At 35.8% G+C, this 66,432-nt stretch overlaps 4 protein-coding genes and 1 pseudogene across 4 annotated transcripts in view; all 5 read right to left on the reverse strand.

Moving 5' to 3' along the window:
• The window catches only part of LOC128101907 (olfactory receptor 1165), a 951-nt gene extending 527 nt beyond the window's left edge, over positions 1–424 (reverse strand). Inside the window, exon 1 of the mRNA XM_052725373.1 lies at positions 1–424. This exon is cut by the window's left edge and continues 527 nt beyond it. Coding sequence (XP_052581333.1) covers positions 1–424 — 424 coding nt within the window.
• A 15,252-nt stretch (positions 425–15,676) lies between these two features.
• LOC128100909 (olfactory receptor 1165-like) lies at positions 15,677–18,582 on the reverse strand (annotated as a pseudogene).
• Positions 18,583–31,770: 13,188 nt separating this feature from the next.
• LOC128100910 (olfactory receptor 5W2-like) lies at positions 31,771–32,724 on the reverse strand. The gene has a single exon (XM_052723649.1). It carries the CDS (start codon positions 32,701–32,703, stop codon positions 31,771–31,773), a length of 933 nt encoding a protein of 310 aa, XP_052579609.1. The 5' UTR covers positions 32,704–32,724.
• A 9,161-nt stretch (positions 32,725–41,885) lies between these two features.
• On the reverse strand, positions 41,886–42,836 carry LOC128102086 (olfactory receptor 1165-like). Its single transcript, XM_052725600.1, is given in 1 exon segment — positions 41,886–42,836. A coding segment is annotated over 1 exon segment (951 nt).
• An 8,784-nt stretch (positions 42,837–51,620) lies between these two features.
• On the reverse strand, positions 51,621–54,917 carry LOC128100911 (olfactory receptor 5D13-like). Its single transcript, XM_052723650.1, has 2 exons — positions 54,889–54,917; positions 51,621–52,554 (listed from the first exon to the last, which is right to left on the reverse strand). The coding sequence occupies exons 1-2, from the start codon at positions 54,915–54,917 to the stop codon at positions 51,621–51,623; spliced, it is 963 nt and encodes a 320-aa protein (XP_052579610.1).
• Between the last annotated feature and the right edge of the window lie 11,515 nt (positions 54,918–66,432).

Below are 66,432 nucleotides of genomic sequence, written 5' to 3' on the forward strand. Positions count from 1 at the left end.
GCTTAGGAGACATTGCCACTGTGTAAAGCAGGGGGTTGCAAACAGCCACAAACCTGTCATAGGCCATCACTGCCAACATAAACATTTCTGTAATCACAAACGCACAAATAAAAAAAAATTGTGTCATGCATCCTGTGAAAGAGATAGTCCTGTCTTCCACAATCAAGATTTCTAACAGTTTAGGTGTGAATACACTGGAATAACAAATATCCAGGAATGAAAGATGGCTGAGAAAAAAGTACATGGGGGTGTGAAGCTTGGGATTGATCTTTCTGACCACAATTATGCCCAGGTTTCCTATCAGAGTAACTGTGTAGGTAATAAAAAACAGGAGAAAAAGAGGTGCATGTAGATGTGGATACTCTGAAAAACCCAAAAGGATGAATGTGGTCACAGAACTCTGGTTTGCCATATCAAGCACCATGATCCTTTATCGAGAAAAACAGAATGAAAGAGAACATGATTTAAAACAGTAAACTGGGAGACTGCGATTTAGAAGAATTTTAGTTCAGGCTGGTTGAAAACAGGAGGTGGTCCATTCTAATTCCTGATAATTCTGCTTCAGTTGGAATCTTCCTTGCATAAATTTCTGATGTGTATTATTTTCACTGATTTTGATCTTCAGTTATAGAGAATTTTCTTTTTAATCTAGAATTTAAACAGTAGTGTCTGATAAAATTATCACAACTTTAAATTATATAATTATATATATATATATATATTTTACAATATTACCTATTAAAGTACAATTTTATGACAACAAATCCCATATCAAAGTTAAAGGACATTAATCAGGATTGTTTTAGCCATACAATCATGTCAGAAGAATTCCTCAGACATAACACCTTTATCACATAAATTTAACTGTAATAATAAAGTTATTAGATTTGATCTATCAAGCCATGTGCCATATCTCCACAGTACTATGTTTTTTTAATCTGTTCTATGAATATTACATTGTTACCTACTTTTTATTTTTTTTATTTGTTCTTTATTAAGAAATTTTCTACTCACTCCACATACTATCCACATACTACCCCCTCCTCCCTCTTCCCACCTCCATTACCTACTTTTTAAATCATACACATTTTATAATTTTGCGTGGCTTTTGTAAAACACTGATGCCATCATTATTGAATTTAAGTTCCACCTTCTGACAGGTTAGAAAACTCAAGGGTCTCAGCAACAGCAAATATGTTTTCTTGATCATGGAATTAAAGAAGTTTTAAAAGTTCCACAATGGCTTTCTTCAACTTGTGTGACCATGTGTAGCATATATCTCATCAAACAGGAAAGAATAACAAACGATTTACTAGAAACTAAACACAAGAAAAGATTGGGGAATGAACAGATATTCTGTCATATTAAAGAAAGTAAAATCCTTTCTTCATGTAAACAAAAAATTAAAACATATATGTGATTTGTTAATAGGGACGTTTTATTTTAGTTATTCATGAGGAGTTGAAGAATTAAGTAGTTCACATAGCTGATTCAGGGAATGAAGGTGGAAATTATATAAATATAATTGAGTATCGTGAATGAAAGAGAAAATCTATCTTTTCCATATAACTACATCATTTTATAGTTTCAATGAAGTATGTAACTTACCTCAGGCACGTAGTGTGATTAATGTCACACTCTTTTACAATAGAGATCCCAAACCACCTGAGACCTTTGTTGACTCATTCTCCTCTATTGATGATTTAGACATGTCATATCTTTCTTTATAGATCAATGAAATCAATTTAAAGTCTCTATTGTGGTGTGAAAAAATAATTCTCTAAGTATGGTCATATTATACTGTTATAAACATTATGTGATCTTCTCAACCTAAAACAAGATCAAATAAAAAATTTGATGAAGTTCAAAATAAAGAGTTTAAAATTGTAAAATATTTTTTTCAATAGTCAACAAAATTTCTCATGTATCTGTTTACATTTATTTTTATTTAATCTCCTACTTACCATGTTTCTCTCCTCTTTTTCTTCTACTCCCCAATCCTTCACCTGTATTATGTTTTTATATCAAAACTCTCCTCACTTCTAGTGGTCTTACTTCAGTCTTTGTCACTAAAATAAGTTGTGTGTTATTTGTTATCACCATTAACTTAATAACTAAACATTAAAACATAAATGTAAAACACCACAAGCACAATGGATCATTAGAGATTATTATTAGAAAAGGTATGGCAATGTGTATGTTAAAATATTCCCAAAGAAAGAGTCAGTTTGGAAACATTTTTCCTGCCAATACTGCATCAAGAAGAAATAGAAAATCTGAACAAGTCAAAATCAAGTAATGAGAGTAATGAGATTGAATTAGTCATAACTGATCTCCCATTAAGTGTGCTCAAGAGGAGATGCTTCTACTGAGTTCTTACAAACAGTTAAAGAACAAAATCAATTCTCCTCACATTATTAAAAATTACTGAGGTGAAGGAAATATTTCCTAATTCAACTCATTAGATCAACACGCATTGCCTTACCCACAAAGTCAGATGCCAATTCAACCGGAAGAATTCTATAAGCTAGTACCTTTTGTAAATGTAGATTAAATGTTCTTATTGAACTGTCTGTAAATTAAATTCAAAGCTGCACTGAGTATATCACTGAGCATAATCAACTGATATGTCAGAAACGAAAGCAAGACTGGGTGTTAAATTGATAGGAAAAAAGCAACACAAGAGAACACAGGATAAAAATATCTCACCATGCTGATTCATACAGAAATGGCATCTAATAAAATTTTCTATCCTTTTACATAGGAAAGTATGAAAGAATTAAATTTAATATGCAGTGAACATACCTTACCACATTAAACATTTTGTGTGATATGAATAATTAACAGCTAATATCATACAAAATAAAAAATAATAATATTTCCCTTAGAGACAGAACAAGGCAAATATGCCCAATTTTATAACTTTTATTCAACATTGTACTAGAAGCAAAAAAGTAGGAAAAATAAAAAATCACAATGAAAATGCCATATATTGCAAATGATGTTGTATTGTGTATATAATATCACAAGTAGCTTACTAAAAATTACTAGCAGTTAAAAATTTTTATAAAATATAATGACGTAAAATCAGCATACAGCATTAAATAGCATTTCCCAGAAGCCAATATCCACTTATATGTCATAGGAATGAATGAAGGAATTCTATGCATAAGACATACAAAGTAAAATATACAGATAACTGTAACAAAAAAGGTACCTATCTTGATTAGACAAATATAATGTGATATTTTGATTTGAATGGTAGAATGTAATTTTTTTTTCAACTCAAAGAAGTTGACAATAGAATGGAAGTGGCTGGGAGCAGAAACTAAGGAAGGAGATATGACGAGATACCATACTGAGAGGAATGAGGGTTTCTTGTGTGCTGGTGCACAGTGGGATAACTGTGGGTAACAAAAACATATAGTTTGTTTTCAAAATTCAAATGATGCATTTTAATGAATTCATGATAAGTGACAGCTATTTCAAGAACTTGTTATGTTTAAATTACTAAAGAGTATATAATATATACAGGTATTGGACTATTGCTTGGTATCATATTACTATGCATATTTTATGTATAAATTAAAGAATAAATGAAACATAAATAAAAATACAAATGAAATAAATTGCTTTCAATGCTTAGTTCATCTCTAAATCTCCACTAGTGTCTATAGAATAGTATCCATCATCATTAGATAGATTTCTAACAATCTATTCTAACAATTTTAACAAAGGTATCTTTACAACAAACACATCACTAAAATTTAAATTTCCACTAATATTACTCATCATTAGAGACACTTAGAAGCATTGCTAATGTAGGCAATTTGTTAAATAGTTGTTGCATAGTCTTACATCTCTACTCTGTTGCAGAGATGGCTCCATGACGAAGAGTGCTTGTAACTACTCTAGGGGAGCAGAGTTAATTTCCCAGAACCCACAAAGGGCATCTCATAGCCACCTGTCACTTCAGCTTCAGGAGATCTGATGCTGTCCTCTGACATCTGTTGGCACCTACACACAAGTCTTGCACAAATGTGTATGCAGACATACACAAGTGGGGGAGGTGGGAGAGAGAGAGAGAGAGAGAGAGAGAGAGAGAGAGAGAGAGAGAGAGAGAGAGAGAGATCCATAAAATGAAATTAGTTTTCAACTCTGTAGGAGTATACACCACATGTTTACTATAAGCTATAAGCCTGTAGTTGAATAAATTGTTTTGAGGGGTCCATAGCAAGGTACAAGGGTTCAAGAAAACTTAAAGATATTTCTTGTGTGACCATTGTATGAAAGTTTTTAGTGCAAAATATACATTGTAAGCCTGACCTGGTGGCACAGGCCTTTAATCCCAGCACTCAGGAGGCAGAAGCAGTGGATCTCTGTGAGTTCAAGGCCAGGCTGGTCTACAGAGCAAGTTCCAGGAAGGCAAGAGCTGTTTCATAGAGAAACCCCATGGCGAAAAAAAAAAAAAAAAACTCTCTACGTATTAGCTTATGAAAAAGAATAATTGTACATTGGAACTATACAAACAGTAGAAACATTAATTGTGAAAATAAAACAATGTTAAAAACCTTGTGCTTAGATGGTGTCCTTTGGCATCACAGGGGTTAAGGAGCTGAGTGGAAGTTTTGAGTAAACCAGTAAAATAATATCAGGATTCATCACATTTGCTTAACGACAAAATACAGACCTGTTGTCAAGGAAGCAGATGTTACCCTTGCTCATATCACATTAAGTTTTCCTTCCAAAAATATTATGAATTCAAAAATGTTCAATGTTGAAATCAAAATATATTCCAAATGTAAATTATTCTCCCAAAGACAGATTTTCCTATTGTAAATTTTAAATTATGCCCTTGCTAATTATTGAAAATGTTGTCCACAACATTGCTCAACATTAAAACAGTCCTACATGCTAAGTCAGCCATTCCTTTAGAGACAACTGTAAATTCTTGCTGACAACTCAATAAAGGACCATTTTTTCAAAGCAGCAATGGTTTGAGCTGTGCATTGATGCTCTTAGTGGGGTCTTGAAATTATATTTTATGCACATTTTATGTACTGAACATCTAACTACTCCACTTCAGGGATTCAGACCCTGGAGAATCCTGACAGTTTGTTATCACAAACTGAAATGAGCACAATTAGGAGGAACTCCCTCATCTCTCATTAAGAACAAAATATCTTCCAAATCATTACTATACTGATATCCATGTTTGAAAAAAGCCACTAAAACTAAATAGCTGTGGGTGATTCCTGTGTTTTTTATTTTTTATTCTGGTTTGTTTGTTTGCTTGTTTGTTTGTTTTCTAAAAACAGAGAAAGAAAGGGCTTAGAATTTGGTGAGTGGGAATTTGGGGAAGACAAGGTAGGAGTTGGGGGAAGGAAAACCACAACTAAAATATACTATATGAAAAAATATTTTCAATAAAATATTTAAAGAGTAGATAAACATCTTCCCTTTACATTGAGGTTGTACTTCTGTTGATCAAGAGAAAGTATAATAAAAATGTTTATTGTGCCAGGCGGTGGTGGTGCATGCCTTTAATCCCAGCACTTGGGAGGCAGAGCCAGATGGATCTCTGTGAGTTCAAGGCCAGCCTGGTCTACAGAGTGAGTTCCAGGACAGGCTCCAAAACTACACAGAGAAACCCTGTCTTGAAAAACCAAAAAGAAAATGTTTATTGCTATAGCAACAGCCTAACAAATATATCTGTAAAAGAATGGCTATTGATTTTACCATTATTTTCATTTTTTGTGTTTTGCATATTGCATATTCCTTAGTATAGAACTACATATCCAAAAATAAAAATAAAAAAGATTTTAGACTCCTATGTGAAAGAGAAAACCTTTTTAGCATTTTCTAGTTTTGGAAAAAATTCTCAAATTTTCTCAAAAATTCTCAAAATGCTGCATTGATAAATTACCATTCTACAAAACTTTGCAGAATTGCATGAAGGTGTATGTTAGTAAGTTCTTTGCTGTGCTAACAATAACTTCATCTTCAAAACTGTCATTTCATTATACCTTTACATGATGTGTTCCATAAACTGTGGGCATGTTTTATGCACAAAACCTCAGATTACGCCATTTCAAAGGAGAGCAGAGACGAAATTCAGAAGATATTGACATTGTATGGAAAATATTTCTTAGGAAGGAAGGCAGGACAAGTGTTAAAAGAATCACTCTATAGATCCATTCTAATACTTACATTTTTATGGAGGGAGGGAGAAAATCCTGGGAGAGATGACTAGAATTGTGGGACATTTCCAGGGTGAGGTAGAAACGTAGTGCAATGAAAACTCCCAGAAATCTACAACGGTGACCCAAAGTCTAAACTCCTAGAAATGGGGCATATGGAGCCTGAACCAACTATTTTCTGTAACCAGGCAAGACTTCCAGTGTAGAAATTGGGACACCAACCCAGCCAAAAAGCTTTGGCCTACAATTTGTCCCTCCTGCAAGATGTGCTGGGGTAATTAATAATAGAGCATAACTTGTGGGAATAGCCAACCAATGGCTGACCCAATGTGAGACCCATGACATGAGAGAGAGCCCATAACTGACATTTCCTGGAGTGCCAGAACCCAGAGGCTAGAAAGAACAGAGAACTAGGATAGAACAGACGCAACTGGCAAAAAAAAAAAGCATAAATGGGTGCCTAGCCCCATTGTCCTCAGAGAGGCTTCAGCCAGCAACTGATAAGAGCAGATGCAGAGATCCCTAGTCAAACAAAAGATAGATTTTACATTCTTGCAATTCTGTGGAAGAGCGCAAATATTGGAGGACCAAGGACACCACAAGAAAAACAGCTCACAGAATCAAGTAACTACGGCTCCTAGGGGCTCACAGAGTCTGAACTGACAGTATGGTATGGTTGTGTAGCTTTGTGTTCTATTGAACTCCTAACAATGGGATAGGGAGCTGTTTCTGACTCTTGCCTGCTTATGGAACACTTTTATACCTACTGGGTTGCCTCACCCAGCCTTAATATGAGGGAATATGCCTAGTCTTATTGCAACATGACCTGCCATGTTTGATTGATATCCCAGAGAGACCTGCCCTTTTCTGAAGGGAAATGGAGGACAAACAGATCTGGAGAGGAGTTGAGGGTTTGGGGCTAGGGGAGGAAGAAGGGGAAACTGTAGAAGGAATGTAATATATGAGAGAAGAAGTTAAAAAAAACTGAGAGAGTACTTCATTTTTAGAGTGTAGAAGTTGACTATATCCTAAGTGCTTTCAGAGACAATAAAAGACAATACAAAAGTGCACTGCAAGGATTGGGCAGATGACTCAGTGAATGAAACACTCAGGACCCAAGCCTGATGACTTGAGTTTGAATTCCCAGAATCACATTAAAAAAAGTGTTCTGTGATGTTCTTCATCTGTTGCAAAAAGAGATTTCTTTGATGGCAGATGAAAAAGTAATACTAGACTGGGATGAATAGTGTCACCCAAGGGAAGAAAACACCAACTGGTTACACAAGACTTGGAAACATAGAAACATGTAACATTGTACAGACTGATCAGGTTGTACTTATAATTTTAGGAATCTATATACATACCCGTATACACATATGCATGCAATAGCAATTAATGAAAAGAGAGGCCACAGATTTGAAGGAGAGCAGTGAGGTGCTTATGAGCAGGTTTTGAGTCAGGAAAAGGAAGAGAAAAATCATGTAAGTATATTATAATCTCAAAAATAAAAGAAATACTTTTAAAAATTAGTGAGGTATGCTGCTTTGCACCGTGTTATAGCAATGGTCCAAAGGTGAGATGGAGGTAGCTCAGGAGAGTCTCAGGAAGCTGATGTGCCATCAGCATGGTGTACACAGCAGTAAAGAGCCCCGAAACTCTGCAGCCAACAAGGTGGAAAGTGAGGACAGCAAGAAGTGGGAATCTGACCTCTACACAAACTAAAGCACGTGTGCACCTGTATTCATATGCCTGGCATGTATAAACATACGCATATCATATAAACATATTTACACATCCCTTTCTCAAATGCAGATCACACAGATAAAATATAATAAGAAATAAAGTAGACTAGAATAACAAACTGTGAGAAGGTGGTATAAGAAATATCTTTATGTAGTGGTATTTGCTCCACCCATGACCTTGGGCTATAGGGCCTAAAGGAGGCAGTGCTTCATGCCATTGTACTTGAACTCTTAAAAGGAGAGGAAGAAGGGTCACATGCCCCTTCTCCCTGTTTCTGACTGTGTGTTGGATTTGCTCCCAGTCATATCAGAGGACAACTTCAGCTGTTTACTCTGTTCTGTATTTGTGAGTGTATTTCCTCAATTTACCTTAATAAATTTCCCTAATACTATTTAAACAGACTTCTATGGATTTATTGCTTTATCTTTTAGTAGTGAATTTTAGGTAAGCTTTCAGTGACAAGAATAAATAATAATTAATTAATCTCATGGATCTGAAAAAAAATAAATTACAACTACAAAGACATGAAATAATAACATTTTCAAGAGCTATTCTTTGAAACTATAATCAGTACATTTGAAATATTCCTTAGCCAACAAAATTGCAATAATTACAATTTCAAAATAAATGCCTTATATACACATATGAAACTTTCCTGAAGCTCTGTCTGGCACCCGGCTATACATCTCTGCATCTGCTTCCTTCAATCACTGGATGACGGTTCTATAATGACAATTAGGGTATTCAGCCATCTGAAAACCAGAGTAAGCCAGCTCAGGTACCCTCTAGATGATTACCAGTAGTCTATGGTGGGGTCATCCTTTTGGATTCCTGGGAACCTCCCTAGCACACTGTTTCTCCCTATTCCCATGGTGTCTTCACTTATCATGGTATCTCTTTCCTTGATCTCCCACTCTGTTCCCATTCCAGCTCAAACCTCCTGCTCCCCTAAGCTCTCATCCTCTGTCTCTTGCCCTCTATTAACCTACCCCACCCCCAGTTTTCTTATGTAAATCTCATCTATTTCTCCATCACCGGAGAATCCATGAGTCCTCCTAGGGGCCTACTTACTAGCTAGCCTCCCAAGAGCTGTGGTTTGCAATCTGGTTATCCTTTGATTTATATCTAGTATCCACTTATGAGTGAGTACATACCATGTTTGTCTTCTGAGTCTGGGTTACCTCACTCAGGATGATATTTTCTAGTTCCATCCATTTGCCTGCAAACCTCATGATGTCATTGTTTTTTCTCTGCTGAGTAGTACTCCATTGTGTCTATGTACCATATTTTCTTTATCCATTCTTCCATTGAGGGGCATCTAGGTTGTTTCCAGGTTCTGGCTATTACAAATAATGCTGATATGAACATAGTTGAGCCTGTGTCCTTGTGGTATGATTGAACATTCCTTGGGTTTATGCCCAAGAGTGCTATAGCTGCATCTTGAGGAAGATTGACTCTCAAATTTCTGAGAAACTGCCATACTGATTTCCAAAGTGGCTGTACAAGTTTTCATTCCCACCAACAGTTTGCCTTGCTCCACATCCTCTCCAGCATAAGCTGTCTTCAGTGTTTTTGACCTTAGCCATTCTGACAGGTGTAAGATGATATCTCAGAGTCGTTTTTGATTTGCATTTCCCTGATGACTAAGGATGTTGAGCAATTCCTTAAATGTCTTTTGGCCATTTGAGATTCTTCTGTTGAGAATTCTCTGTTTAGCTCTATAGCACATTTTTTGATTGGACTGTTAGGTATTTTGATGTCTAGTTTCTTCAGTTCTTTATATATTTTGGAGATCAGCCCTCTGTCAGATGTGGGGTTGGTGAAGATTTTTTCTCATTCTGTAGGCTGTCATTTTGTCTTATTGGCTGTGCCTTTGCCCTACAAAAGCTTCTTAGTTTCAAGAGGACCCATTTACTAATTGTTGCTCTCAGTGTCTGTGCTATTGATGTTATATTTAGGAAGTGATCTCTAGTGCCAATGTGTTCAAGACTGCTTCCTATTTTCTCTTCTGTCAGGTTCGGAGTAATTGGATTTATGTTGAGGTCTTTGATCCACTTGGACTTAAGTTTAATGCATGGTGACAGATATGGATCTATTTACAATCCTCTACATGTTGATATCAAGTTATGCCAGCACAATTTGTTGAAGATGCTTTCTTTTTACCATTGTACAGTTTTGGCAATCAATAAAAATATAAAAAGGATCAGTAGACAACACATTTAAAACACATATTTAGCAATAAGATATAGAACAATTTTGAAATTATAACAATTATAATCCCCAGACATCCTTATTTTTCCTTCCATATTAGTATATACTTAATTCATGCACACATACATACATGCAACCAATAATAAGTATGTAGATGAGAATAAAACAGGATATATCATTATTTTCAAAACTATGGCATTTAATGTAAAATAACAATAATAATAAAAATAATGTCTGAAGACCATTTAAAGTAAGAATTTTCTACTTATCCTGATTTTATTGGAATACAGTGTATATATTTGTTGACACATGATGTCTTCTTCAATAAACACCTTAAAGTTTTGGTGCTAAATTTAAATAATTTTAAAATCTGTGTTAAACTATAAAGACTCTTTCACTAACACCTGAAAATTAAACAATAATTCTTTGCTTCCACAATGCTCACACTGATTCTATTTGCCCCCATATTCCACAGCCTACTAACCTATGGCATAAGAGTTTTACTCATTTCTCTTCAAAAGTCTTTATCAGTTCAGTGAATTCAAAGGCAGAGTATTATAACCTCCTCCACTGTTTAATTAACTAGACTCATCTAGTTTAACCAACCAACTCCAAGAAGGTGAGGAGATGATCTTAATAATCATCTGGAGAGAAAAGAGGCTATGCTGCAGCATCCCTGTACCATAGGTGTTGATTATTTGTCTTGTTGTTCACAAAAGATAACTGACAAAAGCAACTTAAGGGAGGAAGTCTTTGTTTTAGTTCATAGTTCCAAGATTAAGTCTATCATGGCAGAAGTAGACTGAGAAAATGATGGTGCTCAGATGGCTTTCTCCTTTTCATACAATCTAGGACAATATCCCAGGAAATGATGCTGCCCATCTCAATTGACCTAAACCAGACAATCCCTCATAGAAGGTGATCAGAGGCTAATTTAATCTAGATAATGGGTCATACATGTGTATGGAGTCTTGTTTTCTTAGTAATTATCAGCACTGTCAGGATAACAATATGGAGCATTATTCCATGATTACTGACTTGTGGCTTTAACAATGATCCTCACATTTCTTCATTTGGGGCTTAGCCATGGAACTTTATTGAATGCATAACATACAAACAAACATGGCTTAGCATTTTCAATGATGATTTTGATATTGCCAAAACTCTATTAATACTATTTTAAATAAAGACCACTAGGCAAATGTGCTTTAAGCAAGCATAGCTACTTTAGTTTATTTATTTATTTATTTATTTATTTATTTATTTATTTATTTATTTATTTATTTTCATTTTTCAAGACAGGGTTTCTCCATGTACTTTTGGTGCCTGTCCTGGATATCACTCTGTAGACCAGGCTGGCCTCGAAATAACAGAGATCCATCTGGCTAGTTAATCCAAGTGCTGGGATTGAAGGCGTGTGCCACCGCTACTGCCACCTGTCTAGTTAATTCTTAATATAGTAATTTAACATTGAATATTCTTGAGTGTGGTGTTATATTGTGTACTTCAATATATTGTGTATCCTAATAAACTTATTTGGGGATCACAGGACAGAGCCAGCCACTAGATTATGCATAGAGGCCAGACAGTGGTGTCACACATCCTTAATCCTATCATTTGGGAGGCAGAGATGCATCTGGATCTCTGTGAGTTCAAGGCCACACTGGGAACAGAGCCAGACAGTAGTGGCACACACCTTTAATTCCAGCACTTGAGATCTCATGTCATGTCTTTGCTTGGGAAGGACACATGTCTTTACTCCCAGGAAGTGATGCTTGGGAAGGACATAGGCCTTTAATCCCAGGAAGAGATGACAGGAAGCAGAAAGGTATTTAAGGCATGAGGACCAGGAACAAGAGGCTTTTAGCAGCAGTTCAACTGAGACCCTCCAGGGGTGAGGACTCAGAGGCTTTCAGTCTGAGGATTCGTGGAAACAGGATCCACTGAGAAGTTGGTGAGGTAAGGTTGGCTGTGGTTTGTTCTGTTTCTCTGATCTTTCAGCATTCACCCAATATCTGGCACTAGATTTTTCATTAATAAGATCTTTAAAAATTCATGTTACATTTGGGGTTTATGTTTGTTTTTTTTTTATGAACCAAAATCTGCTGACCTAATAATATCTTTGTGTTATGCAAGAAACAGTAAAATATAATTTATATGGTACCACATTGTTTTTGAAACTGAAGATAAATATAAAATAGTATCAATCAACTTCTCAATTAATAATATAAAACGAATAATATATTAGGCACCAATGGCAAAACATAATATGATCATGAATTTGCAAAATATAGAAAATATTCTTCTTATGATATATGGAGAGAAAATATATTTCATAACACCAAATAGAATTTGTCAACAGATTCTGGGCAATGGATAGAAGATCTATTTCCTCGTATTTAGGTTATGTGTCTAGTTTTTTTAAAAAATCTGAATTTTTTTTTATTAAAAATTGTTTTCAGACAATATTCTGCTCACCCTTTTCTACTCCTCCAACTCCCCCCAAATCCTCCCCACCTCCCCACCCACTCAAGCTAACTCTTAATTTCACTCTCTATTTTTTTAAATAAATTTATTTACTTTACATCCAGGCCACAGTTTCTCCTCCCTCCTCTCCTCCCAGTCCCTCCTCTTACCTTCTGTTCCTGCTTCCCAATCCACTCCTCCTCTATTTCTGTTCTGGAAAGGGCAGGTCTCCCATAACTATCATCTAAACATGGCATACAAGTTGCAGTAAGACTAAGCACCTCCCCATGTATTAAGACTGTGAAAGGAGACCCAGTATGAGGAATAGGGCCCCAAAAGCCAGTAAAAGAGTTTGATACAGCACCTATTCGCATTGTTAGGAGTCCCACAAGAGTACCAACATACACAACTGTAACATATATGCAGAGGCCTAGATCAGTCCTATGTAGGTTCCTTGGTTGTTGGTTCAGTCTCTGTGAGCACCTATGAGTCCAATTATTTGATTCTGTGTGTTTTCTTGTGATGTTCTTGAGTCCTTTCTCCCCATCTTCTACAGGATTCCCTGAGATCTACCTAATATTTGGCTGTGGGTCTGCATTTGTTTCTATCGGTTGCTGGATTAAGCCTTTCTGATGACACTTGGACTAAACACCAATGTATGTGTATTGCAGAATATAGTTAGGCATCATTACAGTGACTTTTCTTTCTTCCAGTCATGTTTGGTTCTATCCTAGGTCTCTAGGTCATTCAGCTTGTAGGTCCTGGTGCTCCAGGCAGTGGGAAGTTAGGCTTACTCTCCTGTGTAGCTGGAAATTTCTCCAGTCCCTCCGGAACCCACAGCCACTTAGACCCGAGTAAACACAGAGAGACTTATATTTTTTAAACTGTTTGGCCTCATGGCTCAGGCTTCTTGCTATCTAGTTCTTATATTTTAAATTAACCCATTTCTATAAATCTATATCTTGCCACGTGGCTCATGGCTTAAAGGCACTTTACATCTTGTCTCTCATGGAGGCAGCTGACTCAGCCTTCCACTTCCCAGAATTCTCCTCTCTGCTTATCCCTATACTATACTTCCTGCCTGGCTACTGGTCAATCAGCATTTTATTTATCAATCAATCAGAGCAACACATTCACAGCATGCAGAAAGACAGCCCCAAACTCTTATCATGGGTTTTAGGTTAGATAGATCATTGGTTGACCACTCCTTCAATGATCTCTCTCTCTCTCTCTCTCTCTCTCTCTCTCTCTCTCTCTCTCTCTCTCTCTCTCTCTCTCTCTAGAAGAGAAACAAACCAAGTAAATGAGTTATCTCTCCATCTTAGGTTCTATTTATTACATTCATCATCTCCAATATTTGTCAGTGCCAATGTTTCCCTATCAGAAGTAAATTTCTTCAAAAATATTTGGTGTTTCATACTGAAGATGTTTTAGTATGGGGAGTTTATTTATGAAGTTGACTTCCTATCCTAATTTATAGTTATTCAGAACATCTGAAGAATTCCAAACTTTAAAGACAACTGAAAGTAGAAAGTATATACCAATGGAAATAAAGGCAGCAGGCTATTACATGTTAATAAAGCCAAATTTTACAAAAAAAAAATTGAGCTGAAGGTGGACCGGGGCAATGATTGGATAAGGTATAATACATGAGAGACAGAGGCATTTCTAGTATCACATTTGAATGAATGTTTACTCCATATTTCAGCCGATTTCAATCTTCAAAGTATTTGTATTTTTAAAAAAACTAAAGTAATAAAAGTAATAAAAATACTGTGATAAGATTGTGAATGGTTCATTTGTGACTTAATAAAGATCCATTTACTGATTTATTAATAGATGATTGTCTTAAAAATAAATAACATGAGCCAGGCGGTGGTGGTGCACGCCTTTAATCCCAGCACTCAGGAGGCAGAGGTAGGCAGATCTCTGTGAGTTCGAGACCAGCCTGGTCTCCAAAGCGAATTCCAGGAAAGACACAAAGCTACACAGAGAAATTCTGTCTTGAAAAAATCAAAATAAATAAATAAATAAATAAATAAACAACATATCTAGTTTTCCTTCTGATACATAACATGTATGCTTTACTTTCTCTAGGGTCATGGAATTTTCTTCTGTAATTAAATAAATGAAGTTATAATTTTTTCTTGTACCTAAGCTCATTTTATAACACAGAATTTCATATTTAATCTCTTTATCTAGTAGCAGAGTTTGGAACAGGTATTTTGTAATGTTTTTCTATATTTCTGATAGTACTGTTTTGTCATTTTCCTCTTTTCCTAAAATTCATTGTTTCTCTTGCATTGTGTGATAATCATAATTTTCACTGTTTTTATATTTAATTTATTGATTGTATTTCCAGAATTTCTGTTTTGTTCTTTCCCAGCATTATTGTTGTTGAATTTTTCACCGTACTTAAAAATTTGTCTTCTAGTTACTTATATTTTTCACTCATGAAAGACGATTCTGGGTATAAACTTCTCTCTATTCAGGATCTATGTGAGGTGTATTGGTATGTATGTATGTGCAAAACCTAAACACATCAACTAAAGGGCTTTTATAGTAGAGTCACAGAGGAAAAAAGGATGTTAATCAATATAGTAATAAGTAGGAACAAACTAAGTGTATATGCAAAAAGCATGACTTACCTGTAAAGTTGTATTATGTTATTGTATTTTCATTGACATTCACTCTCCAGGATGCAGTGCACAAGAGGAAAGCACTCTGACTTTGAGAAATATTCCAGTCATAGACAATACTTACAACACGTACAGCAGACTTCATTGCTTTAATCCTTACAGAGTTAAAATATTAATTGTGTTTTCTGAAATAAATAGCAAGTATTTTGCATTAACTGCCATCTGTTAGTTATTGCTAAGAATGAGAGGCAGGCCCATAATAACTGGCTGTTAAGATCCCAGTATTACTCCACTATTGTTCTGCTCTGATATTAAACAGTTATGCCTCTAAAGTTGTTCTGTTTTAATGATAATAAAGAATGAGATAAATAGTATTTTTGTGAAAACATTTATTCTCAAAAGTACACTGGGATCCTATTACAATCGTGTCATCTGTGTAGAGAAGTCAATAGGCATGTAAATTTTCAGAAATGATTAGAGATATGTATTATTAATGAAGATGTTGAAACAGATTAGTCTTGAAAATATCTTCCTTATGATGGCAGCTCTAAAAGAAGGGGCATGAAGATGAGATCTACTTTAGTGACATAAAACCTGTCACTGAGATAAAGGTTTAGGAAAGATAAGGAAATAAAAAATATTTTATCAGTTAATCAATGAGGTAGAATCATATGATTTACTGCTGAGGAATAGACCCTGAGAGAAAATGCTGATCCAAGATACAATTTGATAATACAGTCTTGTGTCACTAGGTAATTGATTCAAATGATATTACAATAAAATAAACAATTTATAACACTTTTGCTTCAACATTTATTAAGTTGAGATACACTATATTGTTATCTAGAATTGGTGAGACATATAGACAGTAGTTCATATATGTCATCTGATTTCTTGAAATGAGGCAATGTGTTTATCCATAAAATAAACACAAAATCTCTGTATGAGATGAAATACAGTTTTAAGGTGAAAGTAGAAGTCATACAACATAGCTGAGACAAATTGCGAGTTTTGAAGACTAGACTATGGATTCAGTACAGAGACTTATCATCTGCATGTGAATAATTCTTATAAGACCAACTACATATTAAAAAAAATGTAAGTAATGAACTCTAAATTTGAATTTCTTCTTCATATTAGCATCCATAGTGTCTGATAGAGATGTTTGGAAATACTTCCTTTTCTGAAATTGATCACATTTAGTTGGTCAAATTGTACTGCGATTATACTAAACAGAGAAAATATGTCTGTCTGTACTTAGAAAGTGATACCACAGTCTGTCTCTCTCTCTCTCTCTCTCTCTCTCTCTCTCTCTCTCTCTCTCTCTCTCTCTCACACTCACACACACACACACATACACACACACACACACATAATAATGTCAAGTGAGAGTGCAATTTGGAGCTCATAAGTCTCCTCACTGTCTCTTTCACATCCTTATTCTTTTTTTTTTTCATTTTTCTGCTGTTCAGTTTTCTTTTCTTTTTTTAATTAATTAATTTATTTTTTTATTTTGCAATACAATTCAGTTCTACATATCAGCCACGGATTCCCTTGTTCTCCCCCCTCCAGCCCCCCTCACCTTCTCCCCAGCCCACCCCCATTCCCACCTCCTCTGGGGCAAACCTCTCCCCGAGTACTGAGATCAACCTGGTAGACTCAGTCCAGGCAGGTCCAGTCCCCTCCTCCCAGGCCGAGCCAAGCAACCCTGCATAGGCCCCAGGTTTCAAACAGCCAACTCATGCAATGAGCACAGAACCCGGTCCCACTGCCTGGATGCCTCCCAAACAGATCAAGCCAATCAACTGTCTCACCCATTCAGAGGGCCTGATCCAGTTGGTGACCCCTCAGCCATTGGTTCATAGTTCATGTGTTTCCATTCGTTTGGCTATTTGTCCCTGTGCTTTATCCAACCTTGGTCTCAACAATTCTCACTCATATAAACCCTCCTCTTTCTTGCTAATTGGACTCCCAGAGATCCACCCGGGGCCTAGTCATGGATCTCTGCATCCAGATCCCTCAGTAGTTGGAGGAGGTTTCTAGCACAACAATTAGGGTGTTTGGCCATCCCATCACCAGAGTAGGTCAGTTCGGTCTGTTTCTCGACCATTGCCAGCAGTCTGTTGTGGGGGTATCTTTGTGGATTTCTGTGGGCCTCTCTAGCACTTTGCTTCTTCCTATTCTCATGTGGTCTTCATTTACCATGGTCTCCTATTCCTTGTTCTCCCTCTCTGTTCTTGATCCAGCTGGGATCTCCTGCTCCCCCAAGCTCTCTTTCCCTCGACCCTCGCCCTTCATTACCCCCACTCATGTCCAGGTTGTTCATGTAGATCTCTTCCATTTCTCTGTCATTGGGCAATCCCCGTGTCTTTCTTGGGGTCCTGTTTTCCAGGTAGCCTCCCTGGTGATGTGAGTAGCAATCAGTCATCCTTTTTGCACATCTAGTATCCTCCTATGAGGATCAACATGGGGATCATGACTGTATAAAGAGCAGCGACCACTTTGTCAAAGAGCCATGAGCTGTTTGAGTTGGGAACACAATATAGGAGTATGCTCCTACGAAAGATTGTGATGGCAGTCAGGTGGGAAGTGCAGGTGGGGAAGGTTTTTCGTAGTTCTCCTTTGGAAGGCATCTTAATAATAGTGACAACTATGAACACATATGAGGTTAAAGTGATCAGGACACTAGAGGACTCACTGAATATGGAAATAACTAAGCATGTCATCTGGCTAAAGGAGGTGTCAGAGCAGGATACAGATATGACAGCAGCATACTCACACACAAAGTGATTAATGATGCCATATTCATAGTAAGATAGCTGTAAAAGAGTATAAATGGATATCACAGTACACAGTTCACCCAACATGTAAGTCCCAGCTACTAGTACAGTACAGAACTTATGAGACATTGCAACAGTGTAGAGTAGGGGATTACAAACAGCCACAAACCTGTCATAGGCCATCACTGCCAACATGAACATCTCTGTAATCACAAATGTACAAATGAAGAAAAACTGTGTCATGCATCCTCTGAAAGAAATGGTTCTGTCGTCCATAACTAAGATCTACAATAGTTTGGGTGTAAATACAATAGAATAACATATATGCAAAAATGAAAAATGGCTGAAGAAAAACTTCATGGGTGTATGAAGTTTGGGATTGATCCGTATAACCACAATTGTACCCAGGTTCCACATCAAAGTCCCTGAGTAAATGGTCAAGAACAGGAGGAAGAGAGATATTTGGAGCTATGGATATTCTGAGAAGCCTGCCAAGATGAATGTGGTCACAGAACTCTGGTTCATCAGTTCATGTGACGTCATCTTTCAGGTTATAAAAGAGGAAGAAAAATGAGAATGAAATTGAACAGAACTTGAGAGAGTGGTGTAGCAGAAGCTCAGGTGAGACTCATCATAAAACATGATGTCAGACATGAGTATACTAAGTTCATAAGTGTTCTGCTTCACTTCGGGTCCTTGCTTGGCCAATCAGTGATTAGCGATTTGAGGCAATGTCCTTTGCTCTCCAATATTGTTTTTTTCTCATCTGGAGTTAAAATGTAGTACTCATCAGTATCATTCTACATGAACTACAGTTTATGTTTATAGGCATATGTAAATTATATATACATTTATTTGATGCTAGAATATTTCATGATGGAATATCATTATATGATATTAAAGAAATATAATAAAATTACTCAAGCACTAAAAAACTGCCGTAGCCAAAAGCTCAAATTACAGAAGGCCTGTGCAAACTAAATTAACACAGACAATGAGAGAGCAGCTCCCACTATCAGCTCAGGGTAATGAAAGGAATGCCTCAGAGTAGCAAGAGATAGGAAACTTTTATCTGAGGATAATTAGGAAAAACTTTTAATCTATCTATGATTGATGAAATAAGGAAACACACATGCTTTCTGATGTTAACTTTCTCTTTTACTTCATCTTAAGAATGGTCTCTGACTCTTTCTGTCTCCACACAGCTACATATCTTGACATACAGCTACATGTCTTTCTTTACATACATACGGTCATACATCCCTATACAGTTACATCCGTTTTCACATGTCTGCACATCTTCATTTTACATACATTTCTCTTCTACATCCCTTCTCTACAACTTCATTTTCCTTGCTCCCACACATTTCAAATCTCCACACAGCACAGTTAAACATCTCATTTAGCTCTCTCACCATACAGCACTTACACAGTTCCTAGGCACAGCTCCTTTATAGCAGCATCTCTTTCACACAGCTGTCCCTCTCAAACACACTCACTCACACACTTATACATTATTCATTCACTTTTTACTGACTCATTCTTTCACCCACTCACTCCCTCACACTTCTCTCATGCTCCTTCATCTCTCACTCAGCACACACGCGCGCGCGCGCACACGCGCGCGCGCGCACACACACACACACACACACACACACACACACTTCACTCACATTCTGCAGCAGCTCTCACATACCTCTACACAGCTAATACTCTCCACACTGTCACTGCTGCTGCTCTTTTTCCGACAAACTCTGGACAATTATAAGCTACATTTTCAGGGCCCTACCCATTCTCAAAACAAGATAAGTCACATAGTTTCTCTTTGGCTAGTAATGTCACATTGACTCATGCTTGTAGCTCTAATTTGGTCAGGGGTCCCAAACACTAAACAATTGACTGAACCTTGAGGGGTCACGGTGCGCGCAGAAAGGGATCGACTGCAAGGAATATGTCTTGATGCAAACAGCTTGCCTTTGATTTAGCAATAAACAACACCTGGGACTTAGTCTTTGTGTATATTCTGTAGGGGCATCTTTGTCTGTTTTGAACTAGTTCTGAGGTCTTTACAAAATGTGTAAAAGGCTGTCTTTGAGACTGAGAATCCTGTTTCTTTCTGTGTCAGTAAAGAAGAATATTCTGGTAATATTTGTGTTCATCAGAATTATACAGCTAAAACAGAAATCCAAAGCTAAATGTCTGCCCAGAGATGTAAAACACACTACCAAAATGCTGTGGAAAGCACCCCACAGCTGTCCTTATTAAAGAGGCATAAGAGTGGCACCCAAGAAAGTTACAGACAGAAAACAATCAGTTTCCACAGCCAGTGACCTCACTGCTTTTCCAAGTGGGGCTCCCCAGCAGGGAATCATACACCTGGTGGGTCAACTTGTCAAACACTAGTTGTCACCTGCTGTATACTCTCACAGTCCTTGGCACTAAATACACAACATTTGTCTCCAATGCCAAACATGACACTAAGTGGAAGAATTCTGGAATAGTCGTCAAATGTTCACATTTCTTAGGTTTTGCTCATTATTCACTCATTATGTTCATAACACATTACATTAAAAAGGAACATAGCCAGCTATTTGTTAGAATTTGAAATGAAAAATGAAACCCAACAAATTTATCATTAAAAATGTTAAGAATCAGCCGGGCGGTGGTGGCGCACGCCTTTAATCCCAGCACGCGGGAGGCAGAGCCAGGCGGATCTCTGTGAGTTCGAGGCCAGCCTGGGCTACCAAGTGAGTTCCAGGAGAGGCGCAAAGCTACACAGAGAAACCCTGTCTCGAAAAACCAAAAAAAAAAAAAAAAAGAAAAAAAATGTTAAGAATCTATTTTCAATTATATATATATATATAATTTAATTTGAAACATCTGAAAATACTTTAGTCATATGGTCAACTAAGGGCATGCTCTGAGAGAAAATGAATCATATTCAGGTGCAAATGAATTAAGTGCCTGTTCTAATTTTCTATTCTCTCAAAATATCAGATAATAATTACAATAGCATATGTTGAATATGCAGAGTACTGATGCATCTCTTGATCTTGTCTGTAACAACAAATAATTTCCCATAATACCAGTAACCACTATTCCCAAGAGTAGATCATTATCTGTATGATCATACTGTCCATGGCATGGTGTCTTATTGGAACTCTGTGAATGTTATACAATCAGTTACAGGTGTTGACAAAAATTTTATCTATAAACTTAGATTACTTCTACTTTCCTACAGCTATACAATTTGAGAAGACTCCAATAATAATCTGCTACCATATAGATAGTTTTGATAAAACCATCATATCCATTAATGTTCTACAATAGTCATTGAAGAAAAAACCCTCCAGAATAATTACAACACCACTGGTACTTAAATGATCTAAGTAAATTTTCTGATCTCAAAATAAGACTTAGCAGATTTAAAATCAAAGGATTCTGAAGAATTTCACATTTCTTGTATTTTCTCTTCATTAGCAAGTTTTCCACTATTTTTTCTCAATAGTTCCACTCCTCATACCTATGCAACATTTTTAAATACCTATACAACATTTTTTAGTATTGTGACTCCAGTATTCCAAGCGCCATTTTTAATAATTAATTCTATATTTAAATGTATATCTTGGAATATTAAATTTCTTATTGTTGATATTTATTATGATATTTCTTTTCTAAAAGTCTTATTGTTTATTTTTAATGTCCCTGAATAATTAAATTCTTGGCTTACTTTCATGTATGTTCACAAGTATTTCAAGCCATGATGCCGGACCTTCTTCTGTTTGAGGAGCAGCTTTACACTTGTTCTTGTACCTTTGTTCTCTCTTTTACCTCCTCATCCTTCCGCCCTTTTCCTTGTTTTTGCACTAATTTTCCCACACTAGATAACACATGGCTCAGGATACACAAACACCATTCTTCAACTACAAATCCTTAGGTATTAGGAGAAAATTCAAAGAAATTGACCAAATTCCTTGGAGGAACCTCTAAGGGCCATTATAAAATGAACTCTGGAGTCTGTTAATACTGGGAATTGGGAGTTAGTATATGAAATGAGTCAATTCAACTTACTATTATGACAGAATTTTCCATGGTTTAATTGCAATCTATGTATACTTTTAATACTTTGATAGTCACACAGAATTTTTAGACATGGTTGAAAAGTGTTAGCTCATTATTGAATATTTTGACCAGCTTGATTCTCTTACTTCCTGTTCCTGCATGTTTCACATCTCAGCCTAATGGTTTCGATCATTGACACATGTTCTCCTTAATCCTGGATTCCCTACATGTCTGGAAATCTTAGCTATAATTTTAGTTTGAATGAATTACCCTAGTCACTAGTATCAGTTCAATTTTTCTATATCCTATTACAATTTGGAAATTTGTTACAATATATAAGCTTTGTGTATATTACAATTAGTTTGAGAGTTAATATAGGAGCAAGACATTAGAGTAGATACCTATATCCCAGGAAATGCATGTATTTAAGGCAACCATGTGCCAATAGGGAGCATATCTCAATACAACAAAAGCATAATTACTTTCACTATTCAGTACAAGGAAATTCCATTGTGTCTATTACTGCATTTTCATTATCTATTCATCTACTGAAGAGCAAGTAGGCTTTTTCCATCTCTAAGAAAATTTTTAAATAGCTGGTATATGATTAGAGGATTATAAACAACACCCAAAGCCCCAAAGAAAAAGCACATATTATAAAGCTAATTATAAAATGGAATACTCAGATGATCTTTACTTGTCCATGGTTTAGATGAATATTCCAATCATGGAATTTTCTAGAGCTGAGGAAATAAAAATCATAACAAAAATAAGAAAATTATAATCAAGATTTCTAAAATAATCATTGTTGAAATGATGTTAAAATGGTAATTTTTTAGAGCAACTGAGACGTTCTTTGAAGTTGATTACAGCAGATAACAAAGAACCTAGGCAGATTGCTAGAAGGAACAAATCAGGTCAATGTTTATAGCATTTAAGAATGAAGCAAAAGAAGGGCTGTAAAGCTATATCTTGTCTCCTTTTACATTAAGGATTAAGATTCAATCTTGGATCTACATGTGCATTGATGCTTCCCTTGTCAAAGTTAGGTTACCAACAGTTTTCTTTGCTTTTACACCATTCTGGTGGTTAGTGATTAACATGCTCACATGGCTAGTGGAAAGTACTCCACAGTCAATAACCAACAAATCAAAGGACTAGCAAAATGTGCCTTCTGTTCTTCTTCTATTCTTTCCCTTCTAATACTTGGTAATAGCATTTTGATTAAGGGTCCTTGGCTCACTTGTTGTGGAAATCAAACTTTTATTTAATCATAAAGATAATATAGCACAGACACTGAGAGAAACAATCAGTCAATGGGACCTCTTGAAACTGAGAAGCTTTTGTAGAGCAAAGGATATGGTCAATAAGGCAAAGCAACAGCCTACAGAATGGGAAAAGATCTTCACCAACCCCACATCTGACAGAGGACTGATATCCAGAATATATAAGGAACTCAAGAAATTAGACATCAAAATGCCCAACAGTCCAATTAAGAAATGGGCTATAGAACTAAACAGAGAATTCACAACAGAGAAAACTCAAATGGCTGAAAGACATTTAAGGAATTGCTCAACATCCCTAATCATCAGGGGAATGCAAATCAGAACAACTCTGAGATACCACCTTATGCCTGTCAGAATGGCTAAGATCAAAAACACTGAAGACACCTTATGCTGGAGAGGATGTGGAGCTAGGGGAACTCTCCTCCACTGCTGGTGGGAATGCAAGCTTGTACAACCACTTTGGAAGTCAATATGGCTCTTTCTTAGAAAATTGGGAATTCATCTACCCCAAGATCCAGCTATACTACTCTTGGCCATATACCCAAGGAATGCTCAACCACACCACAAGAGCACTTGTTCAGCTATGTTCATATCAGCATTGTTTGTAGTAGCCAGAACATGGAAACAACCTAGATGCCCTTCAACTGAAGAATGGATAAATAAGCTGGGGGGTGGTGGCTCACGCCTTTAATCCCAGCACTTGGGAGGCAGAGCCAGGTGGATCTCTGTGAGTTCGAGGCCAGCCTGGTCTCCAAAGCGAGTTCCAGGAAAGGTGCAAAGCTACACAGAGAAACCCTGTCTCGAAAAACCAAGAATGGATAAATAAATGTGATACATATACACAATGGAATACTGCTCAGCAGAGAAAAACAATGTCATCATGAGGTTTGCAGACAAATGGATGGATCTAGAAAAAATCATCCTGAGTGAGGTAACCCAGACTCAGAATGACAAACATGGTATGTACTCACTCATAGGAGGATACTAGATGTGGAAAAAGGATGACTGGACTGCTACTCACATAACCAGGGAGGCTACCTGGAAAACAGGACCCCAAGAAAGACACAGGGATCGCCCAATGACAGAGAAATGGAAGAGATCTACATGAACAGCCTGGACATGAGTTGGGGGAAATGAAGGGTGAGGGTAGAGGGAAAGAGAGCTTGGGGAAGCAGGAGATCCCAGCTGGATCAACAACAGAGAGGGAGAACAAGGAATAGGAGACCATGGTAAATGAAGACCACATGAGAATAGGAAGAAACAAAGTGCTAGAGAGGCCCACAGAAATCCACAAAGATACCCACACAACAGACTGCTGGCAATGGTCGAGATACAGCCCGAACTGACCTACTCTGGTGATGGGATGGCCAAACACCCTAATTGTCGTGCTAGAAACCCCATCCAACGACTGAGAGATCTGGATGCAGAGACCATGGCTAGGCCCTGGGTGTATCTCTGGGAGTCCAATTAGCGAGAAAGAGGAAGGTTTATATGAGTGAGAATTGTTGAGACCAAGGTTGGATAAAGTAAAAATAGCCAAACGAATGGAAACACATGAACTATGAACCAATGGCTGAGGGGTCACCAACTGGATCAGGCCCTCTGAATGGGTGAGACAGTTGATTGGCTTGATCTGTTTGGGAGGCATCCAGGCAGTGGGACTGGGTCCTTTGCTCATTGCATGAGTTGGCCATTTGAAACCTGGGGCCTATGCAGGGTCGCTTGGCTCGGCCTGGGAGGAGGGGACTGGACCTGCCTGGACTGAGTCTACCAGGTTGATCTCAGTCTTAGGGGGAGGCTTTGCCCTGGAGGAGGTGGGAATGGGGGTGGGTTGGGGAGAACAAGGGAATCCGTGGCTGATATGTAGAACTGAATTGTCTTGCAAAATATAAATAAAAAATTTAAAAAAAGTTTTGACATAATTTTATAAAATGCACAAGTTAATATTGGTTTACAAAGACTCCAGTGAATTATGGGATAAGCACATAAACAAACAAACAAATAATTGGTTAATTCTTCTCAGTATTCTTTTAAACAATGTCTCACTATGTAGAGGGGGATGACTTGGAACTCATTCTGTAGACCAGGTTTTCCTTAAACTTGTAGAGATATACCAGCATATGCTTCCCAAGTGCTTAGAGAAAAGTGTTGCACAAATAATGTAAAAAGAGGCCATGGATTTGAAAAGTAGCATGGAGGAGTTTAAGAGAGTGCTTGGAGGAAGGAAAGAGAAAAATAAAATGAAATAAATGTAAAAATTGAATAATTTTTAGAAGGGATATGGGGCAAGGTGACTTTTGGATATGGTCTAGACTTTTGGTGCAAAACCACATTTGAAACTACTGGATTAGACTTTTGGAGCAAAACCACAACTTGCTGACAGGCTATCTGGATATCTGCAAAGACCATAAACCACCAACAGGATATCTGTAGGAGCATCTGGATCTTGTTAAACTTTACTGCCTTATTTCTAAATTGGCTGCTTCTAGCGTATCTGCTCAAGTTCTCATGGCATATTCCTAAGATTCTTCCTGGAAGTGTGTACAGCCCCCATTCACAAGGTGGTCTAAGATGGCAGCCCTTCCCTAAGATAGAGTCTGCAAAACCAAGTCTAGGTCTTCATATTGTCTTCACAGGGGCACAGCCTAGGCTATTTAAAAAAGGCATTATCATAAAAAATGTCTAATATAAGGTGACTCTCTTTGTTCCTGCAATACATGTAGTTCAGCAAACAGATTCATGTTGAACAGTCAACCATTATTATGTTACAGTTAAACCAAGCTCTGGGTCCAAATTCAAAATGATATGAAGGGAATGCCAATGTTAGCTGGAAGAGCCAAAAGGTAAAAGATCAAAGAATTCATATTTTTAACATAAAGCTCACAGTCATTTGCTGTGGATATCGCTCTGTATAAATAAAATGCTGTTTGGCCAGTAACCAGGCAAGAAGAATAGGTGGGATAAGCAGAGAAGAGAATTCTGGGAACAGGAAGGCTGAGTCAGGAGATGCTGCCAGCCACTGTCATGAGTACCAACATGTAAGATACTGGTAAGCCACAAGCCATGTAGCAAGGTATAGATTTATAAAAATAGGTTACTTTAAGATATAAGAACTAGATAGCTAGAAGCCTGAGCCATTAGGCCAAACAGTTTAAATAATATGTGTCTGTATGTTTATTTTATAAGTGGGCTGTTGGACTACTGGGGCTTGGGAGGACCCAGAAAGAAAACTCTAGCTACAATCATTGATTTAGGAAATATTAATTTTTGCACAGTTGTGCCATTACATATAAATTAATGAATAAAATTATTTTGATAATGTTTCATGTCAATGTTTTACTAAAAAGTCAAATGTATTTCAGAGATATCTACCACTTTGTGCCACTGTTTTGACAGGAATTTCATAATTCTATCATAACTTTCATCTTATACTGAATGAATAATATTCCCTCAAAAGTAACTATGAATCCCTCAAAAGTAAAATGAACAAAAAAAGTTATTAAAAAAGTAGAAGGGGTTAGGCATTGGTGGCACATGCCTTTAATCCCAGCACTCAAGAGGCAGAGGCAGGCAAATCTCTGAGTTTGAGGCCAGCCTGGTCTACAGAGCAAGTTCTAGGACAGGCTCCAAAGCTACACAGAGAAACCCTATCTCAAAAAAAAAAAAAGTAGAATGGCTCAAAATACAGCACAGAGTGTGAAACAGTTGACACAGAAGTATAAGGACTAGAGTTAGCCTATCACCCATGTAATGTCAGGTATGTGTGCTTGCCAACATGTAATACCAGCACTGAAGAAGCAGAGTCAGGATCCCCTGGAGAAAGGACAGAAAACAGTGAGCTCTGTGTTCAGTCAGGAACTCTGCTTAATATACAATGAGAGATGTCACTCTCTATCCCATATATACATACCACCACATACACTTGTGAACACTGTGCACTATGCCCATAAGAATTTGCATGCACACACATATATGCAAAATAAGAAACAGAAAAAACAGATTAGCACATACAGTGGAGTGCCATTAGGTTTAAACTTGAGATCTCTGATAAAATGAAGATTGACAGATACAAGAAATATTTATGCTATATATAGGGTTCAATTTCGTATGTTGTCTTTCTTTATATTTGTTTAGATGTTACAATTTGTGTGTTTGTTGTTTAAAAAGTGGAATATGGTGATAAGCTAATACTATTTCTAGATTTAAAGGTAGTATATTGTCCATAAAGCTTGAATTTAGGTGCATTAATGTTTTTGAGTTAACTATTGTCAATGAACAAAATAAATAAAATTTAAAGTTGCATGTACTACATCACTTTTTTTAGTGATTTCTAAAATAAAAAAAAAATCTAATCTTAGCCAAAAGATAAATGGGTAAAACCTCTACAGGTTTTACACACACAAAAAAAGTTATATACAAATTCACACAATTTTGACAAGAAAACATCCTTGCCCATTAGGTTATGTATTGCATTTAACAGAGTGAACATGTATGAAATCAACTTCTACATCAGTGGATAATGATTTTTTTAAAAAATGAAAATAGTTGGATTTTCCTGTATTATTTAAATATAATCATTAAGAAACCAACCTGAGATGTGCCTTTCTATTCTCATCAGTGGTATGTAAATTTATGTAGATGACATATTTTCTCCCAGTGACTGTAGGGACTTCAAACTGATAAGACTCTACCTTGACTCCTCTGTGTTACTCATTAATGTTTAATTCGATTACTGGCTTGGAATTTCTTCCTGAAAATACTGCATAAGTTTAGCAAAGGTTGACATTTTATTTATTTTTACCTTTGTTAACTGACTTAATTAGCATCATTGATACTTCTATCTCAGATCCAAAAGCATAGATACATAGTGTAATATTGGTACAAACACAAAGCAGCACATATTTCAACATTCTTAACTTTGCAGTGGTCTCTCAAGGTAGTAAAATCATAATTCATAAAGACAGGATGTAGTATGTATATAAATAATCTATATTTTATCCTGTTTCATGTAGAATAATGAAGTATATTTTATCGTGTGAGGACAAATAGGCCACATGATTTTATTTATTTTTTAGCTATTCCAGAAACAAGATTGAAAGAAGAAATAAGATACAGAAAGATAGCTACATCTCTCACCCTGCCAACATAGTCTCTGGTATGATTGTGTTAGCATAATACTCACAGCTAGTCACTGGTGGATATAAAAGAAAGACAAACTTTAGAGAAGCCCTGAGGAGAGCATGAGCATGTCTAAGACAATTGATGTATCCAGAAGTCTATTTGTTAGCTTATATTGTAGTCATAAAAATCCTAAGGTAGTGTTATTAAATGGAATTTCAAATGCTTGAATTTAGAGATATAATGCTTATAATCAGATCATCCTGTTGAATGTAAAGTTAACATTTCATACTTATTTATTTTACAGTCACTTCTCATAAAATTGGGGACCTCATAAAGCTCAAGTTGGTTTTTAAAGCTGCAATAGAAAGAGAGGTCAGTTGCATGGAATCAGCAAAGGTTACACTTTTCTTTATATTTCAATACACGTCGAATAAGACCTTTAGCCATGTTGTTGACTTAATATTTAAGGCTGTGCATATAAAGTAAGAAATACCAGCTACTTGATACTAAGCAACAAAATATTTCTCACAGTCAAAAAGTCAGAAGTCAAAAACCAGCCAGTGCCAGATTTGGTTATGGTTAGATCTTACTATCTGGTTTAGAGAGCTGGATTTTCATTGTCTTTACACAACAAAATGGCAGGAAGAGGCCCAACTATGTTTTATGAGGAAAAGATTCAGTTTCTAAGGGCTCTACACTTACCACTTATTATTTCTCAAAGATTTCAGCTCTTAATATCATCATTTCAATGGTTAGAATTTTAAGATATAAGGAAGCAAGCCATGGTCATATTCATATGTTGTGGGAAGATTTACAGTTAGTTGAGAAAACATTGCAGAGGTAGAAACTCATAAAGCCTTCTATCTAAAGGAAGAATCCTTCATAGTCACTTTTCTTCCTGGTGTCCTATTATCCTGTGTCATGTTACTACAGGGAAAGCAATGGGTACTTTCTGGACTGGTAGGAAGAAAGCCTGAGACAGTACATGGTATTTAGCTTCATTGATGAGTAGACAATTATCAACACACTTGTGTCTTGGGTCCATCAAATGTGTTGTGACTTTATCCAAGAAAGTACTTAAGCTCTCAAAAAATTGGAACAAGTTAAGGTGCATAATAATATGCAAATTTATGCTCATTTCTTCTAGCCAAATTAATCTTTAGTATGTATTCAACACCTATGTATCCAAGGTCATTTCATATATTATACTAAAAGCATGCATCTGTGTTTATTTCTGTGTATGCATGTTTCATAATACACCCTCCAATAATGTTATCAACACCTAATATGTACAAAAAATGTTATGTTACCTAGTATCTCATTTTGTTATTTTTTTCAACATTCTTTGTCCAAAATATGATGTTAGAATTTTGAATTGCAGAAATGAAACACTTAGAACTGGAGTAAAAAAAATATGGCAGTTTGGAAGTACTTATGTAAGAAAAGAGTAAAATTAAATATGAGCTTAAGGGAAAAGGTAGACAATGAAGAAGAATCTATAACTTACAACCCTATAACAAGGGATGAACATAAAGAAGAGGAAATGGGAATGTTTCCTTAAAGAAATGCTACAAAGTTGATGAAGGGAAGTTCCATCACATAGAAAGAAGTTGGAAGGTCATCACATAAGACCACTTCAATCTCACAAGAGCTTTTATTTATTTATTTATTTATTTATTTATTTATTTATTTATTTATTTATTTATTACAACCAGACTGCTGTTTCCCTTCCTTCATCCTCTCCCATTCTCCCCCTGCCATCATCCCCCCTTTGCCCACCCTCCCATCCACTCTTCTTCCATTTCTATTGAGAGGATGGTAGGCCTCCCATAAACGTCAACCAAACATGGAATATCAAGTTGAAGACTTGTCTAGGCAACCCAGTATGAGTAAAAGAGTCACAAAAGCTGGCAAAAGAGTCAGAGACTGCCCCTGCTCCTATTGTTAGGAGCCCCACAAGAAGACCAAGCTACACAATTGTGACATATGTGCAGAGAGCCTAGGTCAGTCCCCTGCAGGCTTCCTGGTTGGAGGTTCAGTCTCTGTGAGGCCCTAGGAGCCCAGGTTAGTTGAAGAGCTTTCATAAGGGACGTTGGTCTCTTTTTAAGTGTTGAAGATGGCCAGATAATGAGTTGCAGCTATTTATGAATATAGAATTCCACTTCCAAAAATTTCCTCATACTGATACTATATGAAGTGCAATGATTTTACAATAAAAATGTCACTGATGGTAGAACTCCTGTCACTGATTTTAGCACCATAACCAGGGAAGACCTCTGAAGTTTCTGAATTCTATAGAACTGTTTGTCCCAATCTCTATCTAGCTGTTGTCAAAACTTCAATCTATAATATGCTCATCTTTTAAACATGCTTACTTTTAACTGTCCAGTCAACAAAACCTTTCTCCTGCACAATGAATTTAAGTAATTTCCTGTAGAAGACACCCTGTACTTTATTTACTTCGGGATTATTTTGAAGTGGTTTATACATTTTTAAAGTTCAGTTGAAGTCTGTTACTTCCACTAGAATACAAATTTATTAGAAAATTAACTGTTGAATTTGCCTTGAAACATGAGGCATGTAGTAGGTAAAGTGAAACTGGTAAATATTCATTAAGGAGGGTAATCAAAACTATGATGAAACAAGTAATTCATCAATTGAAATAATGAGGAAATTTTATAGTCATGAGTGCTATGCATTAGTGTTAATATTCTGACCGGCCCCTTGATACCCCCCTGCATCCTGAGGTAAAAGCCTCATTTTAAGGTAATACTCCTATCCTTCTTCTCTCTGTCTCTCTTCTGCCTTTTCCTTCCATGAGATGTGCACCCTTGATCTCTCTCTATGTCTTCCTCTCTCTCCTTCTCTTCTCTCCTTCTTTCCTATCTTTCTGTCTTTCTAATAAACTCTCTCCACATGGATGCAGTGCCTGTGTGTGAGTGACTGTGTCTCCTGTGAGTGACTGTGTCTTGTCAGCTGCCGCATCTGCCCAGCATACCAGCATGGTTCTGTGCACCCGTGGGGTACCCTGACCCTGCCAGCTGGGGTTTCCCATGCATGCATAATTCATAACAATTAATATTAAACATATACTGAAACATGCCATGTTTTGAGGTGTGCTCTATTTATTGCATTTTGTTGTTAGAACAAATATACATTTTTCTGATTTAAACTGAAAATTACAGCTTAATTCTATGTCATCATTGTATTTCCCCCCAAAAAGCATTATTTATATGTAAACTTGCACATGAAATACAATTGTTTAGGAGCCCATTTTTATTTTCAGTTTTTTCATGGCTTCTTTCACATCCCTGTTCCTCAGGCTGTAAATCAGAGGGTTTAGCATGGGAATCACAAGAGTATAAAACAGTGAGGTTATTTTGTCTTCATCCAAGGAATATGAAGAACTTGGCCGAAAATACATGAAGAGTACAGTTCCTTGGAAAATGGCAACTGTGGTTAGATGGGAGGTGCAGGTGGAGAAAGCTTTGAACCTCCCCTCAGCAGAACGGATCTTCAGGACTGATAAAATGATGTAACAATAAGAGACCAGGACTCCTGAGATGGTGCTCAGTTCAATGAAACCAAAAACAGTAAATAAGGCCAGTTCATTGACTTGTATGTCTGAGCAGGAGAGGAGGTAGAGTGGAGGCAAATCACAAAAGAAGTGGTTGATCTCATTCGACCCACAAAAACATAAACGGAATGCCAAGGTTGTGTGTATTAAACCATCTGTTGTTGCCACCAGGTAAACCCCAGCCATGAGCATGGAACACACCATGCCAGACATGTTCACTGTGTAGAGCAAGGGGTTGCTGATGGCCTGGTACCTATCAAAGGCCATCACTGCCAGCAGAAGACACTCAGAATCCGCAAAGACACAGAATGTCAAGAACTGCAGAGCACAACCAACCATAGGAATTGATTTCTCCTCAGCTAAGAGATCTACCAGCATCTTGGGTCCAATTGCTGTGGAATAGCAGAGGTCACAGAAGGAGAGGTTGCTGAGAAAAAAGTACATGGGTGTGTGGAGCTGAGAGTCCACTCTAATCAAAATGATCATCCCAAGATTGGCCAGAAGAGTAATGAGATAAACCAGTAGGAATGTGGTGAACAGGGATACATTTGTGCCAGGGTTATTGGTAATTCCCAAGAAAATGAATTCATCCACAGAGGAACAATTTCCCCTATCCATTCTTCTTTCTTCTTGTGTAAATTTTAAAAGATATTTTCGAAATTGGTAGATGTATTCTTAGTTGTCTATAAAAAGGAAAATAATTCATTCTCTGAATTTTGTTCCCAGAGAAATCTACCCAGTTACCTTTTACTTTGTAAGTGGATCTTTATGATATTAATCATAATAAAACCTATATGATAGTCTTAGTCATGAGGTGTAACATCCAGATACCACTGTGAAATATGTAACTTCTTATATTTTCAACATTTTAGAATCTCTCTTCCCCTTTGAAAATATATTTTGATTTACTAAAACTTACTTAATCTTCAACATAGGTGGACAAAACAGCAATCATAGAGATACAAGGCTATAAAAAATGTTAGATTTTTTCATAATTTAAAACATCTACCTTAACAAAATATTAATTATAAGTATCCAGATTCTCCAAATTCTGAAATAAACTTTTGTCAGTTCAAAAAGCAATCAAAGTTTATGTCACTGGCTGGTGAAAATTAAAATTATTTTATTCTGATGCTATGTAGCCTATAACATTCAATAACAAAGGAAACAAATCAGATTTTCAATGAAGAATATGTTTTATTTTCACTTGTTCATGTTTGCTTCAAAGAATGATCTAGACAGAAACTATTAGAATCCAATCACTCAGAGAGACATATTAAAAGCAAATTGGAAAATCTATAACTTAATACACTTATATTTGCTTTACGTCAAGTTCTTAAATAAAAAATTATATTTTGCATTTGAAAAGATAATAAGGAAATATGAAATTTCCAGAGCTGTATATGCTTGTCTTTTAGTATGAGATACATTTGCACCCTTAAATTTAGGCCCTTAAATGAAATATGGGGAGTGGAAAACAGGGATGGATATACATTGAATACTGTTTTTATATTTTTGGCTCAATAAGTATTATTTCTGGCTTACATGGTATTGAAATGAAGTTGAATTATCACGTTTTTATTTATAAAGTAGTACTTTCATAACCTGATAAAAAAGGAATCATTAACAAAGAACACCAGCAAAAACTTCAATCAATGTGCATATCTTCATGATGGTCAAATAAGCAAAGGGTTCTTATGAAGCTAGATTAAGATACATTTAAAAAATATTACTTTGAAAATATTAACAATTTTGTTTAAAGTCTTCTAGTTTTGAGAAAAACTTTCATCTATTCATTACACTTCAAAATGTGTTAACATAAATAAACAGAGAGAAATTGATTCATGGATATAGCTCTTATTGTTTTCCAAAGATCAATAATTTTAACCTTATGCTTTTAAATGTTGAAACCCAGGAACTTACCTGAGGTGAACAGTTCAATGGTGTGTGAATATTAGGCAGCTGGTGCTGTTTCGTGCCAGTGAAAATTTGGGGTCTATATCTCTGAAGCACCATCCCTAGGGCTTTGTTGTAATGAACACATTTAATTTATTATGTATCTGACTCTGTATATCCCTAGTGAATGCATGAACATCATAGGCAAAGCTTAAGCTCAAGTCTTGATGACAGTCATTCTGCTGATCTGTGTCAGGATAGAAACTGAAAATTAATTTTATATTCTAAAATATAATTGATATGAGTGTAATATGTACTATAAAATTTTATCTGTATTCCAAACTGAAATGAACTAAAATGTTTTCATACTTAAACATTATTAACAATCTTCCTGTATTTATTTCATTTTGAACCATTATCTTAAATCCTTTATTGGATTCTTTCTAACTTTCAGTGATGCAATTTTGAGATGTAATTCATATACAATGAAATTCATACAGTTTTGAAAATAAGCACTAGTTTGGTTATTCCATTACTCTAATTCTATTTTTACTTCTCTGTATTTCCAGAACATGCATTACTTCAATATGAAATATACAATGCATTTTATTATTTACCCTCAATCTCTAGAATGCTGGAAAACACTTTCTGATTCTTTGGAATTTATTTGTTTATATTTTTATATAAACTATATATTATACATTTACTTGTATATGACTTATATTGTTTATTTGTTTATAATATCAGACATAAAGAGTATTATATTACACAAGGCCTTTGCTGTTAGTCTTTCATGTACTGTGGCTGAAAAACTACTGGATCCTTCAACTTCTGTTGGTAGACTATCTTGTTAGAGTATCTCTAAGTCATTCTAATAAATCCCATTTATATATACATGTATATACGTTCTGTACATTTTTACTCTAAAGATCCCTGACTATTGCTGGGAAGGTGGTTAGTACAGAAGGAAAAGGAGGGGTAATGAATCAATAACACTAAGGATGACTGAAAACTGATAAGGAATCTTATTTTGTAGTCAGCCAATTTTACATACAATGTATAATATGTATGGAATATATGTATACAAGACATGAGAAAACTCTATTGGAGTTATTGGTCAGGAGATTCTAGGAGGCTTCCAAAAAATATAGGCTGTTGCTGTTGACCTTGGTTTCCTTTAAGCGTTTGAGATAAGTCTTTATTGCTGAATATATGGTACACTTAAGATTTAAGACATAGAAGACTATATCTGGGTATGACCTAAATGCCTCCCTGAAGAGGAGGAGGTAGGATTTCATATTACCATAATCTTCTATGCAATCTGCCAAGGAACAACTGCAGTCAAAAGTCCTGCCTAGCTGAGATGCCTAATTACCACGACAATGACCAGCATAGCACTGCAAGCATGCAGTACCTGCACTTATTTCTTGGCATTAGCCAACAGCTATCAGATTGGACTTAAGTCCTTGCACTACTAGGAAATCATGCCTTGATATGGAAACCTATCCAGCCACTCAAGGTTAGTGGGTCAGGGATCTCAGAGGAGAAACTACTAATGCCAATTTCCTGTAATAGTAATATTATTAACTGCATTCTCAATGCTAATGCTCACACTAACAGGTAAGTGTAGTTCTTCCCTCTCATTAATGAAGCTGCATTTGTACCAGAAAAAGACTTACAGAAGCTGTAAATAATGAAAATGCATAGAACAAATGACTGTGACAGTACCCTGCCCCTGTGGACACATCAACAACACAACCGCAACATCTAAGGCTCAAGAAACATACTGAAAAGTGAAATGAAAAAAATGTAAGAGAAGATGAGGGAATCTATTATAAGATTATGTCTTCCAGATATGACAGGTAAGCTATACCCACGAAATCTCAACAATGTGCTTGCTTAAATTACCTAAATAATGACAATACCAGTTGGCATATCATATTGAAAGGGGGAAATCTCACTCAGCCACAACTCTAGTTGAAGAGCTATAGGCAATAAAAGACTACCAAGAGAGGGATTATCAGTCTTCCCTAGAGATGAGCCTCCTATACATTTCTCCAATCACAAGTGGTTAGCCACAAATCATACAGAGAATCAACATTAAATTGATGCATCAGGTTGCATCTATTTATCTATTTGCAAATATATAATTAAAGACCAAGATACCATGAATTTGAAAGGGAACCAGGGATGTGTAGTTGTTCTTTTTTTTATACTCTTTGGGGGCTCACCACCCAGCTCCCAAATAAATATGTGGAGACTTATTCTTACTTACGAATGCCCAGCCTTAGCTTGGCTTGTTTACAGCCAGCTTTTCTTAAATTATCCCATCTACCTTTAGCCTCTGGGCTTTTACCTTTCTCTATTCTATGTACCTCTCTTTCCTTCTTACTCTGTGGCTGGCCTTGTGGCTGGGTAGTTGGCCCCTAGTGCTCTCCTCTCCTTTCTCTCCTCTCTCTTCTCTCTTCTTTTGAGCCTAGATTTCTCCTCCTATTTATTCTTTTTGCCTGGCAGCCCCACCTATTTCTTTCCCCTGCCTACATATTGGCTGTTCAGCTCTTTATTAGACGAATCAGATGTTTTAGACAGGCAAAGTAACACAGCTATACAGAGCTAAGCAAATGCAACAGAAAAGAGTGCAACACATCTTTGCACCATTAAACAAACATTGCACAGCATAAACAAATGTAACACATCTTAAAATAATATTTCACAACACGGCTGGACAATGATACAATTCTATTTTAATTAAGCGAAGATAATAAATATGAAAAAATGAAATTAGTTAAAAATAAAAATAAGATGAAAGAAGTAAGCATCCTGGTAGGAATAATCAAAGCTTTAAGCAAAAGCTATATTAATACAAATAAATATTAACACAAGAGAAAATTCATGACATCCATAGTGATTAAGAAAATTCAAGGTCTATTTAATGTGATTATAATGGTACTATTATTCTGATCATTGTCCTATTTTATTTATTATAATGATTTTTATCATGACAGTTAGGGTATTCAGCCATTTGATCTCCAGTATAGGTCAGCTCAGGCACCCTCTCGACCATTGCCAGTAGTCTACGGTGGAGTCATCTTTGTGGATTCCTGGGGTCCTCCATAGCACTCTGCTTCTCCCTATTCCCATGGTGTCTTCATTTATCATGGTATCTCTTTCCTTGTTCTCCCACTCTGTTCCTAATCCAGCTCAAACCTCCCACTCCCCTAAACTCTCTTTCCCCTGACCCTTGCCCTCCATTACCCCCCTCACTCCCAGTTTACTCCTGTAGATCTCATCCATTTCTCCATCGCTGGGCAATCCCTGTGCCTTTCCTAGGGTCCTCCTTACTAGCTAGGCCCCCTGGAGCTGTGGGCTGCAGTCTGGTTATCCTTTGCTTTATATCTAGTATCCACTTATGAGTGAGTACATACCATGTTTGTCTTTCTGAGTCTGGGTTACCTCACTCAGGATAATATTTTCTAGTTCCATCCATTTGCCTGCAAACCTCATGATGTCATTGTTTTTCTCTGCTGAGTAGTACTCCATTGTGTCTATGTACCACATTTTCTTTATCCATTCTTCAGGTGATTGGATGGCCGAACACCCTAACTGTCATGATAGAACCCTCATCCAGTGACTGATGGAAGCAGATGCAGAGATTCATGGCCAGGACCCAGGGAGAGCTCCAGGAGTCATCGAGAGAGAGGAGGGATTCTATGAGGAAGAGATATCAAGACCATGATTGGAAAAAGTACACAGACAACTAGCCAAACTAGTGGAAACACATGAACTGTGGACCAATAGCTGAGAGGCCCCCATGGTACCTGACTAGGCCCTCTGGATAAGTGAGACAGTTGTTTAGCTTGAACTGTTTAGGGGACCCCCAGGCAATGGGACCAGGACTTGTCCCCAATGCATGAGCTGGCCTTTTGGAACCTAGTGCCTATGGTGAGACACTTTGCACAGCCTTGGTGCAGGGAGGAGGGGCTTGTACCTACCTCTACTGGAAGAACCAGGCTCTGATAACTCCCCATGGGAGACTTTGCCTGGAGGAGGTGGGAATGGGAGGTATATTGGGGGGAAGGCTGGGGGTGGGAGGAGGGAGGACAGGGGAATACGAGGCTGATATGTAAAATGAATAGAAAATGTCTTAATAAAAAATTTTAAAAAACAAAAAAAGATTTTTATAATAGAACAATTAGATATTTTATTAACAATGTTTCTAATCTTTTGCATTCCATGTTATTACATTAAACTTGATTATATCAATAGTCTCTCATGTTAAAAAAAAAAAAGAAAACCAAAAGGTAAATCCTAACTCATATATTGTGATATACTGCACAATGAACCCTGTCAAAGCCTAGGTGGTGGTGGCCCATATCTTTAATCCCATCACTTGGAAAGCAGAGCCAGGCAGATCTCTATGATTTAGAGGCCAAATTAGTTTGTCATGGATTTGAAAGAGCCAGAGTGAGTTCCAAGAATGTCAGGACTACATGAAAAAACTTTGTCTTGAAACAAAAAAAAAAACAGAAAAAAAATAAACAAAGAAAAACCCAGCAAAATGTAAAACCTATACAGTAATACCAACAGCTAATAAGAAGTTTTAGAACCTTAATTTTTTTCATTTATTTTTTATTTTTGTACCTTTTATTAAACATAGATTCTCCATAAAAAGTTGATAATTGTTCATTCAAGTTCTGTAAAGAATCAAGTTATAATTTTGATAGGTATTTCATTGAATTCCTAGAGTGGTTTTGGTAAGATTGCCATTTTTTTCTATGTTAATCCTGCCAACCCATGAGTATAGGAAATATTTTCATCTTCTGATATCTTTTTCAGATTCTTTCTTCCAATACTTAAAGATTTTTATCCTGCAAGGCTTTCATTTGCTTGGTTAGAGTTAACCCAAGACATATTATTTGACTCTATAGTGAAAGTTTTTGTTTCCCTGATTTCTTTCTGTTTGTCATTTATATATAGGAAAGCTATTGATTTGTTTGAGGTAATATATCATCCAGCCACATGCTGAAAGTGTTTATTAGCTATAGGAGTTCCCTGATCAAATTTTTAGGATAACTTATGTATACTATAATATCTATCGACAAGTAACAATACTTTGACTTCTTTTTTCCAATATTTATCTCCTTGATCTCTCTGAGTTGCTTTACTGCTCTAGCTAAGACTTCAAGTACTATATTGAATAAATATGAAGAAGTTGGAAAACGTTGTCCTGTTCCTGATTTTAGTGGAAATGCTTTGAGTTTCTCTCCTTTTAGTTTGATGTTGACTATAGGCTTTCTGTAAATTGCTACATATCTCCCTTGTATCTCTAATCTCTCCAGGACTTTTATCATGAAGGGGTGTTAGATATTGTCAAAGGTCTCTTCTGATTCTAATGAGATGGTCATGTATTTTTTCTTTTTTCATTTTGTTTATATGGTAGATTACATTTATTTATTTTTGTGTATTGAACCATCTCTGCATCTTTGGGATGAAGTCTATTTGATCATGGTCAATGACATTTTAATGTGTCCATGGATTTGGTTTGCAAGTATTTTATTTAATATTTTTGCATTTATGTTCACAGGGAAAATTGGTCTGTAATTCTCTTTCTGTTTTGGGTCGTTATGTGGTTTGAGTACAGGGTAACTGTAGCCTCATAGAGTGAATTGGGCATATTTCTTCTGTTTCTATTTTGTGGGATAATCCTAGAAATTTTGGCTTTATTTGAAAGTCTGTTACAAATATGCAGTAAAACAATCTGGTCCTGAGCATTTTTAGGGGTAGGCACTTAGTACTATGAACTTGTCTCTTATATATACCTTCACTGTGTCACATGAATTTGGGTATGTTGTATTTTCATTTTAATTCAGTTCTAGAAAGTATTTAAATTATTTCTAAATTTCTGTCTTAGACCTATTTTTCATTCAGTAGTGAGTTTTTCAGTTTCCATGAATTTGTAAGCTTTTTAATATTTCTGTGGTATTGATTTCATCTTTAATCCATAGTGGTCAGACAGGATCCATGGTACTATTTGAAACTTATCTCTTTTGAGAATGGGTCCTGTTTTCACATCCATTCTATTAGTCTGTGTCTTTTTATTGGAGAATCATGACTGTTGATGTTGAAAGATATCAATAAGATATGTTTGTTGATTCCTGTTATTTTGTTCCTGTGGGGTGTGTGTGTGTGTGTGTGTGTGTGTGTGTGTGTGTGTGTGTGTGTGTGTGTGTGTGTGTGTGTGTGTGCGTTTGTGTGTGTGTGTGTGCGTTTGTGTGTGTGTGTGCGTTTGTGTGTGTGTGTGTGTGTACATGTGCTCATATACACTCACTTATGTCTCTCAAATCTACTCCCACCTCTATACCCACTCAAAAATTTCCATGTTCCCCTTTTAAAAAAAAGATGAATTTCTGCGGCCTGTATATTCTTGGATATATGACATTTACCAGAACATGGTCATTCTACCAGGCCCTGCAAACTTAATGAATAGCAAATCTCTCTCTCCCAGAATATGGGCATGTACTAAATTTTTTTCAGAATAATTTGCGAAGCTAAGACAAGTGGAAGGGCTTTGCAAGGAGACTCATTTTCATCGGTAGTGCAATGAAAGTCGTTTGAACAAAGTTTGTTCCAAAGTGAGGATTGCATGCTTTCAAGCTAACAAAATGGATAAATTGGATTTATCACTTAAATAAGGTTGAGAAAAATGAAAGAGGTTTAAGTATAACTACCAAGAAAAATTTCAGTACACGAAGCTCAAAAAATGTAAACATTATGACTTATTTAATTAAACTCATGAGATTTTATGTGACAATAAACACTATTTTCTCATTGATTCAACAACTAAGTAGGCAGCTACTGTTGTTCATTGATGGTTTGACAACCTAGGAAAAGCAAGTGATCAATGGCACAGTTGAAAAATTCAAACTCCTGGGAAACTTTGTTATAAGGGAAGACAGAATCAAATAGAATCTGTTAATACTCAGAAAATCAAAAGCGGGAGACATGATCCTTCCCAGGAAAGAGCACACCAATTATCTGTTGACAAGTGGCAAATGCTCTCCCTGAAAAAAAATAAAGATACGTACATTATACAAACTGAAACTTTGTTTGGGGAGATATATATATATATATATATATATATATATATATATATATATATATATATATATACATACATATATATATATACATACATATGTGTGTGTGTGTGTGTGTGTGTGTGTGTGTGTGTGTGTGTGTGTGTGTCTGTATATCCATTTATGTGTGCAATGACAATTAGTGGAAACAGGTCTTGGATTTGAAGCAGAGTGGGGAGTGGTGCATGGGAGGGTTTGGAGTTAGGAATGGCAATGGAAAAAGGAGTTATAATCTCAAAATTAAAAACAACAAAATGAAATGAGAGATGTACATGGGTGATAGCTAGTATTTCAACATGTGCTTCCTTATTGAGTATTTTCATAAAACAAATCTATATCATTAATTTACAACAAATCCAACACTAAGTATCTGTTTTATAGATTTTTCCAAGTTGAAGGTAAGGGTTAAATTTGAAGACTTAAATGTGGATGCAGTAAAAGAGTCTAAAGAATACTTCAGGGGTATCACAGGTATAGAGTTCTGAGGAGAGATTTTCTTCTTCATTCTTAGCTCCCTAGGGCTAATTGCGGAGATTTTGAAATGTCTTTTCTTTAACTGCTCAATGGAAGTGAATCAGAGTACAGAACATTTGTAATGAAACTATAGAAAAACCAATCAGGATGCCACAATTCAAAATCCAATACAGGATTGAAAACATAATTACATATTTGTTAAACACTAATATTTCATTGATAGTGTACATGAAAAAGATGTTTATTTAGGTTATGAATTAATACATATTAAATTAAAAATTAACTCTATCAGTATTATACTGAGTGAGAGTGCAGCTTTGAGCTGATGAGTCTCTTGACTGTCTCCTTCACATCCTTGTTCCTTAGGCTATAGATGAGGGGGTTCAGCATGGGGATCAGGACAGTATAGAGAACAGTTGCCACTTTAACCAGGAGCCGTGAGCTGTTTGCATTAGGCACACAGTACAGAAGGAGGATGATTCCATGAAAGATGCTAATGGCAGTCAGATGAGAAGTACAGGTAGAGAAAGCTTTTTGGAGTCCACCTTTAGCAGGCATTTTGATGATAGTAATGACTATGAAGACATAGGAGGCCATGGTGATAAAAAGGCTACTACCTTCACTTAATATAGAAATGACTAAGCATGCCATCTGGCTGAACGAGGAGTCAGAACAGGATACAGAGATAACGGCAGACTACTCACAGCCAAAGTGATCAATGATGCCAGGTCCACAGTAAGATAGCTCTGAGAGAGTGTATGTGAGTATCACAGCACACAGACCACCCCACATATAGCTTCCAGCTACTAGGAGAGCACACAGTTGATGAGACATAGCCACAGTGTAGAGCAGGGGGTTGCATACAGCCACAAACCTGTCATAGGCCATCACCGCTAACATGAACATCTCTGTAATCACACATGCACAGCCAAAGAAAAACTGAGCCATGCAACCTTTTAAAGAAATAGTTCTCTGTTCTACAACCAAGATCTCCAGTAATTTTGGTGTAAATACACTAGAATAACATATGTCCAAAAATGAAAGATGGCTCAGAAAAAAGTACATGGGTGTATGAAGCTTAGGATTGATCCTTCTGACCACGATTATGCCTGTGTTGCCTACCAGAGTGACTGTGTATATGGCCATGATCATAAGGAAGAGTGGTGGCTGGAGGTGTGGGTATTCTGAGAAGCCCACAAGAATAAATGTGGTCACAGAACTCTGGTTTGTCATTGCATGTGCCATAAGTTACCAGTTACAAAAGCAAAGAACAGGAAGGAAAAAGAAGAAATTTGATCAGTAGAACTTGACAGCTTAGATGACACTTGACATAAATAACAAAGAAAAAGATGATGGTCTTGAACTCATTTGTATTCTGCTTCAGTTTATATTCTTTGCTTCAAACTCTGTATGGCTTTACAAGTTAGATCTGTTCTTTAGCCTGGTAATGTTCTCACCTGGAATAAAAATAATTCGTCATATAAATTGCATATACATTCCCTATGGTTGTTTCTCAGTTTTTGGAATGTTCTATGATAGAAGATAATTGCAAATAGGACATTCAGCTAAATCAGAAAACCAATGAGATCAGTGCTTTCATGTTCTCATGCCTGAGAAGACTCCAGGAAAGTTAAATACATATAGTATACAAGAAAAATGAAATAACAGGAACTGATCATAAAAATGATTTATATAAAATTCACAATACCTTATAATAAAGGTGTTTTGTTGTGTTGTGTTGTGTTCACCTGTTTGTTTATTTTACTATCGATTCATCCTAAGGCCTTGTGAATGCTAGACAAGCATGTGACTATGTAGTTACACAACCTTCTTTTTGCTTTTTAAAAAATTTTGAGACATTGTCTTACTTGGGTGTTTAAGCTGGCTGGCCTTAATCTTGTTAACTTCTCAATTTACACCAGGATCAAAGCCACACGGATACAGTTTAAAACCAAGTGATTGTTAATGATTTTTATAGTCTTTACTCCCATCTTCATTAACAATATTGTCTCCCCATCTTTTCCTTAAAGCTCCTTTGCTAACACCTACAACCTCTTTAGTTTGGTTTTAACAATAATCATTACACTGATCATCAAATTTCATTCCATATTCAAATGTGTAACATAGGAAGGCCTTTGTTAATATTGATGTTTACTATTAGTAGTAGTAGTAGTAATATTTTCATTTGCTTTCTTAGACTAATTAAATATATATATATATATATATATATATATATATATATATATATATATATCATAGTGACAGAGCCTCTATACAATATTATTTTCATTGTTTGATAATTCTGTATGTACATAGGTATTGGTCAATTCCATCTCTTTCCTCCTCCAATTCTTCACATAGCTCCTCCATTATTTTGCCCTCACAACTTCGGTGTGTTTTTTTTTAAACACATTATAATATTGCCCTGAGCTAAATATAAAAATCTGTATCCACAACACTAGGGAAAAAAACTGCCATAGCCAACAAAAACATAAATTAGAGCATCTACTATGAATTTATGACTTGTCATATAACTTTTAATTAGAATGTAAAGCTATTTGATCCCATTCATTTCACTGGTCTGCACTAAGAATTTTTAGATAAATTGAAGATTATCAGTTTATTGTTAAATTGTAAATCCAGATTCATTCTGACCTTAATTTCTAATCTGCATACTATTAGCAATTTGTATAATATTTTGTTGAGTCTCTGACACATACTTGCCTTAATTCTTGACTCCCTGAATACACAGAATCCTTCAAAAATAAAATTCTAGTTTCCATAAATTATGCTAAACATTTGTGATTATCTTATCTTTCTACAAACTATTGAAAGTTGGACAATGTGTTATTTTCTTTAAATTGTCATCTCACTGTAGAAATTTAAGATACACACACACACACACATCGTCATCATCTTCATCATTATCAATATTTCTTTGGTTAAAAAAAAAAGTAGGAGGTGAGCACAGTCCTGGATATTCATGACCCAAGGACTCAGGAGTCTCAAGCAAGGGAATAATGAGTTGTAGGTTAGATTGAGTAACAGTGCAATACTTTAATTAAGATATAATGTTAATGAAATAATTTTATGAAAATAAAATATTCTTTGTAACTAATTAAATTAAATGCCTTACCTACCTCTGGGATTACTGCATGGAATAAATCTGCTTAACCAGTTTTTATAACATTCAAAATAGAAAAAATAAAAGGGGAGCTTCAAATAAATATACCAACTCTTGTAATTTTGTGACCAAGATTCACTTTTGAATGCTGATGCCTACTGATTTCTTATCCAGGATTCTGAGCTAAATCACCTGAAGTTTCCTAGGGCTTTCCTTCACCATCAGAGAAAACTAGGATCTTTGCAGTGTTTCAGTTTGTGGCTATGGAGGCATAAATCAGGATTAATGAATGTAACATGAATTCTAAAATGGTCTTATAATAATAAAAAAAAATACCTGGTACCAGATATTGGGGTAAATGCTGAAAGATCAGAGAGACAAAGGAATAAGCCACTGCCATGTCTCACCTCACCAATTCCATGAAACCTCTGACTGAAATCCTCTGAGAACTCACCTGAAAGGCTCCAGCTGAAAAAGCCTCCAGGTGAAAGGGATACTTCTGCCCAAAAGCCTTTAGTTCCTGTCTCCTCACGCCTTATATACATTTTTTTGCCCAGTCATTGCTTCCTGGAATTAAAGACGTGTGTGCTTCCAATTACTGGGATTACAGGGGTGTGCCACCACTGTCTGGCCTCTATGTTTAATCTAGTGGCTTGTTCTGTTCTCTGATGTTCAGGCACATTTTATTAGGGTACACAATATATCACCACAAATGAAAACTACACAGAAATGTGTGCGAATGCCACTCAATCTCCATTTATTTCATTCCAATCAGTCATTTACAATGAAAAGTCCTTGCTAAGTTATCAAACTATAATCAAACTTTTACTTACATTTGATATAACACTTTAATTAATTTTTACAATTTGTTATAAAATTTATGAAATTAAATGTTCTAGCTGGATTTCTGGAAAAAAAAAATGAAGTACATGATCCAGGCATTTTTTTTATTCTCAAGACTTAATCTTTTTTAATCATGTAGAATAATCCTTAGTCTTCCTCTTAATTTTTAATATTATCTTTCAGTCATGATTTTCCATATGGCTTCCAGGAAAAAAGTTTTTTTACAGATATCACTTGTTCCCACTACTTTATTTTCCTTGTACCTATAGTTTCTTAATATCTAAAGTGCATTGCATATTTTACTCTGCTATGTGTATAGTCACATGTATGTTGATCTTCATGTAACTGAATTAATCAAATATCATGTTGTCACAACTTACATTTAACATTTAATTTTAAAGTCTTCATATTAATAACACAGCAATAAAAAATGGCTCAAGCAAAGAACAACATTGGTAGGAACAAGGGGTATAGAATTTAGCACTTTAATATATGCTATGTATTCCAGTGAGTCAATACCACTGTCTCAGCTCACATTTCTATCTACCATCCCTCAGTTTTTAAGGATTTTCATTTAGCTTCTGGAAGATTCAAAATGTGTCAAGATACTCACCAAAAGCAAGATTTTCCTGATGTGTTTTTGAGGTTATGTCATTTTCTTATTAATAAACATGGATAATATCGTTCAAAAGTGAAATGTTTTAAGTTTATCAAATAAAGACAGCAATTGATCCTTGTAAAATGAAATTAAATAAGGAGGCAACCATCAGAATATTTTGAAATAAACATACAAATATCTTGAGGAAGACACAGGATTTTAACCTGTATTCAAGATGGCATTATTTATTATGAACCAACTCCTTGACTTTGGGGAAATGCACCCTAGAGAATCCTCATTGTTGATTGTCTTGGACTACAAACATGTAACTAGAAGAAACTTCCTCTTTTGTTTTTAAAACACATACTTTTCCAGGCCATTATTTATTGTGTTCTTTTTCAGGCCTCATAAACAAAGATTATCTCAACAGGATTTATACTTCTGAAAATCATAATTAACAATTGTATGAATATATGGACGCATCTAGTGCAATTCAAGAGTAGTAATACCAGCTAGGGTTTGTGTGCTCAGGACATTGTCCCGTCATATGTACATATGGGACAGCATTAACTGAATGTAGTGGTTTATAATAAAAGTTTGGAAGTAGTGTGTTTTAGGGTGCAGTGGAAAGTAGATTTCATTTTATTTTCATTGTATACATGTATGAAATTCTCAATTATAAAGCAAACTTTATATAAGATATCATAATTATTGATTCCATGTGACAATGTATCAAATATACTTGTTCAAAAAACAAAGACAATTACATTCAACAAAAACAAAAATTTGTTTTAAAGAAAGGTGTCAAATGCTATCAATCATATAACAAATGGGAAAATGGATTTATTCATTACATTTATGCTTTACTACTAGAACAAGTATATAAGGAGAAGAGAGATAATAATGTAGACCCATAAGAACATGTTTTTAAAAAGATATTTTATAATCTAGCAGGCTCTGAGGTTAGTCTATAAGCATGTAAAACAATTCTAATTGTCATTGTTTTTACTTATTTTAAAGTAAAACTTATATCTTTATTTAAGATATGGATTCTGACCATAGTTGAAAGGATTTTGTTAGAAGATAAGAAGGAAATGCTAAATTATGTGGAGAAGAGAAGAATGCGATCTAAAATATGCTATATATGCATGAAAATGACATAAAGAAACCTATTACTATGTAAAATATTTGCTAATAAAACATAAATGCAAATTAATTTCAATATTGAAATTAGAATATATAAATGGCATTAAAAAGGTAAAATACATCCCTAATTATTCCCATATTATGCCTGAATTTTAGGAATCTTGTCTTACATTCCCAAACACTAACGAATATATTTTGTTAAAGCATTACAACAGTCAATTTTACTTTTGAATTTGGAAATTTTCATGTCTATCTACGTACTCAAATTTGGGCATTTTCAACCCTCAATCTACTCTCATCACCGGCCTATCTCCATTATTCTAATTTGCTTTTTAATAATGTTGTTAAACACTAACACAAACCAAGTTTGTCAAGGAAAGGGTTTGCTTGGCTTTCACTTCTCTTTCATCGTCCATCACGAAAGGCAAGGCACAAACTACAGCAGGAACTAGGAGGCAAGCACTGAAGCAGAGGTCAAGGGGAAAGGCTGCCTACTGGGACTCTCAGCCTGCTTTCTTATACAGAGGAATACCACATGCCCAGGCATGGCCTCACCCTCAGTGGGCTGGGCCCTCTCACATCAATCATTAATCAAGAGATGATCTTTGGCCAGTCTAATGGAAATAGCTCTTCAAGTGAAGTTCTCCAAAACTGACTCTACTGTGTGACAAGTGGACAAAAACTAACCAGCACTCCTACCGAAAACCTCAACAAACTCACACCTTGTTTAGTTTTTACTTGCTGAGCTTAATTACAACTGATAAAATTAGCATGAATGGATAAGTATTTAGTGGATCATGGCAAATTAGTAGTTACACTGCTGAGGAAAATTACATACCTTCCCCTAGTACCAGTAACTGCCCATAAGCCAATCTTGTGCTGGTGTTGTTCAAATAAACACTTATGTTCATAAGTGCAAATACTACATTATATCCAGAAGGCATGGATTCACACTATTCCTTCAAAACTTCTAAAATAATTTCTGACTCTTCCTTCAAAGTTCCTTGAGGTTTAGAAGGGAAAGTGTTCTGTTTAGTGATGACTAGTCCAGTTACATTCTCTACAGTTATACCAACATTGAGTTTCTTCAATTACTGTTGCCCACGACAAAAAGACTCTTCACTTATAAAGGCTGAGAGGAGAGCTTCACTAGTCTACGGGTATAAGGATAGGTATTCAACAGGAATGTGACATCATGTTTATTCAGCAAAAAACAGTACTAAATTCTTTTCTGTGGCTCATGACCTCAACAACCATAAGCTCCTGGCTCAGTTTACAGAATTAGCCATGAATTGCCTTCTGTAAAGCAGAATTTAAATCCATGCAGAACATGCTTGGTTCACCCCAAGAGCGCCATGCTCCTGTTGTACTAGTGAACACATCTTGTGAGGGAAGTCACTGTTGTACATCATATGGTCCATGGGTGTATAGGATCCCTGATGACTTTTCTCCCTGTCAGCTTAGAGAATGCCAGCATGCTGAAACCAGCCAGCACTGGGGAAAATGTCAAGTAACAGACAACTTGATTTCTCACTGTCCTACAATTCATGTGTCTTTAGCAATAGTATCCTAAGATGTACTTCTAGTGGAAACCAATAGACTGTACTATTGTGGGACCCCTTTTGGTCTTCCCTGACCACCAAATCACACACATTTGATCCTGAGATTTTCATTTAATAACTATTGACTTCTGATACTCTTGTTATCTAGCCATGTATTTTTCCTCCATTTAAACTTATTTTTTTATTAATTAAGTTTTTTGATGTTTTAATATGCATACAAAATAGTACGCTTCCATTGGCATTTTCCTACATTCTCTGTTTGGTAAACCTTAGCTCCTCACTTTACCCTCTCCTTCCTGCCCAGACCACACCCAGCAAAGCCTTCCAAACCTATTATTCCTCCCCACTACTTTCACATCACATCCCTATCTTTAGACAATTTCACTCCTCCTCTTCTAGTGACTTCTTTTTCAATACCTAGGCTTGATAGGCACTCCAAAACTTTAAAAAATTAGTCTAAACATTGGAAGAAAGAAAGGTTTTGCATACTCTGGAGAGCACACATTTATTGTTCTGGACCTGAGTCACTTCTTTGAGTACGTCTTTTTGAATTTCACACACTTTCCTGTTAATTTCATAATGTCTCTTTTTTTTACAGATGAGTGAAATTCAATTGTGTGTATGTAACACAATTTGTTTATCTTTGAACCTGTTGTTGGACATCTCCAGATGCTCCATAAACTGGTTCTTTTAACTATTGGAGCAATGAGAACAGATGAGTAATGTTCTCTAGGAGGATATAGACTGTTTAGAATATACTCAGGAGTGGCATTTCTGGGCCATAAGAAAAGTCTAATTTTAGCATTACTACAAAATATCACACTGAAGTATCTTCACCAGTTTATAAGCCTTGCAACAGTGAATAACTGTTCCCTTTTCCAAGTATCCACACCAGCACTGATTGCTATTTGTTTTCTTGATATTAGTTATTCTGCTTGGAGATAGGGGGGATCTAAAAGTGGCATAATTTTTTCTGATACCCAACAGTGCTGAACATATTAAAAGTATCAGTAACTTTTTGAGAACTAAGTACTGAAATGGTGTATTTTTTACTTCATTGTATATTCTAGATATTAATCTTCTGTGAGATGTCTGTTTGTCAAAAACTATTGGTAGGCCTTTAATTTCAGGAGCCCTCCCTGATCAGAGTACAATAGGCAGTGAGGGACATAGTTATTTAAGACCATAACCTGTGGTAGGGTCCCAACTCCTTTTAAAATTTTATTTTGTTTGTAAAACTAGAACTTAATCTGGAGTGTTAAATAAGTGATATTTGATAAATTGAAATAAAATATAATATTTGAAAATCTCTGTAGAATCAGTTTGTATATTTCACGATCAAAGGCAAGATGAAGAAGATCCAATTGGAAGGTTTCACATTTAATCAGAAACATCAAAAGGTTTAAAGCATTCAAACATATGTTAACCATTTAAGAGGCTCAGTAAAATCATTGACTAATGTAAATTCTATGCTATATATTATAAAGTTATGTGATTGTCAATAAAGAATAAGTTTAAAGAAACAAATGCTTTTATTAATTATTAGAAAGAAGTCATATTTAATGATTTACATCTCATTCTTCTCAGCTTCTGATCAGAACTCTGCATCACTACAAATTGTGAATAATATTCTTATCCTATCCCAGCTGCATAATTTACTTTGAGTGCTAAAATGATAACTCATGAAAATCTAACAGGAAATGGGAGTATGCTTTTAGAATCCATCTAGTTAATGTGATACTGCATCAAACAAAGACCAGTAGGCAAATGGCTCAAGGAAGACACAGAAATAAATAAAGCAGCTCAAAAGACAGTATCAGAGTTAACCCAGCAATTTCACTGCTTATGGATAGCTGCCCTATTAATATTTATATATAGTTCATGACTATTCCTTTTCATCAATGATTAAGAGATGTATGTGTGGTGCGTGTTTATCAACATGTTGGCTGCTATAGTCTACTGGGATAGAAATAATGTACACTTTCTAAATACTTATTATGAACTCTTCAAGTAAAAATTTCAAAAAGCAACTAGAGAAGCAAAGCTAGACTGAAATATTGGCAAATATGTTTATGCATATTTATTGAAACTACATATTTGTTAGCAAAAATTAGACAAATATAAACTATACCATGAAATATAATATACCTATATTAGATTCCAACCTCTATAAGAGGGAATGAAGCTGTGTATAGTGTATGTGCTTTTAATCCCAGTAGCTATAAAGCAGAGATAGACAAAAGGACAGAGTGGTCAACACAGCAAGCTTTGAATAATGAGATGCTACCCTAAACAGGAAAAACAGAGAGAATGATGGGAATTATACCATGATGTTTGTTCAATTAAAAAACTTCCAGTGAAAATACAGTCCATGTAGAGTTAAAGGTAAAAATGAGTCCATAGTCTGCATTTCCTAATTAACAGTTCTCAAGATAAAACTTCAGAATAATTGCCTTGATGAACTTATGCAAATTATCTAAAAACACACAAATTTTGATATATACAGTATACTAAAATCTTCCTCAGCACTTGTACTTAAGCAATTTCATGAAAATAACTGCATGAAATATTTAATTCAAATAGTATGAGTATCAATCTATAATAATATTTACAGTTTACAAATAGTAATAATAAATATTGGAATGAGCTTTAACTAGAATGATTTATAAAAAGAAAATAAGACATGGGCCTGTTTACTTTTCAGAGTGAAAACCAGTAATATAAAAAAAAATACTGACTGGCTTAGGAAACACATCTTATGATGACAAATGAGAGCTTAACAGCTTCCTAACTGCATCCTTCACATCCTTGTTCCTGAGGCTATAAATCAATGGGTTCAGCATAGGGATGATGATTGCATAGAAGACCGAGGCCACCTTGACCAGAAGCCAGGAACTTTTGGTAGTGGGAACACAGTAGAGACAGATAATAATGCTATGAAAAATGGTGATGGTAGTGAGGTGGGAGGCACAGGTGGAGAAGACTTTGTAGCGTCCCCCTGTTGCAGGCATTTTCATGACAGTGATAACAATGAAGACATAAGAGGTGAGAATGATCATCAGACTGCTTAGCTCATTAAACGTGGCAAAGATGAAAATGACCTTCTGGCTAATATAGGGGTCAGAGCAGGATACAGCAACAATGGCATCATGCTCACACACAAAGTTATTTATGAACTTGGTCCCACAGAAGAATAAGGTCAACATAAAGTGATTGAATACAAAGGAACAGGTTATACCCCAGGAGTATGATGCAGCGACCAGTGAGCAACAGAGCTTTGGAGACATAGCCACTGTGTAGAGGAGGGGGTTGCACACTGCCACAAACCTGTCATAGGCCATCACTGCCAACATGAAGGTTTCTGTCACCACAAATATGCATATAAAGAAGAACTGCATGACACAGCCTGTAAAGGAGATCCTTCTGTCTTCCACAATCAAGTTTTCTAAGAGTTTGGGAGTCACGACAGTAGAGTAACAGAAATCCACAAAGGACAGGTGACTAAGAAAAAAGTACATGGGGGTGTGGAGCTTGGGGTTGAGCCTGATGATGGCAATCATGCCCAGGTTTCCCAGCACAGTGACTGTGTATATAGTCAGGAAGAGGAGGAACAGGGGCATCTGGAGGTCTGGGTATTCTGAGAAGCCCATGAGAATGAAGGTCACTGCAGAAGTCTCGTTTTCAGGAATACTATAGAGAAAAGAGGAAAGGGCCATCTGTCAATTTAAGAACTAGTGTTTGTATAGAGAATAAGAAAAAACAGAGAAGAGTTGGAAAGGTTCTAGAACATGACTAAACATAATAAACTGTTTTATTTTTATTATTTTAACATTATTTATATAACACATATGCAGGGAACAATATTTTCAGCTTAAAAGATAGTAAAGATCATTAAGACAAGAATAGAGAAGTAAGAATTTACCAAGCTATATTTCAAACAAACAGGGTCCCTACTGGCCTAAATAGCTGGATTCCTGAGAATGGCCCCTTTAACCAATTGCAGGGATTTAAAAGCTAGAAAAATTGTTCTTTAACAGTAAATAGACACTAGCATTATCTGCATTTTATTTGTGTTTGTGCCACCCCCAGTAATCAGAGCTTAAAATGAAAATATGAAAGTGTTCCTCTTGGAATTCATATCACATGTGGGTGTCAAGACTGTTCTACAGGATAAGGTGTCTTAAAGAAAAAGAAGATAGAAAGTAGATGTTAGCATTTTGCAATATGCTAAATTTGGTATTTTCCTTCTATTCTTATATTTATTTACCCTATGAATGCATTTACACTTCAATAACATAATTTCAAAGAGTAATATGGACCTCTATTATGACAATGTATAAAGTATTTTTATTCATTTTGAACTGATTTGAATTTTAAAGATATATTCTTGGATTAATATTATATTATTCATGATAATATGATCAGAGAAAACAATATGCAATGCCTGCAGTGGAGAAATGGTTTAAAAGCAATAGTGAATGGAAAGTATTTATTTTTTTAGTACAATGTGGTTAGGATATGAATAACATAGACATAACATCAAATATGACCCCCAAAAAGCATTTTAGCATCTTAATAATGTTTAAAGAATTTCCCAAGAAAATTGGCAAAAGAGAGAACTACTCGAAATGTGCTTAATACTCCTAAATATTATTAGTCATTTCTTCAGCAATACAAATACAGTTTATTGACATGAAAGTTGAAAAACATGTAATTGATAGCATATCCTGGAAGGATCAGGAAACACAGTGGAAGAAGAAACAGAAAGACTGTGAGATCCCAAAAATAACTTTAGGGGTGGGAATGCTATCTTCCAGGCATGGCACATCTCTGGAAAGCATGCTACAGTTGTTTGTGCTGGTTTGCATTAACTGAAGCTGTCAATACTCCTGGATCAGAAAAGGGTTCAGAGGGTTCAACTCCTTGCATGATTTTAAACAAGTGTTGGATTCTGGGGTAAAGATAATCATCAGCTTCAGTTGGATACCAAATAACAAGCACATCAGGCTCCACTGCACAGTTTCAAATGCATGGCTTTACAGAATGTTTTAAAACAGAAGGAGAGAAAGCAAAATAAATTTTAAAAAACCTTATAATGTGGGACAGTAATTTCTGCAAAACTGGTGATGATGGGGACGAGAATAAGACCAGAAAGGACAAATGGTGAGAGTAAACAGAATGCACCACTCATGGCTGATATTGTCAAAGAACAACCTTGACTAGAAAAAATAGCTTATGTGACATTTTGAGAGTAATTTACATTATCATGCTAGCCTGAAAGTCATGATTTTAAGGATCCCATATGTTGTGGGAACAAAACATGAACTCTACATTGTTTTTCTTTCTCATTTTAACTGACACATTCTTACCAAACCCTGCAATATTTAACAACCTGTTGTAATGAACATATGTATCTAAACAAATTTAGTTTTCTCCTCTGGTCTGCATATTCTCATTCATTATTGAATCACTCTCTGTAATAAGTATTATCCAGTGAATTCATCTCCTCCATATATAGTCAGGTAAAATGTTTGCTGTTTCTCCATTACTGGAACATCCTGTATTTATTTCCTTTTAGTGTTTCTGACACCAGATCTTATGTAGCCCAATCTGGCCTTAAAATAACTATGTAGACTTGGCTTGCAGTAAACGCAGGACACAACTAAGATTGGCTTTGTAATCTTCCTGTTCTTCCAGTCTCCACCTTCTAAGGGCTGAAAATATTGTCCTCTGCCACCATACTGTCCTTGACATCTTTTTACAAAGAGTGTTATTGTTCTCACTTACCTATATAGACTTACAATAAGTCTATATATTTATTTATTATTTTTTGCCAGTATATTTTCTTCCTTAATTGAAAATATCCATGAGAGAATGATGAAGAATTATCCTATAGTAGTAAGGATTCTTCCAAGGGGAAGAAAGTGGGATATCAGGTTGCAGGGATCCCCTAATCTGGTTTTCCCTTGTAAAGAATGCTAAGGTTCTTCATTAAAATAAAATAACAGAACGGAATAAACTCACCTAAATACAGAGGGTCTCGAGTGGTGCATTTACTTAAGAATTCTTTGTTATGACTAATAAGCTACAAAAATCTTCTTATACACTAGTTAATAAATAGAAATATCCCTGGAAGAGTTTCTTCAGCATTATATTTTAGTGAGTGTTTTAAATGAAGTTTAGCCACTTTATGAGGCAAACTCAAATATACCAGACCAAACATTGCATCTAAAAATTAAATACTGGTTCCAAATTTTGTTATAAATGAGTCTTATCAAGGCCTTGGGGACCAGGACATTAGGGAGTATCACTAAAAAATTGCCCAGGAGTCTAAGATTTGAACAATTAGATTTAACACTCTCTCTTGTGATTGTTTGTTACATCTCTAAAACCCTGGGGAATTTGTAGTATCAACTTTACCCTATAATGATGATGAATATGTATTGCCTTTAATGGATATAAAATGAATACAGAAAAAAGAGGTCATCACAGTAGTTCAGGGGAAATAAATATACCCTTAGCTATCCTGGACATGGGCTTTTTCAATCTGTTCATGTATGCAGATATCAGTACATATCAAACATCAAATCTATAATGATATGATTCCATGCTTTTTAAATTTTTCTTCATTTGTTTATGTTTCATGTGTATGAGTGTTTTCTTGCATGTATATCATTGAACCCTATACATGACTGGTACTTAAGGAAGTCAGAACAGGTCTACAGATTCCCTTGAAATGGAATGGCTGGTGACTGTGAGCACCATGTAGTAGTTGTGAATTGAATCTGGGTCCTCAGTAAGAGCAGGTAGTGCTTTTAATCACTGAGCCATCACTCTAGCCTTCTCCCACCCTTTTATTTGTGTTTATGTTTGAGAGGTAAGGTATGCACAAATATTTCCTGGTGCCCTCATAGGCCAACAGTGTCTTATTCTGAGTTATAGATACAGATAGACAGTACTTGGGTCTTTTGGAAGAATAGGATGTGCAATCAACCACTGAGCCATCTTACTGGTTCCATGATATTATTGTTAAATCTCACCATAAAATTATATTTTGATGGATATTTGTGATATGTAAAGCTAATGAAAATTGCTATGGATGTCTTTCTGTACACTCTGAATACATGTTGTTCTGATTGGTTGATAAATAAAATGCTGATTGGCCAGTAGCCAGGCAGGAACTATAGGCAGGGCAAGCAGAAAGGAGAATTCAGGGAGGAGGAAGACTGAGTCAGGAGACACACCATGTAATGGCACACAGGTTAAGCCACAGAAAACATGGTGACATATAGGTGAACAGATATGGCTTGAGTTTACTTGTAAGAGCTAGTCAGTAGTAAGCCTGAGCCAATGGCTATGCAGTTTTAATTAATATAACCCTCTGTGTGTTTACTTGGGTCTGAGCAACTTTGGACTGGGCAGGACACAGGAAAACTCCCAGCTACAGAAAATGAGTAGATTTATACACATAAAAATTATGTATGGACAACTACCATTAAAGTAGCAATTTTTTAGTATTTGTGAAACCAGGGAGGAGTGGAGGGAGGTAAAACTGTGGTTGGGACATATAGAGAACTATCTATTTTCAATTAAAAATTAAATTTAAAAAGTAGCAATGACTAAAAGAATAATGAACACTAGCAGGAAATACATATGTACTTAAAATTATCCAAATAAAATTTTAATAAATAACATCAAATAAACAACTACTTTGAATTCAATGACATTACAGCTATATACATATTTACAAAAGCATTTATGAAGTACTTAAAATGTGGATTGAAGAGTTTGCTCAGATGGTATCAGCATGTACTTAACACTGGTTCCTTAGGTTTGGTTCCTACCATCCATACGGGTATATATATGCAATCAAGCTTCAAGGGACACTTAAAGCCTCTATTAGCCTCAAGAGTACCTGTAAATGGCCACAGAACACATAGAAACACCTAACTAAAAATAAAACAAAAATTCTTTAAAAAGGAGTCACAATATGTAACAGCAAATGAAGTTTAAATCTACTAATTCTCAATATGTTAAGGGTGATTTTTAAGATTCAAATTTTGTATTTGGTATTGAGTAAATTGTACAATGTAAATACAGCTGTTGAAGAATTAAATATAAACATTTCATTCTTTTTTTATTATTTCTTATTTAATAGCTCTAAATATATGCTTTCATTAATAAGTAATTTCAGTAATAAGTAACTTCAGATCATCATAAAAGTACCATATTTTTAATATATAACTTGAGCTAAACATTTTCCTGGGAAGTATTTTGTCAAAGTATACAAACATGGAAATTAAAACAAAAATATTGGTCAAACATCAGGTATCCATATACGTTTGGATTTATGTTTGGGTCTTCAGTTTAATTCCGTTAATCAATGTGTCTGTGTTTAGCCAATACCAGTCAGATTTTATTACTATAGCTCTGAATCAAGAATGGTCATACCTTCAGTATTTATTTCTTTGATTGTTCAGGATTGTTTTAACTATCCTTTTTTTGTTGTTGTTGTTGTTTTGTTTAACTCTATGTATTTGAGAATTGTCCTTGCAATGTCTTTAAAGAATTGTGTTGGAATTTTGATGAAGTGTGAGCCTAATTAGTCTTATCATGCCAGAAGAAGCATGATCATAATTAGTCTTATCATGACAAATGAAGTATGGTCCTAAATAGTCTTATCAATAAAAACCAGGCATCAGATATTGGGGTTAAAGTGGAAAGATCAGAGAAGCAGAGGAACATCCACCAGTGACTTCTTATACTTCCCCAAATCCTTCAACCAAAAGAGGCCAAGATCCTGTCTCTGCCCTAACTTATCACTTCCTGTTTCCTGTCTGGACATACCCCCAGACATCCACGGTCAATTAGTGGCTAGTTCTGCCTTCTGACTCTAAGTAAGCTTTATTTGTCAGAACACAAACAAAATATCACACAACAGATTGAACTGAATCGGTAGATTGTTTTGATAGGATCGTCATTTGTTACTCTGTTAATTCTACTGATCCATGGGCACTGGAGATCTCCATCTTCTGATATCTTCTTCAAATTCTTTCTTCAGAGACTTGAAGTTTTTAATCATAGAAATCTTTCACTTTCTTGGTTAAAGTTACCCCAAGATATTTTATATTATTGAGGCTATTCTGAAAGGTGTTGTTTCTCTGAGTTCTTTCTCAGCCCATTAGTCATTTGTAAAATGAGCAGCTCCTAATTTTTTCCAGGTTAATCATGCATCCACCCATTTTGCTGAGAGTATTTATCTGCTGTAGTTCTCTGGTGGATTTTTTATGGTCACTTATGATACTATTGTATCATCTGCAAATAACAATACTTTGATTTCTCCCTATCCAATTTCTATGCCTTTGATCTTCTTCAGTTGTCTTAATTCTCTAGCTAAAATGTCAATGCAATAGTAAATAGAATGGATAGAGTGAACAACCTTGTCTTATTCCTGATTTTAGTAGAATTGTTTTGTTTTTCTCATTCAGTTTGATGTTTGCTATAAGCTTTCTGTAAATTCACTTTATTATGTTTAGGTATGTCCCTTATACCCCAGATATCTACAGGACTTTTACATTATGAGAGGCATTGAATTTCTTGAAAGGCTTTTTCTGTATTTCATCAGATAACCATTTTTTTCCTTCAATTTGTTTATATTTTGGAGTACATTGACTTTCTTATATTGAACCATTCCAGCATCTGTGGGATGAAGCCTACTTGAGTATGGTGGATTGGTGTGGATGTCTTTCTGTATGCTGTGAATGTGTTGCTCTGATTGATTGATAACTAAAAAGCTGATTGGCCAGTAGCAAGGCAGGAAGTGTAGTATAGGCGAGACTAGCAGAGAGGAGAATTCTGGGTACAGGAAGTCTGAGTCAGGAGACGCTGCCAGCCACCACTGCCATGAGAAGCAAGATGTAAAGTACTGGTAAGCCACAAGCCACATGGCAACTTATAGATTAATAATGGGTTAATTTAAGATATAAGAACTAGATGTAGCAAGAAACTTGCCATGGCCATACAGTTTATAAGTAATATAAGTCTCTGTGTGTTTACTTGTGTCTGAGTGGCTGCAGGAGCCTGGTGGACACAGGAAAACTTCAATTACAGTGGATGATACTTTTGGTGTATTATTGGATTCATTTTGCATATGTTCTATTAAGAATCTTTACACTTATATTCACAAGGGAAATTTGTCCGTACTTCTCTTTGTTGAGTCTTAATATGATTTGGGTATCCATATAACTCTGTCCAAATAAACTGACTAGGATACTCTTCTATTTTGGCAAATGAATGGAGGGGTATTGGCATTAACTCTTCCTTAAAAATCTGGTAGACTTTTATGATAAAATCATATTGCCCAGGACTATTTAGGGTTCGAAATCTTATAATGACTGCTTTAATTTCATTGAGGGTATAGGTATATTTAAATTGTTTATCTGATCTTGATTTAACTCTAGTAAATAATACCTATTGAGAAAATTATCCATTTCTTCTAGATTTTTTGATTGAGTGGAGGACAGGGTTTTTGAAGTTTGACCTCATTATTTTCTAGATTTCATTGATATTTGTCATTATGTCCCCTTTTTGTTTCTGATTATATTAATTTGGATATTCTCTTTCATTCTTTTACTTTGTTTGATAAAAGTTTGGCATCTTGTGTGTTTATTTTTTCTCTCAAAGAGTCAACTATTTGCTTCACTGATTTTTTTTGTATTATTCTTTTGTTTCTATTTTATTGACTTTTTATCTCAGTTTGATTTCATTTTTTTTTTGCCATCTACTCCTCTTGGATGTGCTTACTTCTTTTTGTTCTAGAGCATTCAGATATGCTGTTATGTTGCTAGCATGAGATGACTCCAATTTCTTTATGTAGGCAAGTAGTGCTATGAAAATTCCTCTTAGCACCTTTATCATTGTGTAGCATAATTTTGGGTAGGCATTCTATTCATTTTTCTGAAATTCTAAACAGTCTTTAATGTTTTTCTTTATTTCTGTCTTGATAAATCTTTTTTTTTTCCGGAGATGATGACCAAACCCAGAGCCTTGCACTTGCTAGGCAAGCGCTCTACCACTGAGTTAAATCCTCAACCCCTTGATATACGTTTTATAGTACGCAGTTGTTCAGTTTCCATGAGTTTATAATCTGTCTGTTGCCTTTTTTGATGATTACCCTGCATTAATCCATGGTGGCCTGATAATAAACAGGGAGTTATTTCAATTTTCTTGTATTTATTGAAACTTACTTCATGTTTGAATATGTGGTATATTATTTTGTGCTTAAATGAAATGTTCTGTAAACTTTTAGTGTGGTGGCATTTTACTTGTACTGAAATGTGATTTTAATTGTATGTTAATAAATAAAGTTGTCTGTGTGTCAGAGCTATTAGAGCCATAGCAAGTGCATGGCGGCAGTGGCACACGCCTTTAAGGACCTGGACGGCGGTACATTCAGGCAGTGACGAGGCAGTCACATGTTTGGGTTTACAACCAATGAGAAGGCAGAACAGCTAGACTATATAAAGACACACACAGGAAGTAGGTCCCCTTTTCGGAGAGCTCTCTTGGCTGAAGAGGATCCCTGAATCAGGAAGGGTGAGGCTCTTAGCTCTGACCTCTTGGCTTTCTTCTCTGAATCGGCTCTGTGTTTCTTATTTAATAAGACCGTTGGTTACATCTATATTTTAGGGTCATTTGCTTTATAGTATTTGTTTGCTCCAGTATTTCTGTTTAGTTTTTGCTGGAGGACTAGTACATTGGTGAGTGTAGCATATTAAAGTCTTTTACTAACAGTGTGGGGGGGGGGTCAATTTTTTATTTAAGCTGTAGAAGTGTTTCTTTTACGAACCTTGGTGTCCATATGTGTAGGTCAGGTATTTCATCAAGACTGCCAGTCAGCTCTGTCCTGCCAGCTAACGCCCCATATACCCACACAGAGACTTATTATTAATTATAAATGCTCAGTCAATAGCTTGTGGTTGTTACTATATAGCTCTTACATTTTAAATTAACCCATATTTCTTATCTAGCCTCTACCACCTGGCAGTACATTTTTTCAGCACTGCATGTTTATCTCCTGCATCCTCTGCATCTGGTTGGTGATCTCCCATCTCCCACTTTCTTCTTCCCAGCATCCTCTCTGCTCTAAAAATCCTACCTAGCTATTGGCCATTTAGCTTTTTATTAAACCCATCTGAGTGACAAATCTTTACAGTAATTGAAAAGTTTATTTCACAGGATATGTTTGGTGCATAGATGTTAAGAATTGAAATGACATATTGCTGGATTTTTCCATTGATGAGTATGTAACAACCCCTCTCCACATCTCCTTTGATTAGTTTTGGTCTAAAGTCTGTTTTGTTATATATTAAGGTGGCTACACTATTTTCCTTTTAGGTCCATTTGTTTGCTATATTTTTTCAAACACTTTATCCTGAGGTCTATCCTTGATGTGGAGGTGTGTTTTGTGGAAGCAACACAAGGATGGATCCTGGAGTATTTTTGCAGGGTAATTGAGACCTTTGATATTGAGAGATATCAAAGACAAAGGATGGCTTATAACTGTTATTTGTTGTTGGTGGTGGTGGTTGTGGTTGTGGTGGTGTGTGTGTGTGTGTGTGTGTGTGTGTGTGTGCGTGTATGAGCGCTTGTGCTTGCAGGGGAGATTCATTTCCTTTCTTTTGGTTTTGCTACTATGAAATTATTTCCTATGTTTGTGTGGGAGTAATTAACCTCCTTAGGTTGGAGTTTTCCTACTAACACTTTCTGGAGGGCTGGATTTATTCAGATACATAGTGTTTAAATTTGAATTCCTCATGGAATATTATATTTTTCAGCTTTGGTTATTAAAATTTTGATGGGTATAGTGTCTGGCTTCAATTCTATGGTCTCCTAGAGTCTGCAGTATATCTGGTTTTAGACTCTCCATTGGGCAACCAGACATAATTCTAATAGGGCTGCCTTTATATGTTACTTGATCTTCTTCCCTTGAAGCTGTTTATATTATTTTTCTGTTCTGTATGTTTAGTGTTTTGATTATTGTGTGGTAAGATTACTTTCTACTCTAGTTCCATCTATTGGTATTCTGTATGCTTCTTATATCTGTATTGGCATCTTCTTTTTATTTTTAATTTTTTTAAATTTATTCTCTCATCTATTGCATCAAAATGGAATTTTCCCTCCCATTTTCTCCCTCCATGTCTCCTCCTGCCCCCATCTCCTCCTCCTCCATTTCTCTTCAGAAAAGTTCAGGCCTCCAGTGGATACCAACCAAGCGTGACATATCAAGTTGCAGTAAGATTAGGCACTTCTCCTCATATTAAGGCTGGATGAGGCAACCTAGTATAATGAAAAAGGTCCCCAAAGTGTCAAAACAGGCAGAGATAGCCCCTGTTCCCATCGTTAGGAGTCCCACAAGAAGAACACGCTACACAGCTGTAATACATATGCAGAGGACCTAGAGTGGTTCCATGTAGGTTCCCTGGTTGTCCATTCAGTCTCTGTGAGCCACTAAAGACCCAGGTCTTGTGGGTTTTCTTGTGGTATCCTTGACGTCTCTGTCTCCCACAACATTTCTTGACCCTTTTCCACAGGATTCCCTGAGCTATGTTTATTCTTCTCTCACGCAATACCTCTCAACTGAAGATGGAGAAATGGCTGACCTATTAAAGGCTAGACACACAATCACACTCTTTCTTTAGTTTAGGTAATTTTTTTCTATGCTTTTGTTGAAAACATTATGGGCTTTTAAGCTTTGATTCTTCTCCTTCCTCTATCCCTACTGGTTTTAGGTTTGATATTTTATTAATGTTCCACATTGCCTTTTATTGTGTCAGGAATATTTTAAATTTAACATTTTCTTTGACTTGTGTATCCATTTATTCTGTCATATTTTCAGTGCCTGAGAGTCTCTCATCCATCCCTTTTAATCTGTCAGTGAATATGGGCTTTGTTGTTCCTGCTCAAATTGCTAAATTTTGCATTTCTAAAGTTCCTCTAGTTTCTTCCCAGATTCCTGTTTACTCCCTGTATCTTCAGAGAGCATGATGGTTGTGTGTTACCTGTTTTCCTGGTTTTCTCAGCTCTTTTGTATACAGGGAATGCTGTTGGTGTTGAAGGCTGGCTTTCTCTCAGACAAGGTCTGTGTTGAGCAGGAGGTGCCTGATGGATATGGAGGCTGAGAGATAGCCATGTGTGAGTGGAGGGAGCTTGGAAGGGGATGGTCTTTGGGATCCATAGGAGATATGGTCATTTTTAAGAATTTTTATATACCTTCTTAAAGACTCAAAAGATGCCAAGCAACTAAACAAAAGCAAGGTTTTTCTACTATGCATTTGAGATTACATAATTTCTTGTTAATAACGATGTACAATGTCCTACAAAATTAAAATATTTTAAGTGTCTCAAATAAAGATAGTTACTAATCATTTCAAAATGGAATTAAATAAAGGAGGGAAGAGCAAAACTTTCTTAGATGAAACAAAGAAAATCTTGAGAAGGATTTGGGTTTTCAATCTGTAGTCTATGATGGCATTATTTATGATGAGCCAACATCATGTCTTTGGGAAACATGTCCTAGAGAATCCTCATTGATGAGTTTCTTGGACTACAAACATGATATTTGAAGAAAATTTTTTTGTTTTTAGAATACACACTATTCCAATAAATTACTGTATTCCCCTCAGGGTCTCAAACACAAAAGTTATGGCAACAAGATTTATATTCCTGAAACAATAATAAATTAACAATTGTTTAAATATATGACAAAATCAGAGCAATATATCAAGAGTACTTTTATTAGCTAGGGTTCCTATGTTTGGGCAAAAGCCCCATGGTATGTAGGTAAGGGATAGCACTAACTGAACTTGGGAATTTGTAATAAAAAGAGGTGAAGTGTGGAAGTAGTATGTTTAGGGTGCAATGGGAGGTAGATTTGAGCTTACTTCATTGTATACATGTATGAAATTCTCAATTATAAAGAGAACTTCAAATAAGAAAGATCTTAATTCTTGATTGCATGTGACCTTGAAACAAATATACTTGTCCAAAAAATTCAACAAAGACAATTAAAACTTTGTTTTAAAGAAAGCCGTCAAATGATTTCAGTCATAATACAGAAGAGAAAATGGACTTGTTTATGTAATTTGTGTTTACTGTCACAAGTTTTTAAGGAGAAAACAGAAAATAATGCTGTCACATGAGAAAATAGTTTTGTAAAGATATTTTATGATTTTTCAGTCCCCAAGTTTAATCTAAAAGCATGTAGAATAAAACATGGAAACCTTGTTTTCATTTATTTTAAAGTAAAACTTATGTCATCATTTAGGATATGGGTATTGACTATAACTGAAAGGATGTGACTAGCAAATAAGGAGTGGCAAATTATGTTGAAAAAAGGAGGGAATCAGGTTGATTGAAAAAGCAAGAAGGGAAGCAAGAGGGTATTAATATGATCAAAATATGTTAACTGCATATTCACAAATGGCATAAAGAAACCCATAACTATGTGAAATAAATGCTAGAAAACATTAAGTACAAGGAACTTAATTTAAAATTAAAATTAGAAAATATTACCATTATTAAATAGGTAAAATAAATTTCTCATTATTCCAATACTACATCTGAATATGGAGAATCTTGTCATATATTTCAAAACACCAATGAATATATTTTGTGGAACTTTACAGTAAGAAACATTTTTTTTTGTTGTTGGTGGTAAATTAAATGTCTATCGACATACTGAATCAGACAGGTTTCTGGAGGCAAGTGCTGAAGCAGAGGCCAAGGAGAAACGCGGCTTACTATGCTTACTGGCACACTCAGCCTGCTCTCTTATACCAGTCAATACCACATAAGCAAGTGTGGTTTCCTCCAGAGTGGGCTGGGCTGTCCCATATCAATCAATAGTTTAAAGTGATTTTGGCAAATCTAATGGAAACAACTCTTTAGGGAGGTTTCCTCTTCCAATGAGACTTCATGTGTCAAGCTGACAAAAGTCAAAGAGCATGTCTACTAAAAACATGTTCCTAAACAACTCCTACTTGGATTCCCTTTTTTTCTGACTCTCTGAGCTAAATTACAGCCACTTGTGGGAGCAACAGTGAACAATTATTTAGTGGATCATGATCCTGCACTAAGGGGTGGATCTTATGAGACTTTCACTCTTGTGTACTTAAAAAGTAAAGTTTCAAATCTAATGCTGGCCTTGTCAAATAAACACAGATACAATGTGTTCATAAGTGCAAATTCTACATTATGTCCAGAAGGCATGGGTTCACAGGGTTCCTCTCAAAACTTCTCAGTCTTACATTCTTCCTGATTCTTCTTCCAAAATGTTGCTTGAGCCTTGGGAGGGATGATGTCCTGTTTAGTGAACACCAGTCCACAGTTACATTATCTACATTTACACCGGCAGTTTCTGCAATGACTGTTGCCCACTACAAAAAGACTTCACTTATAAAAGCTGAGAGCCACACTAATCTATGGGTATAAGGATTGATATTCAAAAGGGATAACACATCATGTTTATTCAGAAAAAAAAACAGTACTAAATTCTTCTCTCTGGCTCATGAACTCAACAACCATAGGCTTCAGAATCAGACTACAGAATTAACCATGAATTTCTTCTGTAAAGCAGCATTTAAATCAAAGCAGAACATTCTTGATTCACACCATAAACACCATGTTCATGTTGTACTGGTGAACACATCTTGTGAGGAAAGTCATTATTTTGCCTCATGTGGTCCACACATGTGTAAGAGCCATGATGACTTTTCCCCCTGTCTGCTTAGAGATTTACAGTATGTGAAAATCAGCCAGTACCGTGGAAAGTGCAAAGTAAAGACAGCTTGATTTCTCACTGTCCTAAAACCCACATGTCTGGTATCGTTAGCAATAGCATCCTAAGATGTATTTTTGGTGGGAACCAAATGCTGTGCTACTGAGGGGGACCCTGTGTGATCCTTCCTGACCACAAGCTCATATAGAGGTAACCAACATTTGATCCTGAAATTTTCATTTAATAACTATTGGCTTCTGACAATCATGTTACTTAGCCATTTATGGTGCCTCCATTTAAAATCATTTTAATAAATCAGCGTTTTTATCGTTGTTTTAATGTATTATAAAATAGGTTTCCACAAGCCTTTTCCTATGTTCTTAGCTTTGGTAAATTCTAACTCCACACTTGACCCTCTCCTTCCTGCCCAGACCATGCCCAGCTAAGCCTTCTAATCCTGAGATTCTTCCCCACTACTTTCATATCACATGTGTTTTGTTATCCCCCTACCTTTAAGCCAATTTCAACCTTCTTCATCTAGGGATCTCTCTTTCTTGTCCTAGACTCTATAGGCACTCCAAATTTTAAAAATTAGTCTAAACATTGGAAGAAAGAAAGGATGTTTATACTCTGGAGAACACCCAACCTTTGTTAATCTGGACCTATGTCACTTCTCTTAGTATGCCGTTTTGAATTTCACCCACTTTTCTGTTAATTCCATAAATTTATTATTCACAGATGAATCAAATTTAATTGTATATATGCACTACAATTTCTTTTTTTATGTACCC

This window comes from Peromyscus californicus, unplaced genomic scaffold (genome assembly GCF_007827085.1).
Source record: "Peromyscus californicus insignis strain IS unplaced genomic scaffold, ASM782708v3 Scaffold_7__1_contigs__length_154581171, whole genome shotgun sequence".
Taxonomy (NCBI): Eukaryota; Metazoa; Chordata; class Mammalia; order Rodentia; family Cricetidae; genus Peromyscus; species Peromyscus californicus.

Bases quoted from the DNA above. Each gene is read 5' to 3' on its own strand.
- LOC128100910 (XM_052723649.1), bottom strand. From the start codon at position 32,703: ATGGATAGGGGAAATTGTTCCTCTGTGGATGAATTCATTTTCTTGGGA.
- LOC128100911 (XM_052723650.1), bottom strand. From the start codon at position 54,917: ATGCACCACTCGAGACCCTCTGTATTTAG. The intron at 52,555-54,888 runs GTGAGTTTATTC...TTTTCTCTATAG, and splicing joins TCGAGACCCTCTGTATTTAG to TATTCCTGAAAACGAGACTT.